Source organism: Chenopodium quinoa, unplaced genomic scaffold (assembly GCF_001683475.1).
Source record: "Chenopodium quinoa cultivar QQ74 unplaced genomic scaffold, ASM168347v1, whole genome shotgun sequence".
Classification (NCBI taxonomy): Eukaryota; Viridiplantae; Streptophyta; class Magnoliopsida; order Caryophyllales; family Amaranthaceae; genus Chenopodium; species Chenopodium quinoa.
Window position 1 is genome coordinate 1,858,475 of NW_018744284.1, and position 72,089 is coordinate 1,930,563.

General features: G+C 35.4%; 4 protein-coding genes across 5 annotated transcripts in view; 1 reads left to right on the forward strand and 3 right to left on the reverse strand.

Annotated features, from left to right (window-relative positions):
• Window positions 1-12,677: 12,677 nt before the first annotated feature.
• On the reverse strand, window positions 12,678-15,411 carry LOC110695019 (1-aminocyclopropane-1-carboxylate oxidase homolog 1-like). The gene is made up of 3 exons (XM_021872212.1): window positions 14,867-15,411; window positions 13,054-13,378; window positions 12,678-12,950 (listed from the first exon to the last, which is right to left on the reverse strand). Exons 1-3 carry the CDS (start codon window positions 15,409-15,411, stop codon window positions 12,678-12,680), a joined length of 1,143 nt encoding a protein of 380 aa, XP_021727904.1.
• Window positions 15,412-23,229: 7,818 nt separating this feature from the next.
• Window positions 23,230-27,050, reverse strand: LOC110695020 (jacalin-related lectin 3-like). The gene is made up of 11 exons (XM_021872213.1): window positions 26,987-27,050; window positions 26,546-26,808; window positions 26,106-26,204; window positions 25,982-26,056; window positions 25,462-25,734; window positions 25,083-25,316; window positions 24,676-24,998; window positions 24,567-24,617; window positions 24,448-24,511; window positions 24,120-24,347; window positions 23,230-23,756 (listed from the first exon to the last, which is right to left on the reverse strand). The coding sequence occupies exons 1-11, from the start codon at window positions 27,048-27,050 to the stop codon at window positions 23,430-23,432; spliced, it is 2,001 nt and encodes a 666-aa protein (XP_021727905.1). The 3' UTR covers window positions 23,230-23,429.
• LOC110694973 lies at window positions 26,657-29,870 on the reverse strand. Of its 2 annotated transcripts, XM_021872160.1 has the most exons (5): window positions 29,833-29,870; window positions 29,553-29,665; window positions 29,393-29,437; window positions 27,769-27,866; window positions 26,657-27,474 (listed from the first exon to the last, which is right to left on the reverse strand). In XM_021872160.1, the coding sequence occupies exons 2-5, from the start codon at window positions 29,604-29,606 to the stop codon at window positions 27,399-27,401; spliced, it is 273 nt and encodes a 90-aa protein (XP_021727852.1). In that variant the 5' UTR covers window positions 29,607-29,665; window positions 29,833-29,870; the 3' UTR covers window positions 26,657-27,398. The 2 variants fall into 2 exon arrangements, with proteins under 2 accessions (XP_021727852.1, XP_021727851.1); XM_021872159.1 differs by lacking the exon at window positions 29,833-29,870 and having other exon boundaries at window positions 29,553-29,826.
• Window positions 29,871-63,590: 33,720 nt separating this feature from the next.
• The window catches only part of LOC110695021 (WAT1-related protein At1g68170-like), a 9,144-nt gene continuing 645 nt past the window's right edge, over window positions 63,591-72,089 (forward strand). The window contains exons 1-7 of the mRNA XM_021872214.1: window positions 63,591-63,784; window positions 66,017-66,081; window positions 66,484-66,595; window positions 67,850-68,150; window positions 68,540-68,576; window positions 68,631-68,710; window positions 71,155-71,306. Coding sequence (XP_021727906.1) covers window positions 63,591-63,784; window positions 66,017-66,081; window positions 66,484-66,595; window positions 67,850-68,150; window positions 68,540-68,576; window positions 68,631-68,710; window positions 71,155-71,306 — 941 coding nt within the window. The remainder of the gene's footprint in view (window positions 63,785-66,016; window positions 66,082-66,483; window positions 66,596-67,849; window positions 68,151-68,539; window positions 68,577-68,630; window positions 68,711-71,154; window positions 71,307-72,089) is intronic.

Consider the following 72,089-nt stretch of genomic DNA (forward strand, 5'->3'; position numbering starts at 1 on the left):
TATCTTTGTGTGCTTCTAATCTTTTCTATGTAAGGATTACTGTGCTTGCAATTAAGCCCTATATAGTGCTTAATGAAATGTTTGTAGGAGCGTTTGGTAAGTTAATCAAGGCATTAAATTCTTCCGATAGAAAAAGAGTACGGTCATGCGAGTACTTGATAAAATAGCACTTTGCGGGAGGCAACCCGTATTTTATTGTTTTTATTTTAGTCTTTTCTAATTTTAGTGTGTTTTCGTTTTTATTTTGTTCTTAGAGAGGTAAGGAGAGTGTATCTTACGCTAGTGGGATTTTATATTTGTGTAGGTTTTGATCTAAGAAGGATGATTTAAAAGGAGAAGAAAGCTGGATTGTATTCGGGTTTGCCCGGGCAGAGCTCGCCCGATCGGGCGCGTGTACGGATCAGCAAAAGTGCTCAACTTCGACAGGCCATAACTTTCTCGTTACTTATCGGATTTTTGCGTGTGACCTATCGTTGGAAAGATCTTCAAGTCTACTTTCCAACCCAATTGGAATCACTGCATATCAATTATACATCAAAAGTTATGATTAGAATAGTGCACATGACTCAATTTTTATCTTTTTCCCACTAACACTTTGTTTCATTCTTGCTCAAATTTGTTCCAAAGAGATGCATTTGCAATCCTCGAGGATTTGGTGACATTATTTTGGTGATGATTATGAGGAGTAGTCACCTTGACTACTAGCTTCCCTTTAAGACAATGAGGACATTGTCTGATTTAGCTTGGGGGAGGTTCTCGTGTACGCATGATATACCTTTCACCCTCTCTCTTTTATTTACACATATATATATATATGTATATATATATATATATATATGTATATATATATATATATGTATATATATATATATGTATATATATATATATGTATGTATATATCATTTGGTGTGTTTAGACTATTAGTAAGATTTAGTGCTTTTAAAAAAAATAAAAAAAATTCCAAAAATACGTCCCAATGAATTATGAATCATGCTGCCCCTTGATGAAAATTTTTCGAAATTATTTTGATTCTTGGTTATCGATGATAAATATTGTGGATTAGTTGATCATGATTTGATGTTTGATTGCTATGAAACCTTAACATGCGTCAATTTTGCCTAACTACCTGTGAATATAGTGCTTGACTAGTTCATTTGGTTAGGAATGTGTGTTAGTTCCTGGTATGTCAATGAAGTTGAGTATTGGTTTATAACTCTTAGTAATGTTTATATGACTCATTATTATGCACATTGAGGAGGACGAAGGCATTTGTTCTTTTAGGTAGCATTCAGAATTATTAGATACATTTGTTCCCTTCTTGCTACCCATGTTGTTGCTTGTGCCCTTTTATTGTTTATTTAGCCACATTACAAGCCTAATTTGTCCCATTGGTTACTAGTCCCAAGCTTGGCTTGGGGGAGCTATTAGTGAGTGAGGTGAGGGAGTTTGTAGTGTGCACTTAATTTGCACAATTTTGGGTGAATTTGAGAAGTTATTTATTTGTTCTAATTTTTTGTGGATTGGAAAAAAGAATTGAAAAATTATTATTCAAAGTTGAAAACTTCCAATGTGAGATAAAAAGAAAAAAAGAGCAAAAGAAAAAAAAAATTGTTTTGATGTTCAAGTGTTCTAATGAAGGTGGCTTGGAAAAAAAAAAGAAAAAAAATTCAAAAGAAAAAAAAAAGAGTTCAAAGTTTGTTTGTTCACTCAAAATCTATGGCGTTATATTTTGTATATATGAGTGAAGTTGTAAGTATTGGAAAATTTGTGAAATAGTGGATTGGTTGTTTGGTGAATTTTTGCAGAGTTGAGTTGTGTTGGAGATGATTTGGTCATTATTTATTTTTGACATTGGTTTTATTTATTAGGATTTTGGCTCCCTTAAGCATGACTTCACTCTCACAATTTCCCAAATTTATCCTACCTTTTACCTTAGCCTTACATTACAAGCTTTAAAAGACCTTCCGACCTTTGTGCATAGAGTTGTGTGAACGTGAAATTAGTTGTTTTCCAATGCAAGAAATGATTTGATATATTTCGAGTCGACTATTAGGTTGCGTGCTTGTTTTCTTAAACACACAAGTGTTGTGAGTTTGGGAGGGCATTATTCACGTTAAAGGGGTTGGATGGAGAGCGATCGAGTATAATTTTTACTCGCCACATAAAGAGAGTTGAGTGTGTGAGTACTAGTCTTGAATTCTATATGCTCTTGTGGTTTGCTCTATTTGACAATCGTTAGGAAAAATTGGCAGTCGGATGAATTTGATTGATTGACTTTGATACATATTTGTCAAATTTACCTTAAATCGTATTTATTGATTTAAATTGCTTTTAGGGTGAAGTGTTGATTTATTTATTAATTGCTTTGCTTAGGGACAAGAAAAGGTTTAGCTTGGGGGAGTTTGATGAGTCTATTTTATATATACTTTTATTCCCCGTCCCACGGTCATATTTGTGCTTATTTGAGCTCTGCGGAGCTATTTTTATTACTAATATACGTTTTCTAGTGTTTTTGTAGAGTTGGTATTATTTTGTCGGAATTTACAGATTTATGATAATTCTGGAGCTTATTGATCCACTACAAAGATATTGGAGTTTGATCGTATTTTACGATTGTATATTTAAAGCCCAAAACCGAGTTAAAGAAATTTAATTCAGTGATTAAAGACACGAGATATTAAAAGAAGTCCAAAATTCCCACACGAAATACGGACTAAACAAGTGAAGAAACTTGGGCTAATAAACTCTAAAAGACCAAGTCCAAGAACAAAAAGGAAATGGAGCATTGAAGCCCAGCTCGTAGCTTCAGCTGACCGGGCCCGATTGGGTGAGGCGTGGCCCGGTCTGGGCGGATGTGTGCTGCTTCAATAGTTGCGCTGGGCTTGTGCAATATTAGGCCTGTTGCCATGGGCTGTTTGATGTTTTATTTGTTTTTGTCAGTTTGGGTGGATTGTACCCAATTCACGAATCTATAATCCTAGTTTTAGTGGAATTCCTTCTTTTCTTATAAAAGGGGGTAGTAGTACGTAGAACTAGGTAGTTTTTAGGTAGTTTTGCTTTTAGTTTGTTTTAGTTTTGCTTTTAGTTTTTCCGTAGATTTTTGTTTTTGTTGTTTTTCATTAGTTTAATATTTTAAACTTTTAATCTTTGTTACTTCTTTAATTAAGCTTGTTATTTTGTTAGAATCTTTATTGCTTTTATTTAAGTATTTGCCTTCTTATTAGTTTTATTATTATTGTTTATTATGTTTTCATTAATTGCTTTGGTTAATTTAGATTTAATTATGTGTGAGTAGTTTTATTCCAAGATTTAGGGTAGCCCAATTATGATTGATGCATGATTTAATTCTTTAAATTCTCTAATAACTATTGCAATTGTTTATGCTAAATTAATTGTGATTATGCCAATACTAGATTAGAGATAATTAGTATTGTTATTATTCCATAGTTTCAATCACAACGAGAATTGGGTTTTAACGGATTTGAGTAAATTAATTTAGGGTTTGAAATTCATCACGAGAGTAGTTGAATTGATAATTGGGAAGTGAAGTAAAGTGTTTAATGTCTCTAATTTGCATGATACCATGAGAATAGGCTTGATTGTGGGTTAGGGAAGCCATTGATACTCGAGAGAGGTCCTTGGTATTGTTTAGTAAAGTGTTTAATGTCTCTAGTTTTCCATACATTAGCTTTTAGTTTATTCCACCATTGTTTGATTCTTGCTTGGTAATTACTTGAGTCTAGATAATTTAGGTGAACCTTAGTCTCTTGGGATTCGACCCTTACTTGCCCGACTACATAGTTAGGAGGAATAGTTAGGTTATTTTTGTTAGGTATGCGACACGCCTATCAATGGGAAATTTTCACTGCAAGTGGTAATAAAAGTGCAGAAATGCCACCAGATTTGCACATCATTAAGCGAGTGAAAGTGAATAAAATAAATAGTACCTCTTCCTCCTATGACACCTTAGCTGAATATGATGATGATGCAAAGTACGAGATACATGCATTGAAGTTGACCTTGCTTATCTTGGACGATGCCAATATCTGCTTTAGAAGGTTGTGACTTTTGTTGTATAGAGGTCCAACGCCTTCAATCAGGCTGAATACTCTTACTTGTTGGCCTTCATCATCATAAGTTAATAAACTAGTAAGGAAAGCCATGCCACAAAGGGTGATAGTCATGCAACCTTGGCGTAGGATGAAGCAATTTAATATAGGGTGCTAGAGCGTTATGAGAGCACATGTCAATGACCCGTTGAATGAAATCTTACCATACGTTGCCAGTCTGAGGAACCGAAAATTCTCTTCTTCTCCCATAAGGAGTGGAATATGGAAAGCCGCATAAACCTCCCCCTTGCTATTAGGTCTTGCACCCAACCTTTAATTGGATTCTGGCTTAAAACCCAATTGTCGTTTGGATGCAATTCATTAAATGCAGCACGGCAGGGTGAATCTTTACCAAGGATACACTTGGTTAACTTGGGCTGAATTTCCTTTTGAAAGTCTTGCTGAACATCATAGGATGAAAGATTGAAGTGAAACACTGGTCCTATTGAGGCTTATTATTTCAGAACGCCTTCTTCGGTGGTCGAAGATGAAATATGCCACAGGAAGTCAGATTTGAAGTTCTGAGGGTATTTACTTTTCAACTCACATAATTCATGAGACTCTATTGAATATTATTTTACCAGAAAGGATTTGAGAACTTCTTGCAAAGGAAAGGAAGTCATTGTATACTTCACAAAGTTCAAATTAATGGAGGATTAAAAGTTTGGAAGATTGGAGAATGAATTGGTAATGAGATAGGGAGAAGGATGCCTTGAAGATTTTTATGGCTTTGCTAAGCGTTGGAGAGTTAGTTGGATTGTGTTGTTTGATTTCGTTCAGGCATAAAACGATACAAATGGTTTGGCAGAGTCTATTAAAAGAAATTGATTTTCAAGTGGAATTGAGATGCGCAACCTTAAACAAAGCGTTTCAAGGCTCGTTTTCGCAATTGGAAATTAAGCAATGAAAGTAAGAAATTACTAAATTACCCTTCGATAAGGCCTATCAAAAAACACTTTTGATAGCTTTTCATGAGGTAATTGCTAGGTAATGTCTAAAAATTATATAATCTAAAAATTGATCAGAACATTTATTTCAACATGTAAATATAGGTTGAGATCACTAAATCACTTTTTACTGAAAATACGCAAGGTGTATCTTTTCTCTCAACAAAAATCTTTTGTCTGAAAATCTACTTCAAAAATCTTCCTAATTATCTTTCCATCACCATAGCTCTAGAGAGTCCAACTTTTAGCACAGCCGAGTCTCATCCCAAGGGAACGACAAAAGTTAGACATAGATGTCTATGGAGCTCCCTAAGATAGAGAAGCTTGGTTTGGGAGAACAGGATAGCCAAGAGCCGAAGGTGTTAGATTTAGAGAAGTGGGGTGAGATGCAGAAGGATGCTAAAAAGGCAGAGGATGCTGAATTTCACCAAGCTAGATTTGGCAATGCACGTTTCGGCTTTAATCTTGATTTGGTTATAAGAGATGAGCTAGTAAAAAGGAAGAGAAGCCACATACGCCGGAGAGACGAAAGTGAACTTTCAAAGAAGAAGCGACAAAGGAAAGCAAAAAGGTCTCCACTAAGAAGCTTGAATTGGGTAGGATGATGATTATAGAGCAAGGAGATAGCTTTGATTTACCCTCTTATATGTTTGAACCAGCACATAAAAGCCCCAATCATACTTGGGATTGATCAAAGGCTAAGGCTTACTTGGTTTGATTTCTTTTGTCTAATTAAACTAACTTTTGTTTAAGGAGTTAAGTGCTCAAACATGATGTGGTGCATGTCCTTAGTTCCTTTGAAACTAAGTACTTAACATGTTGCTTCATGTCTTAACTCTTTAAAGTTTAATTTCTATATTGTTTGATCTTAGATTTACCCAAATTATATATATAATCAATGCAAATTATGAATATTTTGTTCATCTGATCAAGCGATGCAATTGATTCATTATAATTGTACCCACACAAAAATATTTTGATTTTTCTAGAAATTAAATATATGGGTAGTAATTATGATAATTTTTATGTTTTACCAAGTCACAGACAACTATATTTATTGACATTTAATTGAAAAGACACTTCTAATAAATTCCCAATAAAATTATATGATCAGTAAGTTATTAACTTGGAAGTGGAAGTTACCATGTAATTTTCGTGACGGTTTATTTCCAATTCATTCCCCTTAATATGATTTTTGGATAAACAACTTTCAAGAATGTGGAGAATTACATAGTTTTTCCACGACATATTGAAGTAACAGAGAATTTTAACTGTCAAGGGTGACACAAGAGTGATTATAAATACGAATAGTCAGTTCACCCAAAATTTTCCTTCTTCATTAAGCTAATTTTACATTCTCTCTCAATAAATTTAATCTGTCAGAGTTTTTCAACAACTTTCTGAAATTGAATTTTGAAATTATCATGGAGGATCTTATAAATCTCATTCAGATGCTACACATTAGGCCTAATGGGGAAGTTTATAGAGTTGGTATGTTCTATATTGACAATATACTCCATGGATCCATTGAGTATCCAAACGATTGTCCAAATCACCATTTAGCCATGGATAGACGCGCTAAATGGAAGAGTAACTACAGGAATCAAAAGAAAAATCGCCTCAATTAGAAGATCAGGAAGCGATGGGGGGATAAACTTGCCATTTTGGAAGATGAAAACGGACTTGCTCGGCCTAACGCTTTTCTAGTGCGTTCACACGCTGATCTTTTGAAGAATTTAATGCTTCCTTACTTGGAGGAGAAGTAGGACAGGGCAAACGCTGTCTTGGTTTGCAAAAGATGGGCCAGGGAGATCAGAACGATCTTTCCCCCCACATTCGATGGAAAATTCGAGGCAACGACTATTCCTTACTCTAAGACGTACTAAGAAGTCAAGGTAACCAGGGGTACAAAAATACACACCCTGATGTACAAGTGAGCTTGCCAGTTATGGAACGAAGAGATTTTTGAACATCACATAATTAACTGGCTCCTTATAGAGCCTAGTGACGATGAATTTGAAGATTATCTTAATTATCCTGGGCTACCAAATAGTGTAGCTACGCTTCAAGATGACCCAGGATATTGAAGGCGTCTCAATAATTATATCGCTGTATATATTTAACCTTAAGTCCTTTAAAAGAGCGAGCATACACTATTCAAAACTTATAAGTTTTTAAATGCTCTTCTTTTGTAATTATTTTGTCTTTGTAAATATTAAGTAATGTTTATATTCTGTATTCTTTGATATTTACAGAGTTAGACATACACAATGATTTTTATTTATGCATGAAAAGTTATAATTTGGTTGGTTTCAAACGCCATCAACCACCCAAATGAGAGGGGCATTTAATTTGTTACACCCAAAATCAGATTTTTTTTTTTTACTTTTGTTTGACCTTCTTGACTTTGACCGAATTAACAGGTTTTTAGAGTCATTAAAAGGTCTTTAGGTTAAGTTGGTTTAGGTATAAAAGGGACTAGGTCGATATCACATGAAGGCCCAACACATAAGAGCCGGTTTAGGAGGCTAATGAATGTTTTAATTTTTGAAGAAGTGTTGGTGCTAAGAAGCATAAATGTACAACAGTTATGGGAGTCCGCCATAACCGCTCCATTCGCCTATAAAGAGAAGTGCAGGATCAAAGGAAGACATCAACAAATCAATCAAAAACAAGCATTTCATTTTTTTTAAAGCTTTTTTCTTAGCTTTCGTAGTTTCCCTTGGCTTAGTAGCCAAGCGATAGTGTAGTTTATCACGTAGCATGTATTGAAGATCGTTCGTCTTTTCCAATTGTATGATCATGGAGGTAACCTCTCCTTCAACTTATACAATTGTAGACTTGGCTCTATCCTTTAATTAATGGAATGCATTTGTATCTTTTGTCATATGTTTATCTACTTGTTTCTTTGAGCAATCTAACTTGTTTTACTTCTTTTGGGAAAGCTTCCTTATTGTTTTGTTTTTACATTAGCAAGGTTATCAATCTTTGAAATTGGTAACTCGAGGGGCAGCCTCCTAAACTTTAAAACAAGATAGAGTATTTAACTTGTTGGTAAAGAACGATATTTACCTCAACAATCACTTTAGATTAGGATTAGATTAGGCCCTCTTTTTTTTTCTTTATCTTAATGTTATGATAAGAAATTAGGGTTCTCCTTTTTTAGAGAGAGAAAGTGAGAAATATCAATGAAATATTGAAGCTTTTTGAATATTGTTTGGTGACAATATCAATTGGAAAAAAATTTCATCCAACATTGAACATTTTCTTACTCTCTCTTCTCTTATTTATTGCTTTCATTTATAGCTTTTATTTACTTTTTTTCATTAGTTTAACTAGTGAGTAGTCCGAGCGTTACCCCTGTTTGATACTTTTGTAATCTTGCAATTGGGGGTTTTTTTTTTAAAGGATTTTGAAATCTAAAATCGGCATTATTGATTGTGTTATTTTTTTTAATAATTAAATCATATTGTTTACACTTATGTACATTTTTTTCATATTTATAACATGCTTGATAATGGGCTAAGATGGTTAAATAGCCAACTTTGTTATAAGTGGCTGGGTGTTCAAAACCCGTTAAACTTATATTTTTCTATGAAGTAATGTGGGTTGCTTGGGTGACATGGCGTAACGATTAAGGTTAATTCAATGATGATGCGGCATAAAGAGATGTTGGGTAGGTGATGTAGCGTCATGAAGTGTTTGTGAAGTGACGTGGCGCAATTTAAAAGGAACTACGTAACACATGGACGTTTTTATAAACGTCTGTTAATATATTAGTGTAGATGATTTTAGTTTGTTCATTACTTTATTAATAAGTTTTTAATCTTTTTTTTGGTGCTTGATTATTTTTTCATAATGTATTGTTTGCTTGCCTATTTTACTAGTTGCTTCATGTTTTTCATGGTCTCTTAGCTTTCCTTATTCTAAGATTGGTTTTAAGCTAGAGAATGAGATGAAGGCAATAGTGATGCTAATAATTGATTGATAGTGTTTAGATTGTGATGATGCTCAATTTGTGAATATGGATGATGGTTTTATTGTTTAGGATCTTTCTAGCTAATTGCCCCTTTGATTCTTATCTAACTCTTGGTTGATTGTGTGGGTGTATGTGATTTAATTAAGAGTATAAATTCATCCATTTTTAGACTAGGTTAGTTGCGTGGGAGCAAATTAATTTGCGATAATTATCATGTTTAATTTGACTATACAAAGTGAGTTGAATGTGTTAATTTCCCCTAAATGAGCTCATGATTATTTATTTTCAGTTGGTTCCTTAAATTGATCGCTATGGCCAAAAGCCCCTTAGTCCTTATGGTTTGATCCCTTACTTGCCCTTGTACTTGTATTAGGCTAGTAAGGTGTTTATAAATATGGTTTGATGTAGTGACGACCTATTTTCCTACCCTTATCAATTGTTTGTTATTCGTAAGGTATACAAACAATTGTTTAATATGCTCCAAACTAATAAGGCTAAGTTGGTTGATATTACGACACACATAATTTAATATGGTGATCACTTCGATTAAGCAACAAGATCAATAGGAACCTATTGTCTAATTTATCTTATTAGTGGTGATTTTCAGTTACAGATCTTAATGAAACATACAATTGGTGATTAAAATAACAATCATGCATGATAACATCGGAGGTAACTCAGCTATAATTAAACGTAAAAAATCAAAGCATCCAAAATGTGACTTTAATTATTGGCAAAACTCTAGGCATGCTACTAACAGGAATAATTTAACGCGTAAACATGATGTTAATAATGAAATAACCCTAAACATGATACAATGAAAGGAAAATCACAATCCTTATATTAATTACGAAGGATAATAGTAAACTACTTACTTCAATTGCGTAACCTCTTGAAACTACAAATAGAATAGAGCATAATTTAACTTCAAGGAAATTATTAATCCATATATTGAGATAAATTAATTAAAAAGAGTTAGTTTAGGATTTGTTAAACCCTCAAGAACTAAAATTTTCACGCCATGGTCAAGGGAGAGAGCTTCGAGTATTATACAGGGTCATAAAATGCTTAAGGGAGAAATGGTGAAAGAACTAGAAATTCCTAAAGTTTAGGGAAGCTTGTGCGTTGTCGAAAAAGGGTTTTGGAACCCTTAAAATGAGTCCGGTATTTATAGGCTAAAAAAAATAATAAGAACACTAAAAAGTTGTCGTGCCACTGCACAAAAACTGAAAGGAATGGTGTCCTTCCAACAAGTGTATTATTCTGATAGAGGGTTCAGAATTATTACAGAGCTAATTCTTCAGTAAGATCAAAAGATCGGAATGCCTAGGTGGAGGCCGCTTCCGATCAGTAATATTAAGGTATAATTAATATTACAGCTTAATCTTAACTGAACCCTTCGGGTCGAACCCAATCGAACAACCGATCCGAGACGACGAATCAATCCGAAGGATTTAATGAGTCGTCGAAGTTTAACGAACAAAGACGTCGAATATCGAGCCTAGGGCGTCGAGGCCGAGCGTCGCAAAATCACAAGCAACAATTACGAGCATCGCCGTAGCTAGGCTAGGCTAGCTCATCGCAAGCCTAGGCGCACCATGGTGTGCTAGGTGCACTAGGATGCCCATCGCAGCACCACTTGCGTGTGTGCGTGCCTTCGCATGGCACAGCAGCACAGCAGCGTGCGTGCATGGGTGCCTAGGCACTATCGCAGTACCATCGCACCATCGCAGTGCTGGGCACTTGCTTGTGTGCGTGTGTGTGTGTGCCTAGCACCATCGCCAAGCATCAAGCTATCCAGCATGCGTGGCTCGCTAGCAGCACGCATGCTGGGCCTTGCGTGTGTGTGTCTCGCACCATTGCAGGCCATGCACCATCGCACAGCACCATCGCAATGCTAGGCATTGCGTGCGTGAGTGCGCTGGCTGGGCTATGCGTATGATGGACTGGCTGTGCGTAGGCATGCGAGTGGGCGTGCGAGTGCCTGGGAGTGCTAGTGCGTTCCAGGGCCAGCACCAGTGCTAGCAGCTAGCAGCGCCTAGCACTAGCACGTAGTAGCAGCACTAGCATCGCCCAGCGGCAACACACATATGCTGGCTGGGATGCGAGACTGGTGGCTGGGCTAGCTGGCAGCACCAGCTGGCGTGCTAGCTGGCTGGCAGCCCAGCATGCTTGGTGACAGTTTGAGGGAGTGGGGACCAAGGGCTTGGAGCATGCCTTGAGGAGCAAGGCAATGGTCCCCCAAGGTTCATGGTCCTCACCTAACCCTCTCTCTCCCCTTGACACTTGTTGCATTGTGATTGCATTTAATTAATTATTTAATTTAAAATTAAATAAATTAATGCTTTTTCACATGATCCCACATTGATCATGAAATGGGATTCAAGTTCCCATTCTCTATAAATACCCACTTGGTTGGGATTTTTTAGAACAACACTTGAGTGGAAAAGTAAAGGCCACTCCATTGTTGAGTATACCTTGAAATTCGTAAAACTCCAAGTTTATATTTGTCCGGGCCTCGACTAACCTTCGAGGCTTAGGACGCTCGGGTCGGGTTCGAGGGTACGATCCCGTCGGAGGCCTCGTATTTTTGGGGTTCAAGTATGAGCTCATAGTTGAGCGAAGCACGCGTCAAAGGTATAATCTTTTATCCTTTATTATGCTTTTAATTATGTTTTGCTTGTTAATTGCATTTATTATGGGGGCGGGTCTTGGCGGGTTTCATTCCGCGTAGTGTGGGTTACTACGAAACCCTACAAAAACAATTTCGCGATGCGACAATAACCAATGCAACATAGCATGACCAAAAGGGTATATATGTTTCGGAATATTTGATTTTCAAAAATACTTAGAAAAGGATAATAACATATCGTTGTGACACAATAACATTAGTTGATCCCCAACAGGATCTTTTGAGGTATGACAAAATTATCTCGGCGTGACAATAGGGTGACTTTTAGAAAGTTCCTATTCAGGTTATTTAACTAGTTTTCTAATTAAATTTGATCTATATAGCAATGGATTAAACCCATTTTCAATTCCTAACTTTTGAGCATAGGTTTTGTTGGAATTAATAGGATTGGACTAAGGATAAAAATAAGGCAAGTGTTTGAATGAATAAATGTTTTGGCTTTAAATGGGATGGATTAAGTGGATTAATATAAATATGGGCAGGGTTTTTAATAAAAATTCAAGCACTTTTCTAATCCGATGCGCAACCTGACTAAATGACAGTGAAAGGTCATGTATCACTATCGGGTTTGGGTCGGGGAAAAACATTAGGTGTCTTTTTTTTTTTAAAAAAAAAAAGAACATTTAGGTGTCTAAACTTCGCCATATTAATATAAGCATGCTCACATTTTCACACTTCATTGGAGGGTTTAATGCTTACAAGGTCTAACATGTTTCGCTATAATTTTGTAAACCTGTAGCAAAGTGTAAATGATAAAATGGATTAAAAAAATTAGAGGTAAGAACTAGTCTTGTTTTAACAAAAAAGTACATGCTACAAAGCTCATAGTAACTAAAGGTATTTCATTTTAATTTGAAGAAATTAAAAATATATTGCAGCAAATATATCAAATAAATTTGTTTATTGTGTACCAATTAAACACATCTTTGTAACATATCGCCCCACGATAGTTACTTGTCATCACCCATATGGTGAATTTTAAAATAATCGAGGTTGGCTCCAACTACATCAAGTGAATTTGAGAACAAGTTTTTCATCACTTCCTCAATTGAGAATTTTCTATAAATTGGTGTCTTTTCTTTTGATATTAGTTCCTTTATTGGACCATGTATCTTCTCTGATGTCATAACACCACTAAAAAAGAATGCAATAGAGATCCTTGGTCCAACACTTTTAGCAATCACTCTATGACATGCACCTTTTATTATGTCGTTAGTTATCATCTGAAAGGTAAAAAGATTAGAATTATAAGTATTGTACCAGAACAATGTAGATTGTTAACCTTCTTTCATCTAAGAACTAGTATACAATGAAAAGAAGTAATACCTGAAGTATTGATCCGAAGTTAACAATCAAACCACCAGTAACAGGCTCAATATTAACCCATTTGTTATCATGAAGTACCTGAAGTCCACCAATATTGTCCTGTAAGAGTATTGTTATAAATGAAGTATCAACATGGGCAGCAGTTCCCAAGGTCAATCCTGGTTGAGGACATGCTGGGTAATAGTTGTTAGCTATGGCCCAACTTTTTGTACCTTTTGCCATATTTCCAAGACAATCGGGTTCAAGTCCGAGGCCGAATGATATTATCATAAGTATGCGATCACCAAGCATAAGGATGCGGTCAATATACTCCAATATCACATCCCTGCAAAATGAATATTTTTTATACATTCATCCCCAACCATGTATTTTATACATTCAATTTTAACGATTAATATCTCAAAATATCAATATATTGTGAAATTAAAAACAATGAATTTTAACATAATTAACATTAAGACGATTCAAATAAGATCCTACATGACTAATATCAAAGTGTAGTTTATGATTAAAGTAAAAGTCAAAAGTATGTCAGCTAAAATAAACAAATGAAGTATGTATTAAATTGATAATATGTTGCTCCATTTATTTATTAGGGAAGACAACAAGACAAATATGGAGTATTCTAACTTGATAATAATTTTTTCCATATAGTGATGAATGTAGTTCACTTAGAGGGTAGGTGTGGATGTGCCTATACTTTATGTCCTCATCTACTAAAAATATGTTTTTTTTTTCTTTTTTTCGTACATCAATAATTAATTTATAAAATCAAATTATAAAGTTTGCAAGCGAAAGCTTGGAACAGGGAAGTAATTAACCACCATGCTTAAGGATTTTCGTTTTTTTTTAATTTCACATTCTCATTAACACAGACACAAACAATTCTTTTCCCAAAATGCATCATATATTTATCAAAACTTTGTTAGATTTAATCTTATACTCCGAATTCTTAGTATCATGTCACCACTATTTTAATTATGCACACTATGTTTTAAAATCCTAGATACTGCACTATCTCCATATACTTTAGTTTAACAATCATTTCATGTAGATTTGTTTCGTAAATATGGACTAGACCAGATCTAGATATGAGGACACGAAATTTCCTAATCCAAAGCTTTAGATCCACACTTAATTTACTTTTCCATAAAATAAATTTATATTTTATAAATTTTATGAATCCAAGAGACTTTTTTTTAAAAGTTAGATTATTTAAATTAAACAATTGTACTATAATTTTTGTAAAATAACATAAAATAAAGTTAAAATGAAAAAAAATTATTTATTTCATTTTAATTTAATTAGAACTTGTGCTTACATATAATATAAAATATTAATATCTTCAATTATTAAAAAGCATGATTTTTACAAACATTATTATGAGCAAATATTATAAAAACAAATTATTTACAAAATAGAGATTGTGATAAATAAAACAAGACCTTACATGATTGTGATTTTTTTCTTAAGAATAAACCACAAACAGAAATGAAAGTAATTTTTTTGAATACTACTCAGCTCAATAATATTTCCATCTCTTCATATACTACTAAGTAATTTTAAAATCATAATCTATATAACTTTTATGAAGTAGACTATTTGATGTATGTGGGCTTAGGTTTTAGGTGAATTTAAAATAATATATACCATTATTTATTGTTTTAAAAATTTAGGGACAAAGCTATGCATGGATTGAAACCCTTATTTGGATACTAGGAAATTTATTTTTTAATGTACAATAACACCAATTTAATAACTTAATTTCAGATGTCAAATAATTGTATGTTATTTGAGACAAATAATAACTTACTTGCATACAGGAGGCAACTCTTCATGATCAATTTCACCATCAGTATTTCGAGCGTTAATATACAAAATGTCCTTCCAACTTGCAGCCTTTGACTTATACAAGTCATGGTTGCTAGTAAAGTACACAGACTTTGAATGAAAATCACGAGTGTAGAACTTCTTCTTAGACTCAGCATCTTGTTCATGAAACATTTGAGTTCGTTTAATCATCTTTTCTAACAATTCATTAGGGATCCCATGGTTTATAACTTGAAAAAATCCCCACTCATTTGATGCCATTATTATTTCCTTGGAAATCTCAGCAATTCGATCATTTTTTTCACCAAGATCAGCAAAGTTTATTATTGGCACACTTATATTTTCAGAACATGTATCAAAATCTTTTACGCGATCCTCAAGAGGTCTAACAAACATACTAGGAATTTTTTGTATACCGGCATCTATTAGCCCTTTAACACCAAGTTTTCCTTCATCGAACGCCTTGATTTCATATATTCGATCATAGCTACTTCTTGTTTCACTACTGATAACGTTTTGGGCGTCCATCGGACCTTAAAATGTTTCTTAAATGAAAATCCTTGATTTTCTTATTTGCTAAGATTATTTTAGAGTTTATGAAAATTATGAGAAGATTCATTGATTATATATAGTATTAGTAGATCAAATGCATGAATAAATCATGGGCTTACTAGCTTGCATATCTATGTGATATCAACAATTAAAAACAATAATAAAAAAAAAGGTCATTGATTTATTATTGTTAATCTCATTAATTAGAAATTATCATGAGAGGCATAATCACATTGCTTTATCATGTGAATATCTCTTTAATTGGAAATATTTATGAGGCATGAGGCCATTATTGCTCTACCATGTGAATCTCATTAATTGAAAATTATCACAAGAGGCATGAGACCATTGCTCTATCATGTGAATCTCATTATTTGGAAATAATCACAAGAGACATGAGGCCATTGACATATCATGTGAGTAAAAGTTTGGAAAAGATCATTTGTATCATTTAAACCAAGAGATTATTTCCTTTTTCTCAAAGCACAATTTTATACTTTGGATTTTGAAATCAATTCTCTAGTTTAGTAAAAATAAATATTTTTTATAGTTCAAAGTTTAAAATTTATATTAACTGTATGTATTTAGGAAATATTGTCAAAAATAACATGACAACCTTGGCCGTTCTTCCAAAAACAAACCCTTTGATTATCCCAGAATAATACGGCCTTTGGGGCATATGCTCAAAATAGAATATAATCGGTTGGTAACCTATTTAAGAAGTAAAATGTGACATGTGTCACATTGTACTAGTTGGATATAAATTTTTATTTATTTTTACAATTTTATATTTTAGAAAATGTTTATTTTTTTACTATAAAAAAAATAATAAAAAAAAAACTCTGTCTTTTCTTTCCTCTCCTACTACAGTCCATCAATTTCATTACCACCACCCCTCCATAACCACCACCACATAACCCCCACCCCAAACCCCATTTCCACCCCACCCTTAACTGACCACAACTAACCACGACCCTACCACCGACTTTCTAACCCCAGCCATCCATGGTCCAATTCATGAAGTGAACCTTGCCCCTATCCTTGACATGAGACTCATACCCACTTCCTACCACCACTTGAATCCCTATGACCACCCTAAAAACAAAAAGTTCACCATCACAAGTATGCCCTCGAAAAATACCATCAAAGCCACCATTGAAGCCAAATCTAAGAGTGGTGTTGCGGTGAAATGGATAGGGATGATAGAGTATGGTGAGGTAGTAATGTAAGAAGGGGAGGAGGCTTGGTGGCACTGCGGGATGGGGAGGTTATGAGAGGAGAAAGTGGGGGTGTTACGGGAAGAACGAGTGGGTGGGGTTTGGTCCGATTTGTGTAATGAAGCCTAATGATGAAACAACCTTCATTGCCTGTTTGGTCCGATTTGTGTAATGAATTGAATATTCCATTCATCTAGTCCATTATCATTTCCTAAGGCGTTTTAGCAATTTCAATAGCCCGAAATCCACAAATCTTAACCAAAATTTTCCATCTCATAACTGCAGCCCCAAACCGAGCAAATTTGATTTTTGAGCCTCATAAAATTTATGCAAGTCCTATGTCATTGGGTAACTCTTGAAATATTATTCCAATGATATATCATAAGCCTAATTTTGAATTATAACGAAAGATATATGAAAAAAATACTAATTCAAACTCGGTCTAAAACTGAAACCTTTTTATTATTTTGATGATATCATAAAATATAGAAGTTATATTACCCTCATTTTAATTGGATTGGAAAATAAATTTCAAAGCTTTTCAAAAATATATTATGTGCAATAATCCAAGCTAGGAATTATAATAGAAAAAAAAAACTGCGCAACGCGGCGGTGTTCTGCTGCATAAGTAACATGTAATGCCAAATTTTGATGTGGAGCGCTATATTTTTTTTCGAGTCGTGGTGCATCTCCAGATTTTTATCAATCCTTTACCAATTTTTAGTATATGAATAGTTACCTATTTTCTAATATTTGGGAGAAGAAGTGGCACTCGACGACTAGTTTCAATTCAAGATGACCTAACGGATTATGCGTAAAGTTTCGACATACAATTTATATTGTTCTTAGCTTTATTTATAATCCTATTGAAGTTATTCGAAGTACGAAACAAGATTCAAGGATTTACATTTAGACACGCCTTTAGATCAGGCGTGAAGGTATAATCATGTCAGTGACCAAACATTTTTAATTTCTTTATTTTAAATTAACTCTAATAATTTTTTATTATTTTAAGTTACTAGTTTTTTTTATTCGCAATGTAGAAATTTAAGCGGCTCGTTCCACGTAAGTTATTAATCCTCTAATTTTTAATTGCCCTATTTATTTTGCTAGTATCATGTTAGGTTGCTTTCAATATTTATTTGTCACATGTTCTTCTGTTTGCTATACATGATTTTAATTGGATTAATTTATTAAACACAATATTGCATGTTAATCATGACAAGTACTTGAATATCACGCATAGTAAGATAATTGTAGACAACCTGGTAGACTCCCATTAATTATGTTGTTTAATCAAGTGATCATAATGTTAGAAATTACATGTGCATTTAGTATTAAATTTACTTTGCATAATCTAATTAATTTGGAGCTAATTGAACAAACATTTGTATGTCTTTTCAATTGCAAATAATATATATTGCTATAAGAACCAATAGAAGTAAAAGTGAATACGGGAAAAATTGACTTCTTGACTCAATTTCGTACTTTTATCCCCGAATATCTAGTTGTAGTTCAAGAGGTGTAACCCAAAGTCATTGTTGCCTTCAATATGTCCTTTTTCGTGGTTGTCATAAATGATTTATGATTAGTTTACAAGTTCCTTATTAAAAACTTGTTCGCAACTCCCTACTTGTCTCTTGCTCTTACAATTTAATATCAATTCCATATCTTCCTACGATTTTCAAGCACATTCACATGTGCTAAAGTAGGCACACTTCAATAGATGCCTACAATTTAGCAACTCCACTGGGATATTATTCCTAACTGTTTGGGGTCCAAATAACTTATATTTGGGCCCGGTCCATATATGAAAATCAATAAAATCCCACAAGGCAAGGTTCAACCCACCATCCAACAAAGCCAAGTCAGGTAAAGCAAGGCCCAGCTAAATGGCAGCCCATTTAGCTCCTCAAGCCCAATCCACTCAATTGGAGTAAGGTATAAAAGCTCACATTTTTGTACAATTACGGACATACACACAAATTGCCTCAAGCAACAAATTATCTTGCATAGCTTTTCTCTCATTACCTTACATCCGTACTGACTTCAGCATCGGAGGGGCCTTCCTCGGCACAACCCCCGAGGCCAGTTTACGTTTGTTCCGCTGTGCAGGAAATCCTCAATTCGGCCATCACTCGAATTGGGGTTCATCTCCACTCATCCGAGGGACCTGCCGAAGGTCCATTGTTTTCTAACCAAAACACTAACTAACCATTAGTGTTTAGTTAGGATGTGGAATAGACTTAAAAGGTTCTTGACATGTATTTTTGCAATTTAATTGACAATGTCATATATGCATCCACATCCTCGCTTGGAGGTGCTTGGAGAGATCCTTCAAACCGTGTTGTTTTAAGTTGACTTAGCTCATGGCAATAAGGATCTGTCTTAGATTTTATATCCTCTAAGCCATGGACTCGAGTTTGCTTTCCATGAACTCGCGGAGCTGTTTGTATGATAGTTATCCTTACGAGCGTTCTTTCTATCTACTATTATCCAAAAATCATCAAGTTATCAATAATTGGAGGAAACCAAGGAATAAATAATCCCTCACATGCAAAATTATAGAAGATCCCCTTGAAGATCAAATAATTTCATGGAATTGAGTATGATTGTATGTGTGGTAGCATATGTTATACCAAGAATATCAATAAACCCAATTATTACAAATGCTCAAGACGCCCTTTTTAGCTTCTAGAGTATATTTCTTAGTTCAAGATCCCTCTTATTACTAACTGGAATAAAAAAAATTAGTAGATCTGTTCCGCTAAAAATGAGAAGGGTTAGGGTTATAAATTTATAATCTATCTCAAGAGAAGCCACCTTGTTAGGAACCGAACTCTTAACCACGTTACCATTTGTCACCCTAATGAGCTGACCATCGGCATTAACATTGAACTGAGACCATAGCTTGCAAACTTCATTGCATTATGTATGACTATATGCTTATGTGTGTATATATTTTAATTTTATTTAGGAAAAATTGAAACTAATAATCCCACCTTTACGTGATCCGCTCAAAACAAGCTCACATTTAAATAATCCGAAAATAATCCCACCTTTTACCCTCACCTTCTCAAAACAGGCCCTGACCGGTTTTGTAAGTATGTTAACCGTTTGAAATGGAGAACTTGCCACACATCAATTTCTATTGATCTAATTATTTAGAAAAAAATAAACCTTCCTTTCTCTTACTTTTCCTCTTCTGTACGTGGCAGCCCACTTTATTCACCACCGCAACCAACACCAACGTTGCTCCCACGTCTCTCCATGACACCAATAGGGGTGTCTATTCGGTTTGGATTGAGGCCAAATCCAATCCGATACGAAATAAAATTCAGTTTTTAATTTTCAAATCCAATCCGATCCGAATTTCTCATCACCCAATCCGATCCACTCCGCATTACAATTCGGTTATGTTATTTGGATCTGATCCAAAAATCTGAATTAAAATACATTGCAAATTTTAGGGCCAACAATGATTATAAAAATAAAAATGCAACTATAAAATTTTTAATCTAGAAAACAGAGTTTTACATGATTAATACAAGTATTGAAAATGTAATTTTACATAATTAATATTAATTAATTATTAACATATTTTTACATGATTAATTTAAATAATCGTTAGTTTAATTAAGTTTTTTGGATCTAAAAAAGGTTAGTCTGATCCGATCCAAAACTCCAAATTTTCAAAAAATTTCAATCTAATCTAATCCGATTTAGAGTCTGAATCCGATCCAAATTAATAATTCGATTTGGATTGGATTGAATTTCGGTTTTTATCCAAATTATGGACACCCCTAAACACCAGCGTTGCTCCGAGCCACATCTCACCAACTTATCGCCCCAGCCAACAACGTTGCTGATGCTGAAGCTCTTAGAGCTATTTGCCAAGGTCATCATCCATCATACATTATCATCATCATCATATAATCATCTTCGTCATACTAATGGTCATCATCATTTACATTATCTTAATTATGTTTTTTCTTTTATTTTGATTTGCCTAGCTTGTTAACTCTGGTAATAAATGTGATTGGAACATACGGGATGGGAATTGATGGTAAGGGAATTACCGATATCACTGGTCATAGAATTGTATCTCAGAAGAAGCTGATTAAGGAGGCATATGAAAGATGCACAATGAAACTTCATTCTTATTGATCTTTACTATAGTAATTAGTTAGTTATTTAGCAAACTAAATTTAACTTAGTTACAAATTCATTAATTGGACACTCAGAGACTCCAACCAAAAACCATGCAATCCCACAAATCATTACTCTTGCTGATGTTATTATGCTTTCGATCATTATATATTGAGGCATGGGTGGGTTGGGATGGTGGTCGGATAGGTGGCTAGAAGGAGCGATGGCAGTAAGGTGATGTTTGTGGAGAGGAATGAGGGTTGTGAGGGAATGAGAGATATTTAAGAAAAAAATAACATGTTAAATAGGTTGTAAGTTAAAAAGGCTTATTTTGAGAAGATGAGGGTAAAAGGTGAGATTATTTCCTGATTATTTAAGGTGTTTTTAGCAGATCACGCAAAGGTGAGATTATTAGCTACTCTAAATTTTTCCTAATATAAATTTACATATGTTTGCAAAATTATGAAAGGAAAAGTATTTTAATCGACTCGCAACAACAAACTAGAAGAAAACTTTAGTTGAGCTTTGACAACCTAAGTGTAATTCGCCATTATCCATTAATAAAAATAAATTCAATCGACGATAAGAATATTCAATAAAAAAGAAACACACACAATCTATGTTTTAAGGAAGCTTAACTCAAATAATTTTCATTTTAGAGGAAAAATGAAAGAAAAATTGGTAAGAATAAAAATATACCAGTCCTAATTAAAGAAAAAGTTAAACATCGATCACTTCCTAATACTCATTCTGTTCCTATTTTTTTTGCCTAATTTGATTTTTCACGGTCTCTAAAAAGCATCTTAAAACACATTTAACTTCAACTCTATATGCGTAAAAATTATATAAACTTGATATTAATAAAATATATAATGAGACAAATCCAATAAGACCCCACTTGACTATATTAATTCTAGTAAATTAATGAAAATTTACGGGCAAAGACTTTAAAGTTTGAATCAATTTTTTTTTTTTTTTTTTTTTTAATAAGAACATGGGGAGTAATACTCATGAGCCTGAATTATCTAATACCGGGAGTTTCTATAGCTTGGGTTGCTTACTTGTATCTACTTTAATTGTTTAGAAATTGAAAACTTAGGTGAACACACACGCTAAATTATATATATACACTAAATACAACTTAATAAAGTGAGAATAATAAAATATTGAAAAAATTGTCTGAAATAATCCGAGCTTTGACTCATCCGTCCAAAATAATATCACCTTTCGATTATTTTTAAATAATCCGACCTTTATATCTCTTTTGCTTTAAATGGTCCCAACTGATCATATGATTGGTAAAAAAAAAAAAAAAAAAAAAAATTATTAAAATAAATAAATAATAAATAAAAAAACAAAATTTTTTAAAAAAAGAAAATCCCAAACCCAGATTCCGGCAGCCCCAGCCACCGGCCCTACCCAATTTCGGCCTCCATTTCCCTTCCCCACCATCTACCCAATCCACTCTATCTTAGTTTGGAGGGATGGGGCACTATCTTTTTTAATTCCAGTCTTCAAAAAAAATCTTTTTTAATTCCATATTTACCATAGGAAGGAAAAAAAAAATTGTTTATTACAATATCTCATTATCTCATATACTAGTACATGGCCCTGATCTTATGAACAAAGTTAATTTCATTTCAAGTCGTTTTAGTTGAGAAAATATAATCTTTAGTAAAACGTTATTGATATTTATTGTGAGTAGATAGTTTAGATTATGTTTAATTCCCCTTGTGTTTATATAATTTGAATTTATTTTCTCTGATCTAATCTAATTTGAATTTATTTTGCCTGATCAAATCTGAAATAAGTAATACAATGTATTTTATAAGGTTCTTAAATAAGGTGAAGGGTGAACTAAACATTGCCTAAAACGAGGGAGTATGAGAAATGGTCATTACTTTTCAATAAACTATTTTACCCAATTATCTTTCTTTTACAATTTTTTAATACAATGGCCTAACGAGGGAGTATGAAAAATGGTCATGTATGCTTTATTCTTGTAACTAGGCGTATTTTTTATCATACAGAGTATCAGTTTTACCCAACCAATTAAAAATTTAGCCAGATAACCCACTTCAAATCTTCAACAGAGCAAAAATAATTAAGCAAAGGCCCTAGGCTCCAACCTCTTGGTTCTGTATATTTTGATGATTTGAGTTTTTACTATCAAACTAATAACTAATAAGATGTTAAGCAAGTATGATCCAATAGAATGATTACTGATCTTAAATCTTTTTTCTAGCACTTATCTTGAACTTCTTTGTCGTCAAAATTAATCCTTTCTTATAAGGTACAAAGTGTAACATTAACATAACTTTTCATAGCTTTTGCACCTATTCAATGCTCACAAATTTCTCATCTGATTAGAAAACGATAAATTGCAAGCATAATGTGCATTCCATGTGAATTAAATGCACTAATAGCCTTTGCAAAACCATGATCTTATAAGTTTTATTATACAGGTGACTCTTTACAAGAACACATGCAAATCAGATGATCAATACACAAACATGCATAACACAAAGTTGATTAAAAACAGCAAACAATCATCTGAAACCTATTATACAAGCTAGCAGTTTCCATACTGCAATATGTTCAAAGATCCCATGCATAATTATACACACATCATTTGTACATTTTGTTCAGGATTTTTGTGAAGCCTCCTCTCTCAGGAGAATATGGTTGATGTGACAGTTCGTCGCTCACCCAGTGCTGCATATGGACTCCAATAGCATCCAAGAAAGTGCCACTCCTTCCATGGATGCCGACTATTTTACCTTCTTTATTACTCGAAGAAAAGTGTGTGCCTATGGGTTTCCCGTAGGGTCCATATTTAGCTTTGTTCGTATGGAAGGTGAGAGATCTTATTACCCTTCTATACATATCTCCGACTAGAATATCATAGCTTCCACTGATGCTTGTAAGTACTTTGTATGGGTAATCAAATTTTATCTGCAGCATGGAGAGTCAGGGTCAAATCACTTTCAATGTCTAAATTTCATAGATGAACACCACAAAACAAAAAAAAAAAACTGCAAATTGGTACAGTTGTGTGCCTAAACTTAAAAAGACAGTGCACAATAAAGTAGGATTACATATTGACATATTGTGTTGGGATGCCCGAAAAGAAAAATTCAGCTTAATGGGTTGTGATAGATATGTTTGCAAAATAATGCCATTTCCTGATATCCATAATTATGAGAGATTAAAATCTTAAGATAGTGCGAAAATGAAAACTAATGATCAGACGAAGAGTACAACAAAACATATGAAGTGTTGAATACTTGAATAAGTAGACCAGAAAAAATCAATTACATGGTAGGTGCAAGCGTCGTTGGCTATTCCGTGTGGAGCAGACCAAACAGAGTGGCCGTGTTCATCATACTGAATCTGTATTGAGCAAATAGCATCTCCCCTTTTTAGAATAATTTTCTTGACCCCAATATATACTCCGTCATCCCAAGACTTACCTCCTTCACCTCCCCATGGCCCTGATTGACCTGAATCATAGAGAGCTGGTTGTCTTGGCATTCCCCATACTACCTGCAAATTATACAGAATGAAAAGTAATGAAATAGTTCTCTTCTACTTCATTGGCAGTCTGCTATAGTAGTAATAGTATTATGCACATTGCATTAATTACCTCAGAAGGCTTTACGCCAGGCATATCATAATGATCAGGATAAGGCGGATGGATGGCTGGTTTTCTTCAAGAACATGTTTAGGCATGTCATAATGATCAGCATAAGGCTGAGGAAGGACTGGTTTTCTATCAGGAACATGTTTAGGCATGTCATAATGATCAGCATAAGGCTGAGGAAGGACAGGTTTTCTTTCAAGAACATGTTTAGCCATGTCATAATGATCAGCTTAAGGTTGAGCAAGGACTGGTTTTCTTTCAAGAACATGGTTAGGCATGTCATAATCAGGATAAGAATGAGGATAGACTGGTTTGCTTTCGACAACATGGACTCCAAGGCTATGCACAAAATATCCATTTCTTCCATGAAAGCCAACAATTGCACCTAACGAACCTGTGGAGAACGAAAACCCTTGTGGATCTCCAAATGGCCCGTAACTCCTTTTGTTGGTGTGGAAAGTAAGTGATTTGACAACTGTTGGTCCTCGCAGGATTGTGGATCCATATAATCCTGTTATAAGAGTCAGGATTTCGTAGGGATAGTCGAAAACAATCTGCAAAGTGCCCAAAAAAATTAACAAAATTCTGTTTGAGATAGCAGAATAATACACAGAACAAAAGAGGTAAGAAATACAAACCTTGTCAAGCTTGAGTCCTCCAGATCCACCATGCTTATTCCCCCAAACCACCTTCCCATTTTGATCATAACAAACTCTAATGGATACCAGCCCTCCTGATCGCATTATATGTACTTCTCGAACCCCTGTATAAATTCCATCATCGAAGTTTGTTCCACCATCACCACCCCACGGTCCAAGTGACTGGACTTTCTTGTTAATCCCAGGAACTCTAACATGAGTAGTAGGGAGCATCTATTGTTGAATTTGTCAAAACGTTAATCACTTACAATTTTGAGTTTAAGCTTGACACAAAATAAATCACCAGGATAAAATTAAAAGAAAAAATAAAAAAAATAAAAAAGAGAGAGAGAGAGAGAGATGAAAATCTTATCCATACCCTATGTGTCTCCAAAAGATTTGTTTGCGGTTGAGATTTTACGTAAACCCCGATTGAATCAAGGTATTCACTGCTCCATCCATGAAAACCCACTAACATCTCATTATTAACAGGCAGTGATAAAGGAGCTCCTTGCTCAATACCAAAAGGTCCATATTTTTTCCTGTTGGTTTGCAAGGAAAGTGAGCGGACAATCACTGGACCACCTTTCGTAATAGAGCCACAAAATCCGCTAATTGAGACTAGATATTGAGTAGGGTAGTCAAGCTTGATCTGCACAACCATAGCAATTTTTATACTTTGAGAATATACAAGTCATATACTTGTAATATACAAGCAGATTGTATAATATAATGAACAAAATTAATTTTGTTTTTAGTTTCAAAACATCAGAAGTTGGACACAAGACAGTTAAGAACAGGCTCAGATCATTATAAGGTTTATAACTTCTCCATTAAAGAAAAAGGAAAGCTCGGTTCAATCAGAAGGTAGTTAACTGTAGACATATATGAATGATTACCTGATCAGTCCTAGTACCATTGTTGCCACCATGCTTGTCAGACCAAATTGCGCGACCATTCTTATCATACTCAAACTGGACGGAATGGATTCCAATTTCCAACTGAACTGGTAGAGATCACTACTTGCCTTACACCGGAATAGATTCCATCATCCCATTTATACCCACTTTGACCTCCCCACGGTCCATATGCTATGTGCTTCACCTCGCTCCCCATCAAGTTCTGTCAAGATCAGTCACATGCAACCACCACAGGATAAACAAGATCAGTGAATAAATTAACTGAGAATAAACAAGATCAATGAAAACAGTAGCTTCAGTCACCTTTTTACTTTCAGTTCAGTAGCAAATTCGAAGGTGTCGTGTGTGTATGAGACTTTTGATGTATTAGATTAGAAGTAGTGCATGGAAAATATTATGGTCTCAGTAATTTCTGATTCTGCAGAAATCTGTGTTCCTGATTTATAAAACAGATAGTACAGTAGTTTACGTGGACGTCAATCCAAATTTTCGAATCAAATATTGTCTGCATCTCTGCCTTTAGTAACCACATTTCACGCAAACATTGGCTGCAACGAGAGTGAATATGCAAAGAAAAACAGAAATATCTTGCCAAGATGCTAACTCTGGTATTGCAGGATAGAATGATTGGCATGGAGCAATTCTGTCCATATATACTGCAGAATTCTCCCCATATCTTTGATCAACTTTCTCAATATTTGGCAAAGTTATATGGAGTACAATTTGGATAAAACATATTCTAGCTTGCTCACTACAGTGACCGCCCTGACCGGTGTAAATAAGCCAAGCCAGATCAACCAACCATCCTATGTACGTCCAAAATCACATATAGATAGCTTCAAGGATTCAAGATTGATCATACAGCAGTCATTGGTAAAATAACTTAAGCAGACATCATACAAAAAATCACATACTAGTAATTTTTTAACGTTCATTCCCATGTTCATCTTCATGCTCACGCGCACAAATATTCAAACTACTCACCTCGAATGCCACTGTGTTGAAACTGGCAGAACCCTAAATTTGGTACCACTCGTACCAGTAACATCACTTTGTACTACTCATTTGAAAAATATTCTACCAAAATTTGGAACATATAGATTTCTTATGTCGAAGATTTGATCCAAAAGGACCAAAATATATCAAATGTTCCAACTTCTATAACGGCCAGTTAGATGCACATCATAGCAAAATCTTAAAAGGTCGTTCAACCAACTAATCTCTTCTAATATGGTTCAATACAATTGGAATAGCTCAATACCTTTCCAAAGTATTTTATACCACCAAAATGCCAGCACCGTAACAGTACTAAAATCAGTTATTACAACATACTCAATGGAAAGAGCATCAACACCAACAAATGGACCATAATCTTCAATGCAATGAAGTCAAAAGCTTAGCTTTTGCTGAACTTACGACCAGATAGTTTTTCTGACTCATACAGCATGTGATTTATAAGTCCTCTTGCCGCACTGCATACAAACAGATTGAAATCATCAGATGTCCAAAACCTGATTGTATTAAAAAAAGTAGATTAAGGGAATATCACAAGGAATAAGAGAAGCAATATGCACCTCTAATACTCACTCAGTTCATTTTATTGTCATACTAAGACCATTCTACTGATATATTTATATTTGTTTGTCCTCATAAACATCATCCTTCTTAGAACCATAAACAAGGATAAAATGGGCTAAAGAACATTGTGAAATGAAATACTAAAAGTTTTTTTGTTGTTGGCATAAATGGTTAGAACTAAAGCTTACTCATCCTTTAACTTATGAATCTTCTCTGGATCTGTCTCATGCATGTTTCTTCTGAATTGCTGCCTCACCAAGTCAACCAACAGCTCTGTGTTATATTGCTGCATATTCAAGACAAAATCAATAGACATATGTCAAGAAACATATATACTTTTTACTTTATACTCGTACATTTATATAACAATGGTCATCGACACCTGATCAATTGAATATAAGAGTAGCCTGAAGGTCAAATGGCGAGAACTTATTAATCCATTAAAATTAAATCTAAACAATAGTGGCCTAATAGCCATGCAATTGTTATCATGATTTGTTCACAAAAACTGGAGGGTATATTCTTGTCTGTGAATAAAGTTGCCAAACTCAAGAATTATCAAAACCATAGATGTTTTTAACAGTGGCTCTTACATCCACTAAATTATTGCAATTATAGATGAATTGCCCTCACCAGTCTTGACGTCTGTACAATTAACAAAAATCTCTTACCAAAGCTAAACTACTGCTCTAATGCCTCAAAAGTCAGATTGCTTAAGACTATATTAGAGATAAGCTCAAACCTCATACAATCACTCATCAGAGAAGCTTCAAGTGAATGTAAATAGGCCAATTTTGGTTTCAACTTATCTAAGATGGGCAAGATCATATTTAAGGAGACTTTTGGCTCACAATTTTATTTTTATATTTTTAAGAAAAGAGAATTACTTAATCTGGAATTCCGAGCTCACTCATGTTTCATTTCAACATAATTCATCCATGTCATATCACCTCAAACACCTTTCTAGGCCAAAACAAAAAGGAAAACAAGAGAACTCCCTTTCTCTATTCACTCTTGTTTCCCCTTATTCTTTCAAAGAGCTACAGTAGTACTGATCAATGATAGAAACCATCTTTTTGGGGACATTGAAGAAGAGGGGTGCCTCAGCAGCATTAGAATCAACAGTCAAATGTAACAAGAGCCACATCCTATTGAAATTCCATTCAGCCATTGTATCAAATTGCATACCTTCATCTCTATGCTTTGGAATAGACTAAATCTATGACATCAACTCTAGTTAAACCATATAATTTGTTGTCCCAAGAATTTCATCTAAGAAGTAATTTACCAAAGAAGTTCAAGACTTTAGAGATAGGCAGTTCTTTTCATCTTCAAACTCGGTTCTTGAACAATTAGTAACCACAGTAAAGCATACAGAGTTCCATATATTGTTATATGGCCTTCGTGGTTCACATTCTTCACAATAACATTAACCCCCCTCTGATTTTACCTTTTCATAGTACTAAATGGAAATTTTATATTTGATATCTAAATTCCCATATCCACATAAAAATCCTTACAAGCTTCGTGATTCAGCTTCATCATACAAACATCGAATCAATGTCTAAACACAACCTCTATTGCACCTCCATCCTAAAAAAAGACGGTATAGCAGCAACATTGCATTTCCTAATCTCCAAATTTACTATCAATTTTCCTTATTTTGGAATGAACTGAGCCAAACTTATAATCTATAAGATCATCATATACATGTAAATATATAACATTTCTCCTGTAACTAACAGATAGCAAGTGATCATCAATGAACAAAAGATCGAAATACCAGCGAAACAAGGCGAAGGACATACGAACCTTGGCGCCAATATATTTAGCTCGTCGGAGGCATTCACGGTAAAGCTATAAATACACAAACAAACAAATGAAATTAAAATCTCCTACTACCAATTTAATTCCAAAAAAAAAAACAATTCATTGATCAAAGTTGAAGGTAAAGGAAGGAAAAGATACTAACTCTGATGACATTGTTGGCGAGTTCTGGAGGTAATGAGGTTTGCAACGACGGCATTTTTGTGATTTTCTGCAAATTTTGTGTGATTTCACCCAAAAAAAATAATGAAATTCAATCTGAAATCAACAAGAAATTTCGCAGAAGTTAAGGTGTAATTGAATCAAATTACATAAAAATTCAAATCAACTAACAGATAATTTGAGATTAAACTTTGGAATTTTATAAAGATTGAAAAGAAGGGTTTAAGAGAAAGTAGGAGAGAGAAAATGAGAAATAGAAGAACCTCGGTAAACCTTGAGTTGACGAGACTGTATTGTTTCGACTGGGTAGAAAACTAGAAACTGCATTTTTCTTTCATTTTTTATTTGGGCCAAGGACCAGAAAATATGGGCCAGGCCATCATGTAAACTTCAGATCAAGTTACTGTGCCTATAAAGCCTAGAATTATGAGTTTAACTTTGAACATGACTATTTGATGCACCCCAAAAGGCCAAAACATGTACTCTATTCATCACATATCAGACCCTAAAGTATTCGTCTTATTTCCTCTTATTTTAGAGAAGAAAAAAGAAGGTTCAAATCAATATTAATACTAGTAAGTTTAGATGAATTAGAGATGATGGTTATCGAGATTTTTATAGAAAAGAAAAGACATTACAAAATACGGATTTTTCACCAAATACCCCTAAGTTATTTTTTTTATTCACCATATGCCCATAAAAATTTTCAAATTCACCATATACACTTAAGTTTCACACAAATGTCACGAAATGCCTTTAATGACTAACGACAGTTAACTCCGTTAGTCATTAAGGCTAAATTTGCCACGTTGCGGCATTTGGTTGGTTACTTTTTTTAATAAATTATTTAACTATTTAAAAAAAACAAAAAAAAAAAATTAGAAACAAACCTCCTCTAACCCAACCAGCCACTTTCTGCCGACCACCAAACCCCAGCCGAGCCACCTCCCCAAAACCGCCGGCATGCCCAGCCTCCCCATCGCCCCAGCGCTGCACCTCTCCCTAACCCCGCGACGGCGCCGCAACTCCCCGAACCACCGCTATTTTCCTCCTGCCTTGAATAGTATAAAACCCTCCCCGACAAACCACCTGACCCAAAAATTAGGCAACCTATGTACATAATGCAAATGTACATTAACTATTATAAGTTGTACATGCTCTTAACATTTAATTCACACACAGTTCGCGTGTAAATAGTACTAGTGTATACTTATGTAAACATAAATTGGCACAACCTATAGCAATGATAGAAATTTAAACGTTTTTACAAAATTCGACATAAACAAAAATATAAAAGAAATTTAAGAACCATGATTTATTTTTAATGAAGTACCATTCTAAAATCATTAGTCAATGAAAATGATCTATAAAAATTGATTTTCTTTATAAGACATATGTAAGGTTCTCATTAGAGGTGATCATAAATGACATGTCTTGCTAGGACGATCTAGCCTTGTAGGCGTCGATTGAAGGTGTGCCTACCTTAGCACGTGTGGATGTGATGACAATCATATGAAGTTTGAATCTATACTATGTATTAAAAGACGTTCTTAAATTAGTATACGTGACACGTGTTACTTTATTAATTTTGACACTTAGTTATACGTGACACGTGTTACTATCCTCATTTTGATTTTCATTTCATGCATGTCATCAATTTATTTCTAAAACGTTATTTGTACAAGATTTGAACATGTGACATTCAATTCAAACACTCAATGTCTTACCACCAAGCTACGCATATTTTATGCTCTTTTATAATCACTACAATATACTCCCTCCGTCCCAATATATAGTTCCTGTTTGTGTTTTTTCACGATATTTAAGAAATGGGAGGCAAAAGTGGATAAAGTACATAAAAAAGGTGAAAAGTACCATTATAGACAAAAGTTAGAGAAGAGAAAGTGAATGAAGTACAAAAATGGTGAAAAGTACAATTCTAAACAAAAGTTAGAGAGAGAAAGTAGAAAAAAGTACAAGGCATGTGGAAAATTCAAGGGTAATTTAGGAAGTAAAATAAATAATTAAAGTTAAAAAAAATGAGGGTATAATGGTCTTTACATAATATCCAAAAACAGAAACAGGAAAAACATTTTGGCTCTCCAAAATAGGAAAGCAAGGAATATTATGGGACGGAGGGAGTATTATTATTTAAGGAAAGACAATATAAACAATAATTTTAGTTCCAAGAATTGATAGTTGAGTCATAAATTGTATATTAATTTTAGCCATGTGTGATGACATGGGTCATTGTCCGGTCCCAAATATTAGTTGACTATTATAATGAAAGGAACAAGAGAAATATAGGGAGCTGTTAACAATTTTTAGGAAATTCATAAGTACGATTTTAATCCATTAAGGTACCACCTCATCCATAATCCTTGAGATTGCTAACTCCATAATGGTCCTAAAACACATTTGAATATTCGGAGATGATGGTACAAAATTGAGACATGAAGTTAATTCAGCCTGTATTGGCCTATACTTAGTTCTTATAGAAACATGTATTATTGGCAATCGAAAATACATAAAAATGAGGCCTACTACGAGAGTAAACAATTGTCCTTAGATAGTAATAGAGATGAGAGAAAGTGAGAGCGTGCTAGAGAGTGACCTTGAAGCCTACCCTAATCCTCCTCCTCCGCCCTCCTCCCCCTCCATCTTTCAAGGATGCCCTTCTATCCACTTCCCTTTCTACTCCTTCTCCTCCACCTCCCTTCTGTTCTGTTTCTGTCCCTGACAACTTTGATCCTTCCAACCAAGCTTTCCTTCCACTTCACTTGGAAACCTTTGCCACCTTGGTAGCCCTGTGGTTCTCTGCGATGATCATTAAAACCCATTAGAAAGTCAGTGGCCAATGACTTCCTTTTCCATAAATTATCATCTATGTGGCACCTTTCTCCACTAACTTCAATCTCTGCTCTAAGAAAGGGCTTCTTTGTGGTAAAGGTTCCATCCTCGACTTTATAGAAAATTCTTAGGGATGGTCCTTAGTTCATTAACTCTATCTATTTGTCTGTCCAACCTTGGATTCCGAGATTTATATCATCGGAGGCGTCCATATCCTCTGTTCAAGTTTGGGTTACTTAGCTTGAACTCCCTATGGAATTCATAGTCCCTGACTTCCTGAAGCAACTAGGAAATTCTATTGGGAAGTTTTTCAAGCTAGATCCTTGCATAGGAAAGAGAACTGTAAAGGGGCTAGAATGTTAATCTTGGTTGATATTTTAAAACCTCAAAAACAAGCAATTTGGATTGGTCAATTTTTCCTTAAACTAATTAATTTGGGATGAATTTCCCCTGTTTTGCAATCATTGCAAAAGTATTGGCCATCTTCCATCCTCTTGTAAGATGGCTGGAACGGATTCTCTAAAAGCTGGTGGTCGGAATCCTTCATCAAAATCGGTTTCACGAAACTAAAACCCTAAAAGCCTCCTGTGCATTCTCTTTGAAAGAACTTTCTTGTTCTGTCTCCCACACTCGTGACACAGATGATGTGTCGCCGCCCATTCACCTTCATTTCCATCTCTAATTCTCTAATCTGATCTCGCCTCTTTCTATCCAATTTTTCGCCTCCTTTTCTCAAACACAAACCTTACCATGGAGCCAAGCTCACCTCTTTTTGCATCCTCTTCCAAGCTCATCCACATATACCAGTAAATAGCTTAGACCATGAACTCTCTCTTTGCTCAGCTACACTAGATCGATCTGTTTCAACACCCACCTTTCGATCCTCCGTCTGGGATCAAAACCACTGTGAAGGGACCTTCCCCTTAATCTTATACTTCTGGGAGAAGTTGATCCTGAATTGGGCGAAAGTGGACCCGGACGAATGAATCTTCTTCAAGCAGGTGCCGAATAGGCGCATCAAAGTAGAACCCTTGATTCTCGAGCAAAATAATCCTTCGATGACATATTCATTAAAAAACCAAGCAAGGATGAGGTTCATCTAGCTTGACTCCCCACCATTAAAGATCTGTGCGGTTTCTCTGCTCCAACAGCTGAGTAGGTGGAACAATTCATGGCAACTCTTCTATAATCTTCTCAAGAACTCTTTCTCATGGGATACTTCTTGTTCTTGCCGGATCACGTACCCATCTTGCCTCAATTGAGACAGATCTATTTGTCGATCTCAACTCTTTTCAAACTCTACTTTGACATCCAAGCTCCAGTGATGGTCTTGATCAAAATTCCAACTCGGATAAAGCATCTGGATATCCAAGGCTTTGCTAGGAAAGATCTTGGCCAAGGACTTCTCTAAGAACCTCTAGAAGAAGAAAAGGCTTATTACTAAGATCAAGGGTATCAAGATTAAGAGGGATAGCCAAGCTCAGAACAAGTTCTTATGGGACCTTGAGGATTCTTTATCTCAGGATCATACTTCTATTTTAGACCAGAGGTAGGGAGAGTTGGCTTCAAGGGGGAGATAAAAATACCAGGTTCTTCCACCTTTTAGTCATTCTAAGAAGATCCATAAATAGAATTACTTCACTAAATGACCTAGTGGGAATACTATTTGATTCTCTTCTCCTTCAATCCCATGTCCAGGTTTACTTTTCCTCTCTGTTCACTTTCTCTAAGGAAGTCATTCCATGGCATAAGGCCTCTACACTAGTAGAATAAAAGAAATAGGCAACCCCCCTATGGAAACGGTTCATGAAAACCGTTGCCAACTTAAGTGAGCGCCATTTTAAATATCAGAGTTGGCAACGGTTAACCGTTGCCAATTTTTTTATAAAAAAAAAAAACGATTAACATTGGCAACGGTTAACCGTTGCCAACTGCGTTTTTTTAAAAAATAAAAAATAAAAAATAAAAGGTAAAGGGTTGGCAACGGTTAACCGTTGCAAAGTTTAAAAAAAAAACCCGGGTTTTCCCTACTCTTCCACTGTTCATCTTCTTCATTCAATTGCAAAAAAAAAAACGCAAGTGGCCTCCATTTTCCCTCCTTCTGCGTTTTCCCTCCTCCTTCTTCATTCAACTTGCTCCCCTCTTTGTTCCTCCATTGAAGTGGCCTGGTGCGAGGTTTTTCACCTCCATTGAAGACAATTTCCCCTCCTCTCTTCTCCTTAGCACGCTGCTTCATTCAACTCATCTCCCCTCTTCGTCGTTCCTCCATTGAAGCTAAGTGTTGCGAGCTTTCTCACCTCCATTGAAGCTAACTCCCTCCATTGTCTTCAACCTAAGGTAAGTAGCAATTAGGTTTTATTTATATCCCTCCATTGATGAATTCCTTCGACTTTTTGGTGGATTTGCTTTACAATGTAGTAATTATAAGTTCCTGTAATCTAGGGTTTGTCAATATAGACGCGCATTGCCCCCCCTCCACGTACAACAACCTTCTTGCTTGCTCTCACGGTTGGTCTAAGGCGCCATTTCAGGTATAATTTCGAAACCCATTATTCATGACATACAATTATACAAAGTACTCTTTATATTAAGCATTATTGATTTAATGGTATGGTAGATTTATAGTTGTGGTAGATTTATAGTTGTGAATTAAAATATGTTATAGTTAAGTCTAAATTTAATTTGTCTAATTTAAATGTATGAATTATAAACTTCTCTAAGCTATAAATATTTCTTTCTCTCTATTATTATTTTAATAAACGTTTTTTCACGCTAGCTATTAGATTTGTGTATTATATAATGACAAACTAAATACAACAATATATGTATGAAATGTTTACATCATCATATGCCTAGATACCCGTTCAAGGCTTTCTCATTAGGAGAAAGTCTTGAATAGTCCCCGGTTGGGACTGTTCTTGAACGTTTACTCTCACTTAGGTGGTGAATGTATGTCCTTTTTTTCGATCTTAAGGAACATCTTGGCTTACCATTTCCTCGATCACCATGTTCTCTGGGTACATATGTGGGTAAGTAATTACTTACGTCGTGTACTTGGAGAACTGGGGGGAAATGCTGCCGGATTTTCCTTAAAATTGGAAAGTTGACATACATTCACTAGTGAGAGTAAACGTTCAAGGATGGGTTAGGTTGGAGTGATAAGGACCCTTTAGAAGCATATATTCATTTGTGTATGTATATGAAAGTTATATGCATGGTGTGTGTTTGAATTTGATTTATATTTATAGTAGATGTAGCAATTATACATTCTTTAATGAAAAAGAGAACCACTTAGGGAGTAAAAAAATCTTTTGGGGATAGAGTTCGTAATATGTTCCCATGTTTAGAGACAATTTACTTAATGGAGAAGGATCGTGGATGGATGTATGGTAGACGTGATACATTGGAATTCTTTAGTGGGGTTCAAGAGTTTTACGAGACGGCTTCATCTTATTAGCGCATAATGGGTTTCGAGTGCCTCTATTGTCCTTGTGTTGATTGTAATAATGTGAAGGTGGTCAATAGTGTTGATATCATTAGAGATCATGTAGTTTGTCGTGGGTTTAGGGTTAAATATCATGTGTGGATTTGGCATGGTGAAGAAGGAGAGTACAGTGGGGATGTTATTGGGTATGATGTGCATGATGATAGAAGCAATGATATCCGTGTAGACGAGGAATACAAGAATGATGAACATATTGTTGATGATGGTGCTGAGGAGGGATTTGAGGATGATCATGTGGATGAGGTTGAGGATGAAGGTGTGGATGATATGATGCGTGGTTTTGAAGGTGACGTGTTTGAGTCATTATCGGAGGCTTCTAAAAAGCCTTTGTATCCTGGGTGAAAAATATACTCCAAACTATCAGCCGTGCTAACTCTTTTTAACATTAAGTCGAAGCATGGGTGGACGGACAGTAGTTTTATTTCCTTGTTGAGCGTGTTAAGTGAGATGTTTCCCGATGGGAATGAAATTCCTAAGTCTTACTATTACGCTAATAAGCTCATGTGTCCATTTGGTTTGGAGTATAAGAAGATACATGCATGTCTTAATGATTGTATTCTTTACCGAAATGAATATGAACAATTGGAGGAGTGTCCAAGATGCAAGAAGTCGCGCTACAAGCGCAAGAGTTGCAATGCTGGTACGAAGGGACCTCCTGCTAAGGTGTTGTGGTATCTTCCCATAATTCCAAGGTTTAAGCGTCTGTTCTCTTTACCAAAAGACGCTAAAAACTTGAGGTGGCATGCAGAGGGAAGAAAGAAAAATAGAATGCTGAAGCACCCATCCGACTCCCCGCAATGGAAGAACCTTGATGTGAAGTTTGGGGAATTTGGTGATGAAGTCAGAAATTTAAGGCTTGGTTTGTGCACGGACGGGATGAATCCATTTAGCACTCTTAGTACCCAGCACAGCACATGGCCGGTACTTTTAGTGATCTACAATTTGCCTCCTTGGTTGTGCATGAAACGGAAATATGTAATGCTTTCACTCTTAATATCGGGGCCAAGGCAACCTGGAAACGACATAGATGTGTATCTTGCGCCATTGGTTGATGATTTGAGAAAGATGTGGGACGAAGGGGTTTCCGTGTTTGATGCTCATAAGAATGAGATGTTCACATTGCGTGCAACTCTTATGTGGACCGTTAATGATTTTCCTGCATATGGCAACTTGCTGGGTATAAGAATAAAGGGAAAAAGGCATGTCCCATTTGTATTGATGATACGCCAAGCAGACGCCTTGATCATTCTTTCAAAGTGGTGTATTTGAGGACAAAAAGGTTGCTCAGGTGCGATCACCCGTACCATCGGCAGAAAAAGGCTTTCAATGGCACGGTGGAAGAGGGGACTGCTCCTAGGCCACTGACTGGTGAGGAGGTTTACGCTTGGGTTAAGGGTGTACGAACAGTATTTGGGAAACCTGAAAAAGCGGCGGAATCAGCTGCTCTCTTTAAAAAAGAATCAATCTTTTGGTTGCTCCCGTACTGGAAAGAACATGACGTTAGGCACTGTCTTGATGTAATGCATATAGAGAATAATGTGTGTGACGCTCTTGTGGGAACACTGATGAATATTCAAAACAAGACAAAGGACGGAAAGGGTGCACATTTAGATTTGGAAAAGATGCGGGTGCGTCCAGAATTGTGGGTTCAGCAAAGGGTTAGTAAGGGAAAGGAACAGGAAAAGGAAAAAGAAATGGGTTCGAAAAAGGGAAAGGGGAAGAGCAAGGGAAAGGGAAAGGCCGCGGATGCGTCGAAGAAGAAAAATGAGGGAAAAGCCAAAGAGGGGAAGGCCTATTTACCTCCGGCTTGCTACACATCGTCAAGGGTAGAAAAACGGATGTTTTGTGAATGTCTGTATGACATTAAGGTTCCATCAGGGTACGCATATAACATGAAAAGATTTGTATCCTTAAATGGAGAATTGAAGCTGACAAGTATGAAATCCCATGATTGTCATGTTCTGATGCAAGTTTTTCTACCAATTGCAATACGTGGTATTTTGCCAAAGCACGTGAGGGAAGCTATTATAAGCCTCTGTTCGTTTTTCAATACAATATGTAGCAAAGTGCTTGATCCATGTACACTTGATGCTTTACAGGCGGATGTGGTTGTGACTTTGTGCAAATTTGAGATGTACTTCCCGCCCTTGTTTTTCGACATAATGGTGCATTTGATTCTTCATTTGGTGCGTGAGATTAAGTTGTGCGGTCCAGTGTTCATGAGGTGGTGCTATCCTTTTGAAAGACACATGGGTACATTGCAAGATAAAGTTAGGAATCGGGCTCACCCGGAAGGAAGTATGATTCAAGGGACCGTGGCCGAGGAGATTGGTAATTTTGTGGCCGACTATATAGCCGTTGCTGAACCTATTGGTATTCCTACTTCTCGACATGAAGGTAGACTTGATGGTCATGCACAATCGGGTCGAAACGAATGTCACCTGATCGAGAGCAGTTCTTACAAGCACACCTTTAGGTGTTGCACCATGTTGCAGATGTTCACCCATATTTAGACGAGCACATGGCTAGTTTGCGTGATGAGTTTCCGTCGAAAGGTGAAAGGGCACTGATGCAGTTGCACAATAAGAATTTAGTGAGTTGGTTTCGTGATCGAGTGATGGGTGGAATGGATGAGAGTGTCACAGCTACAGTAAGGTGGCTTGCTTATGGTCCTAGGGATGATGTTCGCTCATTTGAGGGATATGACATAAATGGGTACACATTTTGGACTGAGCGTCAAGATTTGAAATCGTCCTCGACCCAAAACAGTGGTGTAACGGTTGTGGCATCGTCAAGGGAGTTTGCAAGTGCTAAGGATAAATCACCCGTTGATGCAGAGTTGTCATACTACGGTCGAATTCAAGAAATTTGGGAGCTTGATTATTGTGACTTCACGATTTCTCTTTTCCGGTGTAAGTGGGTTGATAATATCAGGCGTAACGTCAAATTTGATGACTTTACTCTTGTAGATCTTGGCAACTTGAATGATAGTGCGGAACCATTCATCCTTGCATCTCAAGCTAAGCAGGTGTTTTACGTATCTGACCCTGCCGACTCAAAATGGTCTATCGTGCTAGCCGGCAAAAGAAGAATCCTTGGCGTTGGAGATGTCGAGGATGAGGAAGAATATGATGCATTTGATGACCTGGCACCTTTCATTGTTCCTAGACCTGCTGTGCCAAATGAGATAGACGACCAAGCCAATTACATGAGATCAGACCACGATGAAGGAATATTAGATTGAGGTACTGTATATTTTCTGTTAGTTTGAATTGCAGGCGTAGAAAGAATTAAAAAATCACATTTTAGGTGAAACTGAATGAAATTGTTGAATTACTTGCCCATTTTTCTTATATTCTTTTAAATGTATAAAGTAACTTGCTTCACCATTTTCTATGTTTATTTGTATTATAATTCAGCAATTTATATATGATTATAAGTTTACCTTACAATTCAGCAGCGGCGTGGCTAATCAAAGAAGATGTGAAGGAATTTCTAAGTGGTGCAATGCTTAACATTTCCCTCATTCAAATATCCATGAGGTAATTCAACTGGTACTCAATTTATGTTATTCAGTTTAGTGGTGTTTGTCGTTTGGTTTTCGATTAACATTTTGTTATCATGCATGCAGAGCACTCCAGGAGCAAATATGGGATCTTGAATCTCCTTGTCAAGTTGGGTGGTTGTGCCCTGAGCAGATGTCCACTGCTAGAATCTTAGGCAACTCCGCTGACGTGTTGTACTATGCTGAACGGGGTATCAGGCAATCAGTGAGTGCGGGAGACAAGTTTATATTCGTCCCATATTATGAGGAGTACGTCTGATTATGCTAGTCAAGTTCATTTGTTTTCCCAGTTTATTTGTTGTAATATGCTAACTATTGATTTGTTTGTCTCGTGTGTAGTTATCATTGGACCCTACTTGTGATTTGTGTTTCCAGTAACACAATCTTCTACTTTGATTCTGCTCGGTTACCTCAAGTAAGAAAGCGCCTCGTGATGTCCATACTGCAAAAGTAAGTATCTAGTTTGTTTCACTTCTTGTTATTCATTTTCATATCTTAACTCATATGTATTGATTATACTAGTCAAATTTGAACTTATTACTTTGATTTTTTGTAGTACCATGAAGAAGATAAATCCTCGATCTCCTCGAGGTCCTACATGGAAAGCACCCAAGGTAATTCACCCATGATGTTGTGATCTTCTTACTTTATAATGCTTAAGATGTTGCTTATTTGCTATGCATTTTGATTCATGTGCTTTGTTCCTCATTCTAGTGCGCACAACAAGAAAACGGAGTTGACTGTGGCCTATACGTGATGAGATTCATGTATGACATAGTGATGAGTCATTGTACAGACACACGTCAGCTTGAAGAGGTATGCCATTTTGGTTGAAATTGCGTCCCAAAACCTCTTACTTGCTCTTTTCTTGTAATCTCAAGCATTAGACACCTATAACTAAGTGATTATGACATGTTTTAACTAGTTATGAGTTCAATAGACAAGAAATATAGAAAAAAGGCATCCTACTAGCCAAAATGGCCTTACTTGAGCCATTTTGGTTGAAATTGCGTCCTAAAACCACTTACTTGCTCTTTTCTTGTAATCTCAAGCATCAGGCACCTATAACTAAGTTATTATGACATGTTTTAACTAGTTATAATATCAATAGACAAGAAATATAGAAAAAAGGCATCCTAGTAGCCAAAATGGCCTTACTTGAGCCATTTTGGTTGAAATTGCGTCCCAAAACCTCTTACTTGCTCTTTTCTTGTAATCTCAAGAATTAGGCACCTATAACTAAGTGATTATGACATTTTTTAACTAGTTATAATATCAATAGAAAAGAAATATAGAAAATAGGCATCCTAGTAGCCAAAATGGCCTTACTTGAGCCATTTTGGTTGAAATTGCGTCCCAAAACCACTAACTTGCTATTTTCTTGTAATCTCAAGCATTATGCACCTATAACTAAGTGATTATGACATGTTTTAACTAGTTATGAGTTCAATAGACAAGAAATATAGAAAATAGGCATCCTAGTAGCCAAAATGGCCTTACTTGAGCCATTTTGGTTGAAATTGCGTCCCAAAACCTCTTACTTGCTCTTTTCTTGTAATCTCAAGCATTAGTCACCTATAACTAAGTGATAATGACATGTTATTATTATGAGTAAGCTAAGTATGAGTTCACTTACGTTTTGTGTATTATTCCAAGTTTTGTTCGGGTCATTCCTACTAACTAACCCCAATTATTATTAATTCACTTCTACTAACTCACGTTTTGTGTATTCTAAGTTTTGCAAGGGGCAAACGGGACAGCCATACACGAGCGAGGAACTCCATGTAGTTCGAGGGATGTTGGCGACCTACATCACATTTAATTTGTAAATATCGTTTACTAGCTAGCTACTTCATCAATCCTAGATAGCCTTAGCTTACTAATTATGTACTATACATTATTATCACTAATTAAAATTGTTTATAGGTAACATGAAACATTTTTCTAATTTATATCATCTCTTGCGATTGTTATTATTATTTATGTTTTGTTATTAATAATACTAATTATTGTTACTATTATCATAATAATAATAATTATTATTACTATTATAATATTAATAATTATTATTATTAATATTAATATTATAATAATAATAATAATAATTATTATTATTATTATTATTATTATTATTAATATTAATATTATAATATTAATAATATTGCAGGCAAAAAAAAATACAGGTCAATTATTGCAGCAAAAAAAAAAAATACAGGTCAATGGCAACGGTTAACCGTTGCCAATATTTATTTTTTTTTTAAAAAAAAGGGCGCCATTGTATTTGGCAACGGTTAACCATTGCCAACTCAAGCAATTGGCAACGGTTAACCGTTGCCAATTATTTTTAAAAACAAAAAAAAGGGCGCCATGGTCAATGGCAACGGTTAACCGTTGCCAATTGCTTGAGTTGGCAACGGTTTTGAACCGTTGCCAATTATTTTGGGATTTGGCAACCCTCAAATACTCAACGGTCCAAAACCGTTGCCTTTGGGGGGGGGGGTTTGAACCGTTGCCAATTTGCTCTTTTCGTGTAGTGCTAGGACTATTAATATGAGTTTACCACCTTCTATTGGAGATCTATAGTTTGTTGTCTTTAAGATTGGTTTTTTAAAAGCTCTTGGTTGGGATGGATTCCATGCCCTCTTCTTCAACAAACACTAGGACACAATCAATCATGATCTCCAAAGCCAAATCACCCATAATCTTCTAATCATTCATCATCCCCCTGACTTAAATAAAACCATCACTAGCCTCATTCCTAAAATAGACTCCCCCAATACTACAAAAAAATTTAGACCCATCAGCCTATGTACAACAACCTATCAAATAATCATCACAGAAATCCTGGTTAGTAGATTGAGACCCCTCCTGAATTCCATGATCTTACCTAACTAGAATAGTTTCCTCCCTGGTAGAGGAATTGAAGTTATCTATATAGTTACTTATGAAAATATTCACTGTATGAAGAGGAATATCTCCAAGGGCTTCTTTGCAATCAAGATTGATCTGGAACATGCTTATGATACCCTAGAATATAATGCAATATTATCCTGAAAGCCCTTTGTCAACATCGGTTTGATTCGGCCACTTTTAAACTTATCATGAGTTGTGTATCTTCTACTTCTTCTTATGTGCCTTTAAATGACAATCCCTCTCATTTATTTTGCTCTTCAAGGGGAAATAGGCAGGGAGATCCCATTTCTCCGTACTTATTCATTCTTTGTATGGAGCAGTCTTTTGAAATGATCTCTGATGCCTGTTCTAATATGGTTTGGGTACCTTTTAAAGTGCCTAGATCCTCCCTTGAAGTCTCTCATCTCCTCTTTGTTAGTTGATGATATCATACTGTTTGAGAGGCTTCTATTCCTAATGCATGTCCTAGATTCCTTCCACTCCCTCCCTGGTCTAAAAATGAACCCAGCCAAAAGCAAAATCTATTCCTCTAAAAACACTCTTCTTGACCTCAAAAATCAAATTGCCAAACTGTTCAATGTCTCTCCTACTAAGGATCTAGGAACTTACTTGGGCTTTCCCTTCAGTGACAAAAGGGCACCCAAATCCTCCCTTTTACCTGTTCTTCAAAAGGTCCAGGGAAGACTAGCCCAATAGAAAATAAGATACCTCTCTAAAGCTGATAAAGTAATCCTGACTAATTCCACCTTAAACTTTATCCCTCTTTATACAATGCAATTCATTTCTATGCATATATAAGTCCATTGTTTCCTTCCTGGCCTCATGTGCAAGGGAATTCTTCTAGGGCTCAACTCCAGAACATAAGAATCTTCCTTTGGTAGCTTGGAACAAAGTTTGTGCTCAACCTAACTAAGGAGTTCTTGGTGTGAGGTCTAACCTTATCTTTAATGAGACCTCAATGGCTAAACTCTGCTGGAAAATTCACTCTTCTGATAACCTGACCTCTAAGATCATCTATGTTAAGTATATTGCTAACAAAACCTTTAATTTCCAAAGAACTTCAAGCTTGGCTCTCATAATTGGCAAGACATGGGAAAGGGTGGAGCCTTTTCTCAATTTCTGCTACCTGGGTAGTGGGTGAGAATTCCAATGTTTTCTTCAGGAATGATCTTTGGGATTAGAAATTCTCATATCCTTAGCGCAAGGCCCCCTCCTTGAGAATGATGAGGATCTTGTGGTGGGTTAGATTGGAAAGCTAGGTTTTTGGGACCTTTCTCAAGTGTCCATGGTCGTGCCTAGAAATATCATTGAGGCTATAAAGACAATTATGATCTTTCCAGGCACCAAGGATTACCTTGTCTGTGCCCATTCTAGTGGGGAATCATTTAATGCTAAGGCTATCTATAGAGAGCAATGGTTCATGCCATGAAAATTAATCACATGGCTTCTTAGCAATCAACTCCCTCTTGGAATCTCATTTGGAATGATCCTTCTCCCCTTAAAGTTAAGCTATTCCTCTGGCAAGCTAGCCTAAACTCAATTCCAACTGATATGTATTGCATAGGAAGGGCATACCTCTTTCTTTTTCCTGCCCCTTTTGCCTTTCTCTTCTTGAAAGCCTTATCATCGTCTTGAGGGATTACCCTAGAGCCCTTGAAATCTGGTCTACTCTCTCCTCCACTCCTGCTGACTCCTAACTTCCCTCACCTTCCCTGAATGGGTTTAGTGTAACCTTCAATCTAAATACTCTCTAGATTCAATCCCTGGGACAAATATCTTCTCCTTTACATGTTAGAATATTTGGAAAAGAAGGAATTTTGGGGTTTTTTCTAAGACAAACACATCTACTGCAGCCCTTGTCAAATTAGTGAAATGGTCATCTATTGAGTTCGTGTTTGTGCAACCTTGTCTCATCCCCCTTGATCCCTTTGCCAAACTCAACTCTCCCTTTATCACCTCTCAGACTAACATTCTAGTAGATGACTCCTTCAATTAGGCCACCCGAGATGGTAACTGGTAGTGTTTGCTACACTCCTTCTAAGGAGTGGAAAGTGGGTTTCTTAATGAAATCCAAGGCTATTGGTGCAAATTATGCTGAATTATTTCTACCTATCTTAGTGGCCTCTGCTTGGGCCGAGACTAAGAACTTGAATGATATAACTATCAGTTTTAATTCTAGAACAACAATGAATGTGATTTCTACAAACTATAAAATCATGGATATATATATATTAACATCTCACATGCTTGTAGGGAGTTTCTGCTGGGGAGCCAGGTGAAGAAAATCCAGTGTCTAACTAGGGAGCTGGTCAGATAAGCTCATCTTCAAGCGTCCCAAGCTGGTCGGGCGCATGTTGGGCATGATGTCCAATGGAATTTGGAAGCCAACCTCTGATTGCAGCACTAGTGATGTTTCTCCCAGTGTGGGTGTTTTAAGAACTATGAATGCTAAACCTATGACTTTTATGTATCAACTAGAGGATTTACTAACTCCTATGGCTTGTAATAAAACTTAGCTCATTCGGAGGACCCTTAATTTATTATTCAAACCCTTTTGACCAAACAAAGAAAATACATGCAAATAATTTTTCAATTTGTTCCAAACTAGAATATTATGCTAAGTCGCTTGACTATTTAAATGTACATGTAATTACTAATGTTGTGACCACTTTATTAAACAACATAATTAATGGGATCTTCACAGAATGTCCCCATAATAATATTATTAGACGTGTTATTCAAATACATGTCTTGATTATTATGTAATATCGGGGTAAATAAATAAAGCAATAAAAAAAAAATTACCATAACGAATTACATGTTACCAAAAAAAAAAAAAAATTAAATTAATAAAATTAAATTAAATAGAAGCAACATAGGATGATACTAGCAATAATAAAAATAATCCAAACGTGATACTAGTAATCAAAGCAACACTAATAATCAGAGTGAAAAAAAAAAAAAAAGAACTAAGACAATCAACTACTCACTTCGAACACGGAACTTAGAATACTACATCATGAATTAATCCTTAGTAACTTCAAAAAAAATCAAAAAGAATTAAATTAAAATAAAGAAATTAAAAAGGTTCATTCACTTTCAGGATTATACCTTCACGCCTAGGTAGAACCTTCACATCTTGTTTTGGACTTCGAATTACTTGAATAGAATTAGAAACAAAGCTAATAACAATTCAAATTATTCGTCGAAACTTAAGTTTAAGCCTTAAGGTTGTCCAGGATTGAAATAGGTCGCCGAGGTGTCAAATTCGCCTCTTAAATATTAAAAAAATAGTTTTATATTTATAAATTAGAAGTCGAAAATGATATAAAGAGGCCAGATTTACGCCGCGACACACAAAAGTGTACCACAACTCGGCAAAAATTGGCACGCCGCGACAAAAAGAAGCGTGACATGAGGCACTATAGAGTGATACATTGCTTTTGGCGCCCATATTGAATGTAGCGTGTCGCGCACGCTACACTTTCTGATTTTGTATGTTTTTATTTCTATCATAACTTTTGATCCTGAAATCGGATTAAGGCAAATAATATATCATTGGAAAGCTCCAAAAGTCTTATTTTTAACCTAATTAGCTAGTATAAGGTAAACATCTAATCTAGATTTAAAGATGTGTTCAAAATAGTACAAGGGTGTCGATTTTGGACTGAGTTTATTAGTATTTTGTTCATATCTCCATTATTATAAATCGGAATTGAGCTTATGATATATCTTTAAAGAAATTATTTTAATAGCTATCCAAAGATGTTAGGCCAAAATCCAGACTTGAATCAAAAAGTTCACTACGGCCCATAAAGCACTGTCTTATTTTGCATTTTTGCATGAGTGTGTATAAATAGGCCCACCTTGACCCATTTTTATCACATATAATGTACTCATTCTTTAAAATTTTAATATACAAAATGTAAATATTAAGTTAGTACCGTGTAATACACATGCAAAGTGTTAAATAACAATAATGAAACCTATTTTTTTTTTTTTTATAATAATACTTAGTTTTCTATAAGTAGATCTAAGGATCCTAATCGAATTGCAGAGAAAATATCGCATTACAGACAAATAATTTTTTTTTTTTTGACATGTATGTTAAGTTTACATAATGTATTATGTATTTTCCAAAAGTGTGTGTTTGGGGTAAAATACCCTAGGCCACGTGGCCCGATTGAAAGCCAAAATCTAGCCAATCAAATACCGACATGTGTCTACTAACTCTGCCTAAATTGGCCTATCAGAGCCTAACATGTTGATATGCATCAAATTGGTGTGGCTGCTGCTACTGCTATTAGGCGAGGGAAACGGTGCACTTCTTGAAGTTTCGTGCAAAATTTTGTTGAAATCGGGCCTAATACAAACCAGTTTTGTAGGTCAGATTATTTAGCTTCTTTCTCCTTCGTTTCTAAAGATTTTAAGGTGATTCTTTTTTCGAAATTAATTAACTTTTTGTCTAGTTTTCAACTACAAAATTTGAGAATTTTTCGAGGAGCATAGACATAAACTGGATTTGTTTTTGGTAATTGGTCAAAATTAGAACTAATCTGGTAGTGTTGAGGAAAAAATAAATTACAACTACTTAGCTTGGAGTTTTGGGCTGATTGTTGTTCAAGTATTGTAGACATATAAGGCTAGCATAACACAAAATTTCAGAATTTTTTGAGGTGTTTGATTTAGTTTTGGTTTACACTTTTGATCAATTCTGGACTGGTTTTGTGTGTTTTCTCATCCACTTAAACATGGAGAATCATAGTTGGTTTGCTGCATTTATGGAGGAAATCAAGAAAATGAATGAATGTTTGGATAGAATAGATGCACGTTTTCAAATAAGTGATGTGAGATGTGGTGTACAAAATATGTCTTGTGAGAAGGAGAAAGGAGAGCAACCTATTGTTGAGGAAATTATTGAACCTTTTTCATATTTTGTCCCTGTAGATCAAATCTTGGATGATGGAAAACAGAAATTTGAGACTAGGGTTAATATATTTGATGCACTTGATGATCCTGCAATTGTTCCATGTTTTGAATCTAAATTTCTCATAGGGGAACAAATATGGCACGAATTACATGAGCTTGAAGAGGATGGTGCAACAAGTTTATTTGTTGATTTTGTTACAAGGATTTGGATGATATCTTAGTTCCATGATTTGCTTAAACTTGGGACAAGTTTTTTTCAAGAGGGGGAGTTTGATGCATATCTGAAAGATACGTAGATTAATCCTTTAAAGTATATCTTTTGGGTGGTTATTATAGATAATATTTAATTGTTATTTATCTTCTATTTTAATAGATTTACTTTACAGATTAGTTTATCTTTTGTTTTTGCTATATTCTAGAGTTAATTTTGCCTATATAAAGGGCTTTAGGTTGTAATGTTTTCGGGAGAGAGGTTTTGAGTTATAATTAATCAATTTGTATGAATTGTTTTAGCAAGAGAATTGCATATGATATTTTGCTGAGAAAGCTACCAATTTAGTTGTTATTTATTCTTGGTTAGATTAAATAGCTTCATATCCCCGAATTTCTTGAAGAGCCCATAAAAATACGCATCACATGTGGTAACAGGGAATTCCTTGATGATGAAACAAACAAAAGCAGCATGCAAAGCCAAAGAAACTCATTCAAACAACGCTTCCCATGACACTTGGCACACACGTGTTGGGAACCCAATATATTGCATCTTTTTAGGACACCAAAACCTGATGCATGCAATTAAGGGACATTAGTGGAGTGCAATATATGTACTACCTCCGTTAAGTTTTAGTTGCAACTTTTGCTATTTTAGGATGCTTCATATTAGTTGCAACTTTTCATTTCTTTCCTTTTTTGGTATTTTTTAAATAAAATTACAAAAATACCCTTATTGAAATATTATAAACACAATTAGATTACTTAATCATAATTCATTAAATTAATAATTTAACTTATTTAACATAACTATTCTCACCCGATTCCAATTAACCCATAATAATTCAATCAAAAAATCAACTTAATTCAACAAATCATTCCATTATTCATTCATCTTCCAATAATTCATTCGAAGACCACCTTCAACATCGACGATGCCGCCGCCATCTCTAACTACCACCTTTAACGTCGTCGCCTCTAACCACTGCCTACAACATCGCCACATCAGCCTCTTGCTGCAGTGTTCTTATCTCTCTCTCTCTCTCTCTAAATAAATGTTTAGATCTCATGGTTTGAGGGATAGGTGCTTTGATTTCCGATGGTTTCGGGTTGAGTGGGGTTGACATGGCCGTATCTGGGCAAGGCAACCGGGGCGGCCACTTAGGGCCTCTGATTAAAAGCGCAGTTTGTCGTTAAATTGTGAAAGCTATCCTAAATTATTAAAGGTACAATAATTAATTCTCAGATATCTTTAACAAATTAACAGAGTGGTTCACTTTAAGGAGTATTTTGTATTTCCTAAAATTTAGTTACATGGATTCGAAACCCATTAGCTATATTTTTTCCCCATTAAGAATTCTTTCCTCTTTTTTTTTCTTGTTTACTAAAATTTTACCAAAGAAAAAAAAAACACTACATTTTTTGGCATTTTATAAGTATGAATGTATGATACTTTCATAATTTAGTATGACTTTATTTTTATCAAGTTATGATTTTTTTTTTTAATATAAGACTTTAATATTTATATTTCTAGATAATATCATATTCGCATTAATATTAGAGTTATATTATGAAGTATTGTTCGTATGAAATTGACTATTAATTTTTACTTCCTTTGTTCATTTTTAATCACAATATTTCGCAATGTTCGTTGGAGGCTTCACGCTTGCCATGCCAATACACATATTATAACTTAAATATCTTAAGTTGTATTTTATATAAAAGGTTGATATTATGAAAGTATATTTCGAAGAAATTCAAATAAGATGTCACATGTATATATAATTATTCCAACGTATAAATCACAAGTGATGTTTAATTAAAGGAATGTAAATTAGACTGAATTCGAAATGTAGGAACTAAAAAAAAAAAGGAAATACTTCTTCCGTTCTATTAATATTGCAACAATGGACTTTTTGCACCATTCATCACTCTTGTTTGACCTTATAATATGAATCATACGTTAAGCAAAATATAGTCATGTGGGATCTTGTTGGATTCGTCTCATAAAATACTTTCACAATATCAACTTTTTATAATTTTTACTCTTACACAATTATAGATACTTAAAATATAAAATGTGCTTTGGGATGCGTAATTTCATCCTTGTTGCAATATTAATAGAACGGAGGAAGTATAATTTAAATAGCCTAATAAAAGTACTCTTCATTTGCAATCAATTTTTAGTACATACAGATCGCATGTATGATTAAATTTATAGGGCCCCTAATTGTTATTTTGCACATAGGCCTCACAAAAGTCAGAAACGACCATGAGCGGGGGTTTTTGGTTTCGGGATGAGTGGTGGTTTAGCGGAGGTTTCAAAATGGGCTAGGGCTTTTGTGGTTCTAGGATGGGTGGTTTGGTTTCCGGTGGTTTCGGTTGAGTGGGGTTTCTGGTGGTTTCGGGTTGAGTGGGGGTTTTTGGTTTCGGGATGAGTGGTAGTTTAGGGGAGGTTTCGATTCGGCTAGGGTTTTTGTGGTTTCTTGGGTGGTACTGGAATCTGTTGCGGTGGTTTTTGTGGCCTAGGTTTGTCGGGGTGTCAGTGGCTCTAGTTTAGGGAGTGTGGTGGTGGTGAGCTTGGATTTAGGGGGTGTCGGCGATGGTGGATCTGGGTTTAGGGGTGTCGGTGGTGATGGACTGGTGGGTGGTCTAGGTTTAGGGGGTATCAGTGGTGTTGGACTGGTGGGTGGTTATTTAAGCATAGTTATTTTCTCTCTATCATCCCACATACCCTTTCATCCATTAATCACAACTGTAAAATTTTGGCTTGGAATTTGGCTAGGCCTCAAAGTTGCAACTAAAACTTAAAGGAGGTTGTAGTAAAATATTTTTAAAAGTTTTCAAAAAGGATATAGGAAAATTATTTAAATATGGGTGCAAAGAAAAAGTGGAACAATTTTACAGAAGGAGTAGGTATATTGATATTTACCACGAAGAAGGGAAAAAAAAAAGGCATTGTTTTTTTTACCACCTACTCTTCCAAAAGTTTTATTTTACTACCATTAAAAAATAAATTAATAAAATTGGATTTTGCCACTACTTAACGGATTTCATCCATAAATCCACTACTGGGCCCGTCTCTCCACATGACACCAATTGATAAGAGGTTGGGAGATAGGTCGTTTATTATCTCCTCATCAAATAATATTTATAATTCCAAAACTAACCTCTAAACGAGTATAGGGGCAAGTTTCAAAGTCGAACCACAAGGACTAAGGGCACAAATTTGAGTTAATTAAACAACTAGGTCACATGTAAAATTGGAAGAGATGCTTGAATAAAATAGACGAATAAAATAAAGCGATAAAAGCACTAAGAATAGGGGAATCAAGGCATATTGATGAGTTCAAACAACCAAAAGTGCATAGATGATCAAGAGCTTAATTAGGAGAAATTAACACATTTAACTCGCTTTCGCACAATCAAACATGCTAATTAACTCGACCAAAACAATTCACTCCCGCGCAATTAAAGTAGCCTAAACATGGATGAATTTATACCCTCAATTAACTCACTCCCGCACAATTAATTAAGAGCATTACAAACATCAAAGGGGCAATTAGCTAGATTATTGACCCTAAGCAATAAAGTCATCATCCATGTCCACAAATCAAGCCTCAATCACAATTTAAACACAATTAATTAATTAAAAACACTCATACCCCCTTCATCCCCTTCCCTAAATTAAAAACCTAGCTTAAACTCCCCCAAGCTAATCTTTTGCTCGTCCTCGAGCAAAATGCAATGAAACACAATATAAGAAGAATGATTTATTCAAGCAAGATAAACTAAAAGGAGAAATAATATACACTAACTCACTTTCGAAGAAATCACGGTCAATTTTAGCAACTAAAGACAAGCCATTTAAACCCCTACATCGCCCTAAAGGACTAGTGTTCTCTCGTGAGGGTTTCCTAAGAGCTTAACCCACAACTCTTTTCAATGCTCAATCCCAATATCTTACCTCTTGCATGGTTAGCTATGCCTATAAACATTCAAGCAATTTTCGAGGCAACAAACCTCGACCTAGACATGATCATAAGCCAAGGGGACAAAATTAGCTAATCTTAGATGCTCTTGGGTTAACCTTATTAGACAAAGAGATCTCATTTCTCACCACAACAAGGGTTTTTTCAATACTTTGACTACACATGCCCTCTTCCACTTACAAGATAGATTCACTCATCTCCCCCCTATAGCGCTATTATACTTCCACTTAGCTACTAGGTTACTACATGCTTGCACACAAAATAACCTTTTTTTTTTTTTTTTTTTTTTTTTTGAAGATCTTGGCACTTGCCTTGTGGTTGAACCACTTATTAACACTAAGGAGCATAGAACTTTTGTATACAAAGCCATCATACACATTCTCTAGAGGAGGTTTACTAGCACTATAGGGGTTTGAATTGTTTGGTCTACGCTAGCTTATTTCCAAAAGCAAGGTATTCATTTCTATAAAGATCAAAGCATGGGATAGAGTTCTCAAGTTTCATTTGGTTCACTGCAAGCATCTAAGTTTATCTCAACCTTAGACTTGCCCAAACTTATAAACACAGCTAGGGATAGAGGTTCCCCCCTACTAATGACTCAATTGCAAAGGGAAAAAGGGAACCACACACATTGTCATCGGGAGCCATTTCAAGGATAATTGAGCATTGAAAGGTTTTTATTCAAGAAACATGAACATGAATTCACTTGACTCCCCCCAAGCTCGAATAATGCATTGTCCTCAATGCTTAAATAAAAGACACAAAAGGGTGGGAGAGAGGGAAAGAAAGAAAGCATAATCTTTAATATAAAAGAAAGAAACTACATCCAACCAACAAAGCATTTACCAATCAAACCACATGCATATAAGAGAGTAGGAGAGAAAAGGGGAATAAGGAAAGAGTGGACCAAGTGTGAAGTGGGTGTAGAAACCCGTAAATGAACTCAATTTTACTCGTTTCTATGATATTCCACTTCTTTGGTGCTTAAACTTCCATATACATGCATCCTTGGTGCGTTTCTTCTCAAGTACTTTTAATCTATGATCCTTGCACAAGAGTATGTACATCAAGCACCTATACAAAGAGAAACAAAAGAGAAAAAAAATTATCGAAAGAAAGCAATAAAACACGGGTTACTTCCCGAGAAAGGCTTACATAACTTCCAAGCGTGAACAATCTAGTAAATAATATTGCAATGATCTCAAGAGTTTTTCAGATGCACTACTATACATTTCATAGGAAAGTAAGTATGCAAATGAGGAGAAGGGGCCATGCAACAAGGTTAGTGCACGCATAAGAAGATGAGGAGAGAATTGCCAAGATGGGGGAGGAACAAAATCAAAAAAAAGAAAATAAGAAAGAAGAAGAAGAAGAAGAAGAAGAAAGAAGAAGAAGAAGAAGAAGAAGAAGAAGAAGAAGAAGAAGAAGAAGAAGAAGAAGAAGAAGAAGAAGAAGAAGAAGAAGGAAAACTCTCCTCATGAGAATATTTTTAGGTGGCAAGAAGATTCGCATCCTCAATAGGTAAAGTATGGAGTCAATGGAGACACTAGGATCTTCAAGGAGAGGGGAAGGTTTGAGGAAGTAAGGGAGAGAGATGGGATAGGGAGGAATGAGGTCAAGATTCCAAGAAAAGGGAGTATGAGAAGGAGAAATAGGGCAAAGAGCCTCACAAATAGCCTCTCCCACGTCACTTTGCTCCAAATCACAAGCTCTCTCAACCAAGGACCCTTGATCCAAGGTATTCTCTTCCTCTAATTTCTCACCATCCTCACAAATATCCTCAACCACAATAGAAGATGCCTCACTCACACCACAGGGTGGGGTTGCTCTCAAGGAGGGTGAAAATGGAGGAGAAGGGCAATGTAGCTCAATGGGAGAAATAATGAGATCATCTTTTTGCATTGGAGGCACAAATGACACTACTAGAATAAGGTCAATTTCCGACAGATATTTTCCGACGGACACGAAAATCCGTCGGAAAAAAAAACAAAATTTCCGATGAATTTGAATTCCGTCAGAAATTTCCGACGAATTTAGATTTTCCGTTGGATATTTCCGACGGAATTTAAATCCACCGGAAAATACTTAGTTTTTGACGAATTTCCGTCGAAAAATAATTAATTTCCGACGGGTTTAAATTAGTACGAGATTTCCGACGGAATTTAAACCATTTCCGACGGAATTATGGTTTTTTTAAACAAAAAAAAAACCCTAAATTAAACCGGATCCCCCCCTCATTATATTTCTCATTTCTCTCTCCTCTCCTCTTCTCTCTTTCCGCCTCTCTTCTGTTTCTCTCTCCTCTCCTCTTTCCTCTTCTCTTTCTATATGAACTCTTCTCCTCTTTCCTTATATCTTCTTCATCCTTCTCTCTCTTCCGCCCTCCTTCTCGGTGTTTTCGACCTCCTTTTCTGTTCTTCTTCCTCCCTTAACTCCACCCACCCAATCCGCATTTCAACTTTCCCTCCTGGCCTCCTCACTGATAATCATCACCCCTACACTGCAACCATCACCACCAACAAAGAAGCCTTTTTTGATGGTTAAAACGAAGGTTTTCAGGTCAAATTTGACCATGAAAACCGTAGATCTAGAGTTTTCATGGTCGAATTTGGCCTCGTAAACCCAATTTCGAGGTTTTGTGCGGCGGAATCAAGGTATGTATCTCTTTTTTTTTTTTTTGATTTTTATTTGTTTGTTGTTTTTTCGGATTTTTTTGGCTATTTATGGTGGTGGTGGGTGGTGGCTGTTGGAGTACGGCTTTTGGGGGTTGGCGAGGTGGAGATACGGGCTACGGTGGTGGGTTGTTGTGATGGTGGGAAGGGGTTGGTAGATCTGGGCTGTGGGGGTGGCGAGGTGGAGATTCGGGTTAGGTGGTGGATCTAGGTCGTCGTGGGTTAAGGTGGTGGGGTTTGGTTCGGTTAGGGTTAGGAGGTGGGTCTGGTTCGGTTAGGGTGGTTGGAGGTGGTGAATGGTGATACGTGGGTTTGGGTTAGGTGGGTTTAGGGTAAGGGTGAGGATAGTTTAGATCTGGGCTAGGTGGGTTTAGGATTTGGGAGGATCTGGGTTAGGGTTTGGTCAGGGTTTGGGTTAGGTGGGTCTAGGTTAGGGTGTGGTGGTGATTGGTGATTCTCGGCTAGGTGGCTGATTTGGGTGGGTCTAGGTTAGGGTTTGATGGTGGTGATACGTTGTGCCGGTGGTGGCGCGACGTGTTTTGTTTTTTTTTCAATTTCATTAAATCAGTTTCCGACGGAATTTCGTCGAAAATTTCCGGCGAATTTGTGTCTGTCGGAAATTTCTGACGGACTTTTCGGTGCCGGAATTCCTCTTCCAACGAAATAGTTCCGACGGAATTTTCGTCGAAAAAGGTCATTTTTCTTACAAAACCTTTTCCGACAACCAGTTCCGGCTGAAATTCCGTCAGAAACGGGTTTTTCAACAGAATTCAGGGTGTTTCCGACGGAATTTTTCTGTCGGAAATGGCCTGTTTTCTAGTAGTGTGGATAAATCTCGTGACTCTCAATATCCTCAAACATGCAATATCCACAAAAAGGCATCTCCTCACATTCACAACCTCGGCCCATATCATCCTCAAAAACACTCTTAAACTCCAAGTGAGGTGCATCATTATCATAAACTTCATGGCACTCACTCATCACTTGGGCAAGTATCCCTTCTCTCAAATTTTGTTCCTTTTGAAGTTCATGGACTTGTTAGATGAGAAGTTGTAATTGGGCAAGAATTTGGGCATCAATGTTACTGGGTTGAGGTTCATGACCAACATTGCATTGCATATCATCAACATAAGATCACACCTCATCATAATGAGCATAAGAAGGGGAGGGGTTGACATGCATGTCGGATTCATCATAGGGAGCATTAAGCACATCAAGGGAATTCATGCACAAGTTAGAAGAATATTGACAATTAGCATCAAAACTAAAAACATGAGAATCTCTATCATAAGTATCCCTAGCAAACCACACAAAAAAAATTCCAAGCATCATCCAAGGAAAAAGCACAAAATTCACCATTGAACATATTTTTCACCATTTCCTTAATACACTCATTCAAACCCCAATAAGCAATTTCACAAGATTCCCAAAGAGCACACCGATGGAAGCTCAAGAAGCCATCAAGTCTATCAAAGTAAGCCCGAAATGGTTCATTTTTAAATTGAGGAAATGATAAACTTGCCATTTTTTACAAAAAACAAATACAAAGGAAAAAATATACACAAAGGCCTAGCTTATCTAATCATCACAAACCAATGATCGCCTTAATCCCCGACAATGGTGCACTTTTGATAATAGGTAGGGAAATAGGTCGTTTACTATCTCCTCCTTATCCAATAATATTTATAATTCCTAAACTAACCTCTAAATGAGTATAGGGGCAAGTTTTGGAGTCGAACCACAAGGACTAGGGCACAGGTTTGCGTTAATTAAACAACTAGGTCGGATATGAAATTGGGAGAGATGATTAAATAACACAAAACAAATAAAATCAAGTGATAAAAGCACTAGGGACAGGGGAATCGAGGCATATTGATGAATTCAAACAACCAAATGTGCATAAATTATCAAGAGCTTAATTAGGAGAAAATAACACATTTAATTTACTTCCGTACAATCAAACATGCTAATTAACTCGACTAAATTAATTCACTCCCGCGCAATTAAAGTAGCCTAAACATGGATGAATTTATACCCTCAATTAATTGCTGACGGTGGTTGTGTGAGGTGGTGCGCGGCTGTTGTTGAGTTGTTTGGTGGGATGTGAGGGAGCAGGGGAAGTATTGTTATAATTGGTGAGTGGAGAAGCAGGGGATGCAAGCTATTTGTGTGTTGCTTGGGGGTGGTGCAGGATAGTGAAGGGTGTGGTGAAAGTTTAGGGTGGCTGAGCTAAAGGGGCAACAACTTCTTTGTTGGCATTTGCTTGATTCGGACACAAAATTTCAATCCAAGCCAATCGACCTTGAAATAAACAAAACCGAGGATAGGATTGAGAACAAAATAAAAATAAAGTAAAAGAGATTAAACTAAAATCATAAAATAAATAAAGAAACTAGACTAAAAACCGCTCCAAACAACAAAAATACTTAAATTAAGGAATAAATAAAGAAAATAGGAAAAAGAGAGAAATAAAGGCGAGAACTAGTGAAATTATTAGAAACTAACTGAAAAACGAGCTTAAAAACACCCCTAAAAGTGACATAAAAGTCACTTATCACCAATCAATCTAAAAAAATAATGGACAAAATTATAAAAAAAACAAAAAAAAAAAACCTAAACATCAACCGCCAGTCAACTACCACCCCTACTAGCGGCGGCAGCCAAGCCCTACCCCACCTCATCCCTACCATCAGCACCCCTAGTCCCACCCCCAAAAAGAACCCCTACCCAGCCCCACCACCAAAATATTTACCCCATCCCTTTCCTCAACCAATACTAGTCCCATCCCTTTTCCCCCACCCCAAAACGCCCCTCTTCAGCCTCCCATCGAAAACTGTCCCCCTTCCTTTTCTCTAACCCAAAATCGGTCCACTCCCTTTCCCCCACCCAGAAAACCTCCTTTTTGTTTCCTGGCCTAAAATACCTGCCTCCTTTAGCGATGGTTCTTGTCGAGGTGATGGTGGCTGGGGTCAGGTTAACATGGGATAAGTTTGAGGTTGTCGAGGAAGACAGTTTGTTTTGGGGTTGCTGTTTTGGTTTCCATGGAGGGTTTCTAATTATTTGGTGAAGTCAAGTGATCGGAATGTGTAGCTGGAGGCCGTTTCCGATCAGTGAGATTAATATAATCAATCTCACAGCTTGCTCTTGACTAAAAACACGACGGGTCACACCCAAGCACGAAACCAATCGGAGCGACGGATTGAGCTCGAAGGCCTAAATACGTCGATAAGTATAGTTTAGACTCAAACATCATATTTCAAACTTAAAGCGTCGAAACCAAACGTCAAACGTTAAGTCGATTCAATGAATGGACTAAATAGAAAAATCGTCAAGAGACACAACTTGTTAGGCTTGCAAATTTAGCATGAGGCCTTGCTGCATCATGCATTTGGGCAAGCTAAGGTCGTACCACAAGCCACAATCCCTACTAAGGCACCAGCAGCCATCGCAAGACCCAGTACGCTGCTGGCCTTGCTTGTGGGATGGCTAGTGCGCTAAGTGGCATTGCATGTTAGCAAGGTCAGCAATTGCTAGCGCTACTTGCTGGGCCTCACTAACGAAGCTAGCAGCAGCTAGCGCTCAGTAGTGCAGTGGGCTTGTGGTGCAACATGGCAGGCCCACCTTTGGGAGTAAGGCTGCCAGCTAGGCAGGTCTTGCTGCCCAAGGCATGGGTAGCTGCTTAACTAACCGAAAGGGGGCAAGCTGAGCATCCCTTGCCTTATTCCCAAAGGAATTGGGTGGTCCTACCACCTACCCACTATTGTGTGACGACAAGGTGCTTGACTATTTGTTTGTGCTATTTAATTTAATTTAGAATTAAATTAAAGTCCTAGGGTTTTGGGGATTTAGACGGTTATCCTCTTCTATAAATAACCCATGGCATTTAGAGATTTTTAAAGAGAATTGGATTCTTTGATCTCCATCTAAATGTGAGAACCGAGAGTCTAAATCTCAAATAGTGTCGTAACACGCTCTTAGCTAGTGTGTACGACCAAGATTGGGCGCGTGGGTAGACTACGTCAGGGGGCTCCCATTTGGGGCTCTAGACTAGGATTCCAGGTCAAGCATTCTTCAAAGGTATACGTCTAACTCGTATGTGTTTTATGTATTGATCGTAGGAGTTATTACATGGGTCCGCGGTAGGTTTTGATTTCCGCACGTCGATTAGACAAACGTAAAACCCTACACCGTGGAGGAGAAGATTATGCACTGTCTTTTGGAAAGTTGATGTATATATCTCTTTTCACTAGAAGTAGTGGGGTTTTCGGAGTGCGTATGTATTAAAAACCTTATGAGTTCTTCCACTGTTTTTTATACTTGCAACAGTACTTCCATAAAATGAAAATATCATAATAAAATATGTAAGCTTATTTATTAACGTTTAGGGTGGTTTCCTTACTACATCATATTTCAACTTTTTTTTTTTAATTTTTTATTGTATTTCAAAAGTATAAGTTCGGATATATTTAGATAAAATAAGTTATTTAAAAATAAGTTAAGATAGTAAAATCAGAAAAATAAGTTCAAATAAAATAACTTTAGAAAAATAACTTCCGATAAAATAAATTGAGAATCAATGAAAGTAAGTTCATACAACCTAAAATAAGTTTAGATAAGTTCTGATAAAATAAAATAAGTTCATATAAAGTAATATTAGTTTAGATAAAATAATTTCAAACAAAGTCAAATGAGCTAGAAAGAGCCTTATTCTATAAATTGGCTAAAACTTTGACATGCTACCCTCAGTTTTCTTTATTACAACACCTTGACCCTAGTATTATTTTAAGGTGAAGATATTATAGGCTCAATTTAATTTACATCAATGACATTGCTACAAAAAAATTCCAAGTGTAGGCTCTGTTTGTTATCAATTGCAACACTTCCTTTTTTTTATTTCTAATTTTTTTAAGGAACGTTCTTCCTGTCTTTTTCTTTAATTTTTTTTAAACAAAGGTAGATTAGTGCTTTTTTATGAAGAAAAATTGTCCATAAGTACATATGGGGAAATTTCACTTGGACAATGGTTTTCCCATATTTGTTCAACACCAAGTGGCAGTAATCAAGCGAGATGATGAGCAACAAAGTTCCCTTCTCTTTTAACATGAGACCACCTAACAAAATCAAAGAAAGAGCTTAAATAGAGAACATCAACCAAAATCGGTCTCAAACTGAAATCTGCTCAACTTATAGCGTCTTCTTAGCTTTGCAGCAAATTGCAGAGCCATCCCTTCAGGAACATCAGGGGGCCAAAAGCCTCTCACCCGCCTTGAACCAGCAAAAAGAACTTCCCCTTTAGCATTCCTAGCAATGGCACCTAGTCCCACCCAACCTTCCTCAACTAGCAAAGCATCGCAGTTTATTTTCACTGTCTCACCTTGTGGAGGCTGCCATCTCTTGGGGCTACGAGGAGCAGGCTATTGTTAGTTTTGGTTGTTTTTTTTTTATTTGCATCATTTCTACATTTGGTAGTATTAATTCTACATGGTGGCCTCCTACAATCAAAAATTCTATTTGGAAGACAAACTTATTTTGGTTTCTTTGTAGTGGCAATCTAGATTCATTAACTCACTAAAGTGGCCTAATTGTCATTAAATCAACTAACCAACATCTAACCTAATTTAATTAAAAGACTAACTTACCTCAAATTAATCCTCCCCTTTTGTCAAAAAAAAAAAAAATCCTCGCCTCAAATAAATTATAAAAAAAACCACCCCCACCCAGCTGCCACCTCCTCCCCCTCCCCCTGCCTGCAACCCCCCTCCCCTTTCCCACCGGCATCCCACCCCTGCTCTCCCCCCCCCCCCCCCCCGCCGGTGACTCCTCCTCATTACTATCAAATTGAATTGCTGAAGAATGCTCTGATGTACTGCTAGGAATTAGTATCAACAGAGAGTTCACAACAATATAGTAGTGAAATCAATAACCCCAAGATAGATTGTATTGATTAGTTATGGTGATGTAACGTGTGTTGACGTACTGCTCGACCCAGGCCTGCAGTGTATTTCACATCTGCTAATTGATTTCACCATGTGAGTTACTTCACCATAACTAACTGATTACAAATTTGATTGTACGTACTCAATTGAATGGCTCATTTAGTCATCAATTAGGGAATACGATCAACAACAATTACCATTATAGCAACGACATTAGCATCAACGCCACTCATGGGCGGAGCCAATTAAGGAACATGTGGGGACACTTGTCCCCCCATTTTCAAAAAAAAAAAAATTAAAGAAAAAAATTAAAAAAAAAACTGAAGTGAGACAGAAAGAAGAAGAAAAGAAATTGCAAAACTAAACCCTAACTTTCACAATTCTCAATTTCTCTCTCTTCGAAGTTCGAAAGTTGGAGACTTAGAGTTCTCAGGCAGTCAGGCTCGTCGGCGGCACTTTGTTGGTTCGTTCGCGTCTTCTCCCGTCCAGTGGCGGTGTCGGGTGTCTTGCTGTCTTCGGTCTTCCGCCCTTTATTGGCTCCACCCCTGCTCCCGTCGCCGGTTCTGTTCACCCAAATCACCAGTTCGCGACTTGGAGTTCGACATACGACAGTTCGTGTCGCCGGTGTGCGGTGTCGGTGTTGGTGGCGGGTGTCTTGCTGTCTTCGGTCTTCCGGTCTTCGCTAGACCCAATTCACCCAAATCAATGGAGGTATGTAAATCTGAATTTCAACTTATTACTTGTTTAATTGATGAAATTGTTGTATATATCAACTTATTACTTGTTAGTCTTTTTTAATTTCGATTGAGAATTATTGTGGATTTGACGATTTTGTCATTTGTGGGTATTGAAGTCGAATTTCAACTTATTACTTGTTTAATTGATGAAATTGTTGTATATATCAACTTGTTTAATTTCGATTGAGAATGATTGTGGATTTGTCATTTGTTGATTTGTGGGTATTGAAGTTTTGAACTTTGAAGTATTGAACTTATTGAAAATTGAATTGTTTAATCTCTGAATTATTAGTATTTAATTTTTTCCCCCTGTTTTTGAGAATTTAAATTATTGAAATGTATAGTTGAATTAGAAATTTAGAAATTAGAATCTTAGGTTTTGTTATTATGTAATGATGTGGATTGTGGAAATTGGTATATAATTTTCAATTTAATTAGGAAATGTCAAAAGATTCACCAAATTCAAACAAATCCAAGGCAACTAAACAACCCGATCTTCGACAATTCTTGTTTAAAAGAACGAAACTCAATAAAATGGGTCCAACGAAAATGAGTCCAATACTTAGAGGAAGATTCGGTGTACGATTTTGTCCCCCCAAGTTGAAAATCCTGGCTCCGCCACTGCCGCCACTTCCGCCACCTCTGGAGGTGGTTCAGAGCACGTTAGTATCGAAGTTCGTGCGTTGTCGCATAAGCAGTCACATCATCATCGTCGACGATTAAGTTATTTGAAATGAAGGATCTCGATTAAGATTAAGTTCATACTCTTTTTCGGTGGTAGAGTGGATTTAGGGTTTAGGGGAGCGGCTGGAGGTCGCCGACAAGGGAGAGGAGGGTCGGGGTAAGGGGAAAACGAAGGGGGATGAGTCTCCGACGCAAGGAAGTTGTTCGCCGGCGGGGTGGGGGGCTTAGTGGGCGGACATAGGGGAAGGGTGGCGACGGCAGTTTTGGTGGCTGGGAAGGGGATAAGGGTAGTGGGGGTTGTGGTTTGGTTGAAGAGGAGGGGCTAGTTTAGTAAATTTACATTAAAAAAAAACTAAGGTTAACCATTTTAATAAAAAAAGGCACTATGCTCAATTTTTCAAGATTAGAGTGCCACTTGATAGAAGTAAAAAAAATGTTTTGTCTCTTAAATAGAATTTTTGATTCCATAAGGCCACTATATAGAATTTCCCTATATTATATCATATAAGAAGTACATTTACTATTTTTCTCTCTTCTTTATTCCTCACTCAGAGTATTATATTATTTTTCTCTTTTGTGGTCCCTATCTAAATTATTAAAAAATACCATTCTCTCACATTAAAATTATTTCTTTCTCTTACCAACTTAACTTAAACTACTTTTTAAAATTATTTTTCCCTCTCATTAACAATTAGTTGCGCGTTTTGTATGCAGCTGGCCACACTATCTGGCCCCTTGTAAAATAACGAAGTAACTCTTATAACATTGACCGAGTGTAACCCTTATAATACCGACGGAGTGGCCCCTATAATACTGACAAAGTAGCACTCGTAGGACTGACCAAGTAACCCAGGCCCATAGCACTAACGAAGTAATCCTCATCATGGCAAACCACGCCTTGTGACCAGCCACATATAAGAATTAGTGAACAATTAAAGATACCCTAACTAACTAACTATTCTTTACTCAGTATATTATAAAATTCAAACTTTCGTCTCCACTATGTAATTAACCTGAAACTTAATATACGTCCAATATTTCGATTAATTCAAAACAAAGGAAGTTGGACCAAAATGTAACTTCTTATTCACCCAAAATAGAAAAAAGGAGACTACTCGTTGCTTGGACGACAAACGGTTGAGTTGGTGCTTTGACAATTGCTAGCCTTAATCGACATCGAAGTATACAAAGTAATTCACTTAGCATTTGGACATCACCCATAGGAGTAGGGATGTCAATGGGGCGGGACGGGGTGGATGTTGGCCCTCTCATCCCCATCATCACCTAAAATTTTCATACCCATCTCCATCCCCATCTCCGCGGCGGGTCTAAAATTCATCCTCATCCCCGCTCCTGCTGGTACAACTCCAAAACCATCCCCGCCCCACCCCTCACTTGGATATCCACCCCTACCTAATCCCCCCCTAAGACCCACCTAATCCCCGCCTTCCAAATAAACAATCCTTCACAGTTAATAAAGATTGCAAAAAGAAAAAAATTATTGTTAATATTACACATTTTTTTTATTTATAATATAAGTGTATTACAAAGTATTATATTTACTATTTTATTTTACATAATTTTTTTTATAAAATACTGTAAAAGTATATAATTTTGTTTTTAAAAATATATGGATGTGGGAATGGGGCGGGTACGAAGTGGGGTAGGGCGGGTACAACCTAAAATCCACCCCCGCTCCATCACCCATGGCGGGTATGGTTTTTATTCCCATCCCCGCCTCATCACCCGCCAAACCAAGATCCATTCCCGCCCCATTGGGGCGGGGATGGGGCGGGTCTCCTATTTGACCCGCCCCACTGACATCCATACATAAGAGTTACAAAAAGGGTTATCACAAGAAGCAAAACTTAACACTCTTCTCACTTTTCCATGCTCATAAATACATGATGATATCATGCTTCAATTCTGTTTCACTGCAAACACAAAACAAGCAAAAAAACCAGGAGAAAAACTCCTCTTTAACTTTGGATGAATTGAATTGAACCACCACTCCTTTATTAAACAAAGATGGTTCAATTTTGGCAATTCATCAATGACATAAAATCAATTATTATAATGGTGATTGTTCAAATTGCATTTGCTGGTGTCAACATTACATATAAGCTTGCGGCTGTTGATGGCATGAACCTAAGGGTTTTAGTGGCATATCGCATTCTTTTTGCAGCTGTCTTCATGGTTCCTATCGCTTACTTTCTTGAAAGGTTCTTCTCTTATTTTTCTGTATCTTCGTTTTTTTAAGTGCGTTAATAAAATACAATTTTTATTTTTATTTTTTATTTTTTATTTTTTTTGTTTTTTTACAAAAGATAAATAAAATACAATAATGTTATAATGGTAATAAATTTGTACATAACTTTACATGAAACTTTAAAATTCATTTCACGAGAACGTAGTTGGTCCGCCTAAAAGCCCTAAATTGTTTTTTTGGTTTTGTTTTGTTTTGTTGTTTTTTTTTTTAACTGATGAATTTCGCCGTAATAAGACCAACACGACTATACGAATATACAATTAGTTTGTTATTAGAAATATATCCTTTTTCGTTGAAGGAGAGTGAGGATTCTCACCTCAAAGTGTATCCTCAAATCTCACAAATTGCCAAATGTACCTCAAAATAATTTCCTCGACTAGTTTTCTATTATCGCCTATCAAACATGTCGCTATTAATACATGATTATTGCATGACGGAGAGTATAATTATGAAAAATGCATGCATGCATGCAATATGGAAATAAATTAGCCAATATTAGCCAAAATCTTAAGAATGCTACTTCCAAATGAAACATTAAATGCAATTCAACTCTATTAAATCAACAACAATTACGTGAGTCAATCCATTAATGACTTGATGTTAAAGAGCAAATTCATTACAGCTGTTGGGAAGATTCAGCAAGTATTCTTATACGGTTATACCACGAGTCCCAACACACAACGGCAAAATTGAAGTAGCAAAGCCCTAATTGCATTGTTAAAAAAAAAAAAAAAAACTAAAAAACCCTTATATTCTAAGGGTAATGCTATATGTAGCCCTTAGGGGTAAGTACTTTCTCTGTCTTCTCACTTTTCATTTTAAACCGTCCTAATTTAATATTGGAAAAAGATATATGCAGCCCTAAGGGCTGCATATAAGAAGCTAAAAATGAAAAGAATAGACAATAAATAGACATTATCATACCGATTTACTCGTGAATTATCGATAAATTCCCAACTTAATACTTAAAAAAAAGTATATTAAATGCTTATATGTAGCTCTTAGGGCTGCATATAGCATTACCTTATATATATATATATATATATATATATATATATATATATATATATATATATATGTATGTATATATGTATATGTATATATATATATGTATGTATGTATGTATGTATATATGTATATGTATATATATATACGTACATACATATATATGTATATATATATGTATATATATATGTATGTATGTACGTATATATATATATATGTATGTATATATATGTATGTATGCATATACATGTATATATATGTATATATATTGGATATCACAACAAGAAAATATTTACGTTTAATATGCTACAAATATTTTTATACTATGAGTTATTTCATTTTAGACATTCAAAATAAAAATTAATTAACCATTTTTCATAAATTTATAGTTTCGTTTTTCATACACAAATTCTTATATGTGGATGACTACATGATGTGGAAAATTATTATAGGGATTTATTTTGTTATTGTGATAGGGGTTACTCATTCAGTTTTACAGGGGGTTACTTCATCAGTTCTATACAGGTTACTCGGTCAGTCGTATATAGGTTACTTTGTTAATTTACAAGAGCCATATGATGTGACCAACCACACACAAGACATGCTGTTTTTCATAATATAATAAAAACTATAAATATAGAGAAAAAAAAAAGAAAAAAAAAACTAAAATCTATCCGGTCCGATCTGGTCCAGTTCGAGTTTTGGACTGACTTTACTGGTCTTGTTCTGAAATTTAAAATTTTTGGTGTTGATAAATTAATTACAAATGATAAAATAGTACAAATTAATTATACGTAAAATAGTACAAATTAGCATGAAATAAAAATATGGTATTGAGTTGTTCAAAAAAAAAATATGGTATTGACAAATGTAAAATAGTACTGTACAATTAGCATGAAATAGTAATATTGTATTGATTATTAAAATTAATTACATATGATATGGTAATGATAAAAAGGTTTACAATAATCTGCAAGTAGTATAAGTTCAACCTTGTTCAAAAATTGGCTTAGTATTTTAATCAATAAAGAACAAATAGTTTAGTAAAATTAATTTAAGTTTTATGTTGGACACTTGGACGGGTAATTTAATGTACATTAAGTCTAATGTGTAATATATATATATATATATATATATATTATGGCTTAATTTACTCTGCATTATTCGTTGTTTTATTTAGGGAAACCAGACCAAAGTTAACATGGACGATTCTAGGCCAAGCTGTTCTCTATGGACTATTTGGTTGTTTCGTAGCATCCAATATTTTAGATCATGAATTAATCACAATTTTCGTTTGTTTCTACTATTTCTACATAAAGCCCTCTAATTTGTAGATTTGGTCAGTGAATATCTAACTCGTTGTTTTGTTGAAGTGTTTAGTCTGTTTTTTTTTTTTTTACAGGGTGTTTAGTCTTTAGAGTTAACCAATAAAGCAAGTATGAAACTTCTCTTTCATTTTTATCTAGAACTCTTATATGTGCCACCCAACCTCTTCTAAGAATGATGATTTTTTAACCATTTACGCCAACTATCAACTATGATATAAACATGAAAATAAATGTATATAATTACAAATAAATTACGACATTAATGCAGTATGCAGGGGAGAACTGGTTCATAATCTGTTTTTATATGAATGCAGCGGAGCACTGGTTCATAATCTGTTTTTGGAGAGCCTTGTATTAACCTCTGCCACCATTAATGCTGCTATGTTAAATCTTATTCCTGCTGTTACCTTCATTCTTGCTGTTTTTTTCAGGTATTTTAGTATTCAATCTCAGTTTATTTCTTTAGTTATAATTTGCTGGTATGAGTAGTTGATCTGTTTTTTCTTTTGTAAAAAGAAACATATTCTTCAATATTTGTAACTAACTATTACTAGCAACATAAAAGCTAAGATGTATTAACTATCCTGTAAAATCTTAAATTTTTAACTATCTAGTAAAATCTTAATTTTTAACTAATGTAGAATCTTTAGTACTTAGGCCCCGTTCACTTCACCTTATTTTTGCTAAATTAAAATTATTTTTATTGAACTGAAATTATTTTTGCTAAAGTTAAATTAAATTTACTTAACTTAAATTAATTTTACTCTACTGAAATTATTTTTACTGATTTTCTAATTATAATTCTTTTGTAAAATTACTGAACTGAAATGAATTTAATTTTACTGAATATTTTTTTTAAGGTGAAGTGAACAAGACCTTAGTTAAAACCTAGTTAAAAACTTAAAACATTACATTTTTCAACTTTATTGATGTTAAACTTTTTTTTTTTTTAATGCAATATTAAGGGGTAAGTTTTTACCAAAAAAAGAAAAATATTAAGGGGTAAGTACTTTCTATCTTCTCACTTTTCATTTTAAACCATCCTAATTTAATATTGGAAAAAGATATATGCAGCCTAAGGGCTGCATATATAAGAAGCTAAAAAATGGAAAGAATAGACAAAAAATAAAAATTTATTACACCAATTTACTCGTGAATTGTCGATAAATTCCCAACTTAATACTAAAAAAAGAAAGTATATTAAATGCTAAGGGCTGCATATAGCATTACCCTTTAATAATTTCTTTCTAAAAGTAATAGTGTTTTGTCTTTCTCATAAAATTAAATAGCTACCCTAAGCTACTAACCTCCAAAGCATCATATTTTTGTTTATTATTATTATTATTATTATTATTATTATTATTATTATTATTATTATATTTTTTTTTTTTATTGTGATCATGATGATTAAACCCTAATTTATCTACTAAAACAAGTTTTATCATAATAGATCATTGCGATGGAGCATGGAGGGAGCATAATTATACATCAAATGTGTTTCATATAATGTAACTAGTGCAGAAATTATATAACAAAATTACGCATTAATAAAGAGACAAATATTACTCTTTGTCTCAGCTAAGAGCATAAGATAAATTAATATTTTCAGTCTTTCAACATTTCCTCATATAATGATGCGTGAATAAATTGTAACTGATAGAGTAAAGACAATTTTTTATGCATAGGTTGGAGAAGGTATCACTAAAAACATTACCAGGAACCGCAAAGGTTATGGGAACTGTACTTGGAATTTTAGGTGCAATGGTGCTTACTCTTTATAAAGGTTTTGAAATAAAGATAGGGTCACCAAACACTCACCTAATGAAAGGGGCGGCTCATGGTCATGGACCGGGGGTGCATGACGCGCGAGACCATTTAATTGGGTCCGTATTTGCTGTATGTGGCTGCTGTTGCTATGCTTCTTGGTTGATTGTACAGGTGTTGATAACCTCACTTATTTCATGTATAATTTTTTTCTGTTTTCTAGTAACTTGATATATCATTGTTTCTATAAAACTATATACTATATAACAAGGAGCCTATTTTTATGGGAAAATGTTACTAATAATCCTTAGGGCTATATATAAGGAGCTAAAAATAAATGAAAAATAACATTAATTTAACTATTTTACGCGTGATTTTGTCATGCATTTTTAAATGAAGTACTAAATTAGAAAAGATATTAAATGCTTATTATTAGCCCTAATGACTACATATAGGCGATACAACATTATCTATTTTAGCTAATATTTAAAATTAATATTGTTTAGATCATTCTCAGTTGTCGCTATCTTTACATAAGAAAAGAAAATTAGATGGATTTATAAATTCAAATTTTATGTATGCAAATACCAGCTATCTTAATTTCTTAATAGTGTTTAGAACATTCATATGCCATAAATTGGGGTGATGGTAGGCAAAGATGAGTATCAACTATCCTTGTCCTTATTCATGCACGGTTTTGAGCTCTCGTGTTCGCGTTGTGCATGGATCGAGACTTGAAGTCCTGGAAGTTGGGTTGGAACATTCGACTTCTCACCATTGCTGTAAGTTTATTATATATATCTATATCAATATCTATAATATTATTAAAATTCAAGACATTAAATGTTATGATAACATATGTCACTAATATGTCAAAATGATATGGCGCCACATAAGGTCTTCATTCTTTAAAACAAGGAAAAAAAAAGAAAAAAAAAAAAACTAATGTTACACATGGAAGCCGCTTTTTGTAATAATGTTTAACTTACTTGAAAAACTCATTATACGGATAACCTTCCTATGATTAATAACATGTATACTACAACAAAACTCTTCATGTTTAACCTCCCGACTTTAACGTCTTCTATCATATGAAAACAACTTGGTCATTTTTATATTATTGCACATTTAATTGAAATTTCATTACAAGTTAAATTAAATCATCATAATGTTTTATAAAAAAAGTTTAAGTCCAGGTGCGTTAAAACATAAAACTGTAGTTATAGAGTACCAGAAATAATAGTACTAGTATAGATATCAAAATAACAAAGATATAATCATTCCATTGATGCAAAACTAAGAAAAAAATATTCTAATATTTACATTTACTTATTAATATTGTTAAATTAACCCCTTTTAATTTATTTTTGATCAAACTCACATGATAATGATACGGGGCCTCACCCTGGGCAATATATAGTAATTAATTATAACTGTAATAATTAGTCACCACATGTATGTGATTAACTGTTGAAGTATAAACTTCACAAACAACTTATTATGTAAGTGTCTCATATTAAGAAAAGAAGAGAGAGTCAAAATGTACATTTTATAACACTAAAGGGCTACTTCCATTACAACATTGGTTTGGGATGGAACCTCCTTGGATTTGTAAAGTGAACTTTCTTTCTTGGTTGTCATGCGGCCCAAACTCGTATTTTACATGATATCAGAACTAGGTCCACGGTTTGGGACCTTTAATGGCATGAGTGATGAGTACACTAGGCTAAGTTGATTACGTCCATATGAGAGGGAGTGAAAAAAAAAAGGGATTTGTTAAACGTCGCCCGCAAATCTCCACATAAAGCCCACAAATATTTTTACTTTGACTCTTTTGCCCTTTTTCTAATTTTTACCGAAACCGTAATTCACTCTCACGAAGAATGTGGAGCTGGAGTGGATCGCCGAGGGACACCGAAGAGCCGTCATCGTCGCCGGAAAGCGAGATAATCCGGGGGAAAAATTACGAAAAGTAGGGGTGGCGTCTGGTCAGGACGCCGCCACCATGGCTGTGGCGTCCTGGCCAGACGCCGCCACCATGGCTGTGGCGTCCTGGCCAGACGCCACCCCTACTTTTTGTAATTTTTTTATTTATTTTTTTTTCTTTTTTTTTTGTAATTTTATTTAAACTTTTTGTAATTTTTTTTAAATTTTATTTAAAGTTTTTGTTTTTTTTAATTAAACATTAACACAAATAATTCTGATTTAAAAAAAATATATACATTAGAAATAAAAACATTAACACATAAAACAAAAATATTAAACATTAACAAAAGAATTCTGATTTTCCAAAAAAAAAAAATATTAGACAAAAAAAAAAAAAAAAAAAAAAAACGGTGGTAGGGCGCCTGGCCAGGACGCCCAACCCCTGGTGGTGGCGTCTGCTCCGGCCGCCGGGACCAGGGGGCTGGCGTCTGACCTGGACGCCCAGCCACGACGGTGGCGCCTCTGGAAAACGCCACAACCGTGGCTAGGCGTCCAGGTCAGACGCCAGCCCCCTGGTTCCGGCGGCCGGAGCAGACGCCACCACCAGGGGCTGGGCGTCCTGGCCAGGCGCCCCACCTCTTCTGTTTTTTTTTTAATTTTTTTTTAAAAAAAAAACCGTGCCACCGTGAGCCGTCCTTCCCTCCGCCGCTGTGGCCGCCAACTCCTTGCCTTGCCGCCTCAACATTGCCGTATTTCGGGTGATTAGAGTGTGGGTATGGGTTAGAATTTTTTATTTTAGGTTTAGGGCAATAAGGTAAATTCAATATAGATTTGTGGGCTTTATGTGGAGATTTGCGGGCGATGTTTAGCAATCCACAAAAAAATGCGTTCTTACCCCATGAAACATCACATGAGAAGAAATTTAAGGAACCTTACATGTGAGGGGGAATGTTTAATTATAAATTTTCCAAACAACACTATATTATATTATAAAATTATGTTTTAACTCTTCATGGTTGAAGCGCAGTATTAAAGTGTGGGTGTAGTATGAGCCCCACTATATGCAGTACTTAATATTCTACATTGAAAGAAGGGGGTGAAGATATTAGAACCCGTGTCATTTGTGTCACGTCAGCGCTAATACCATGTTAGAGGACCAATTCAACTAAAAGTTTAAGCTGATGGTTAATGCCTAAGATTGATTTATATACTTTGTAAATTAATAAATATGAAATCTTTCATTTGGTGATCATTATATTAACAATGTGCGAATAATTGTCGCTTCTTCATTTTTACGCAGGGAATTGTCGCTTCAGGTGTGATGGTGACATTAGTAGCTTGGTGTATTCGTCTTAAAGGGCCATTGTTCGTGTCCATATTCAACCCTTTAAGGGTGATTATAGTTGCATTTGCTGGATATCTTTTTCTGGATGAGAAATTATATTTAGGAAGGTACATTTTTAAATTACTTGTCCTCTAAGATATATATTACAGACTTACGAAAAAAGCAAAATTTGGCGATACTAAGTTTTAATCTATATTTAAGTCAATCTAAAAAATCTAAATAACATTAGGGGTTTCCTCGTGAGGAGAGTTTCATAATATTTTTTTTTTCTTACCTATATATTATTAAAAAAGACTAAAATTACATAAATATTTTAGATGTTAGGAAAAATATATTACAAAACTTGTCCTACTTTTGCTTTATTACTCCCTCCATTTTTTTTAGTGTTATACTTTCCTTTGCAACCCTTTTTTTTAAGTGGTATAACTCCTTTTTTTGGCAAATTACCACATTTTGATATTATATTTCCTTTTATGTATCTCTATGCTCCCTGATACACTACTATTTATTTCATTACATCCCTTATTCTCATATCCCTTACCTTTTCAACAAATCACTAACTCCACAATTTTTTTTTTAAATATCCCAATCACCTCACTTACATCTTATTAATTATATTAAAGTCAACTAAGTTACTAAAACTATGTGTCAGTCAAAGTGTAAGACCATGTTCTCTTTACCTTATTTTTAATAAAATGAAATTATTTTTAGTGAACTAAATTTAATTTTATGTAACTAAATTTATTAATATTGATTCTCTATTATATTTTCTCTTTAAAGTTACTGATTACAAATTATTTTTATTGAACTGAAATTATTTTTACTAAATATTTTCTTAAGGTCAACAAAAAAAGAGCCTAACACTTACAAAAATGGAGGAATTACTGTTT

What these genes read in the sequence shown, in the direction of transcription:
- LOC110695020 (XM_021872213.1), bottom strand. Translation starts at nt 27,050, where the DNA reads ATGTTACTGGTACGAGTGGTACCAAATTTAGGGTTCTGCCAGTTTCAA. An exon ending in TCACTCTCGTTGCAGCCAAT is followed by an intron (nt 26,205 to 26,545) that starts GTTTGCGTGAAA and finishes TGATCTTGACAG; the next exon opens with AACTTGATGGGGAGCGAGGT. An exon ending in TCTATTCCGGTGTAAGGCAA is followed by an intron (nt 26,057 to 26,105) that starts GTAGTGATCTCT and finishes CATTCCGTCCAG; the next exon opens with TTTGAGTATGATAAGAATGG.
- LOC110694973 (XM_021872160.1), bottom strand. Translation starts at nt 29,606, where the DNA reads ATGCCGTCGTTGCAAACCTCATTACCTCCAGAACTCGCCAACAATGTC. An exon ending in TCGCCAACAATGTCATCAGA is followed by an intron (nt 29,438 to 29,552) that starts GTTAGTATCTTT and finishes GTGTATTTATAG; the next exon opens with CTTTACCGTGAATGCCTCCG. An exon ending in ATTCATAAGTTAAAGGATGA is followed by an intron (nt 27,475 to 27,768) that starts GTAAGCTTTAGT and finishes GTTTGTATGCAG; the next exon opens with TGCGGCAAGAGGACTTATAA.
- LOC110695019 (XM_021872212.1), bottom strand. Translation starts at nt 15,411, where the DNA reads ATGGACGCCCAAAACGTTATCAGTAGTGAAACAAGAAGTAGCTATGAT. An exon ending in GAGTTGCCTCCTGTATGCAA is followed by an intron (nt 13,379 to 14,866) that starts GTAAGTTATTAT and finishes TTCATTTTGCAG; the next exon opens with GGATGTGATATTGGAGTATA. An exon ending in ACTTCGGATCAATACTTCAG is followed by an intron (nt 12,951 to 13,053) that starts GTATTACTTCTT and finishes TTTACCTTTCAG; the next exon opens with ATGATAACTAACGACATAAT.